We start from the raw sequence: 68,597 nt of genomic DNA on the forward strand, positions 1-68,597 counted from the left end.
TATTTTCAACTGCAGTGTCCCATCTACTGCCAGTATGTTTTACACAACCACAGTGCATCACAATGAAAGCTGTCTGTATGTAGCCTGTAACTGTGTACCTGAGTTTGCCACATATCTTAACATTTGGCAAATTCTTGTAAATTTAGCTACTGGCTGAGACAAACCAGAACCTATTCTCTCTATCAGTGGTACCTGCAGGCAGTGAATCACATCAGCAGCAGAGGACAGAGGACAGGATGAAGGACTGCCTGCGCAGAGAGCAGCTCCGCACATACACTGTACAGTGCCAGAAACAGGCTGTGATAACGAAAAGGAAAAAGTATGAAATCAGGAGATTAACAGGAGTAATTACCAGTTGGGAGCACAGAGAGTTAAAAACAGGGAGACTCCTGTGAAAATCAGGAGTGTTGGCAGGTATGCAGATGATATACATTTACAATCTTCATCAAATAAACATTACCTTAAAAACAGAAAACACTTCCGTTTTGTATTTTTTACTTACCAAGCGAAAAATCAGTTTTTCTGTTGTAACTCTGGCAAAACTGATTTATGGTTCAATTATGATTTTTCCATTGGCACTTTTGGCTGTGTCGAATCAAACCATGCCGTACTGATTTGCGTTTCCATTACCAGTTTCACTGGGTCTAGTTGTGCTGAGTTGCGCCCGAGATGGACCATATCCAGATTCGGGCCAAAGTGCACCTGAACAGCCTCCAAGCAGGTTGCAGTGACGTCCCACCGACCACGGCCAACCCATGATGACCCCCCTTCTAATGACTAACTAATGACTGTGCTGGAGACCAGAGTCAGACATTTTTAAAAGCCTCTGTGTGTTCATCTCTCAGTATTTTTGTAGCTTCAAACTTAATCTTTGTGGTTTGAGGTTTAGTTTCTCTCGTGAGTCCCTGTTTGTTCTTTTAGATATCTGCTTTATCTTACTGTTATCTGATCACTTACAGCCGAATTGGAGCCCCATTAAGTTACTGCTAATGAAAACATTTCCTGCTGCTGTGGCGTTATATTAAAAGCTGTTAAATAACAAAATAATAATAATAAGCAGGGCTGCGACTTTGACTACTAGTCACAGCCACAATGTATATAAGCAGCCCACTGCTTTTTGAGTCAAACCGAATCAAGCTAAGCCAAACCAGCACGTGTATGGAAAAGGTCTAATAGGTGGGGTGTACCTAATGTGGACTTCACAGCATGTCACTGACTTCCGCGTTACAAGAGAAAAGGTCCGTGTGTCAACTGTCACCCCGATACTTTCATCCCGGCCCTCCCCTACAAATGAATCATATCTGCTGTAAATCATTGTTGATCAAATGACTTATATACAGCTTGCAGGAGTCAAACCATAACTTTAACATACTTTTACTGTCCATAATTTAATTCAGTATCAAGTTGCTTCTCTGTGTTTTCATTTAACCCTAACCCTTTCCATTTTAACAGCAATTACTGATTAGTCTCACAGAAGAGCTAAAGACTAATCTAGTATTTCCACGGCACCTCTCAGACCTCATTTTCCATAATATTTCCAAAACTGTACAGACAAAATGATTGTTTACATGCTCATTTATGTCAAGAAAAGCAAGCTTTGACCGATAATCATTGCATCACAGTATGTCTATAGACCAATTACATGACTGGATTTTCTCATGCAGGCAAGCTAATGCTGGATTTCAGCAGGCATGAAAAACAAAAGCCTACACAGCACAGCAGGGGAGCTTTAAAGAAATACACATGTCTGTGTCTTGGCATGAAATATGCATTTAGTTAAGTTGTTTCTGCTTCAATCGGCTCAGCGTAGAAATCCACTACCTCCCACGGTCCTTCATTCACTGTACAGTTCCACACTTCTCCCGCTCTCTTTCTCTCCATGTCATTACAGCAGGGCGAAGTCAGCATCAAGTGGCGCAGTGAACTGATTAAATTATACTTGGAAATGGGTGCTCCAGTGATTTAGCGGATGGAGGGTTGTGTATTAGTTTTTGCTATGCCAATAATAGGTACTCGTGCCAAAAAAGGTGCTACATGTCAATTATCCACTTTCTATATTTATTCATGTTTCTGCCTCAGCCCTCTGCACCCTAACATACTCCTCTCCTACTTTTCCACACATTCTGGTTTGTCTCACCAGCAACAGGATACACCTTGGTTCCCTGGTGACTGCCTTTAATATACACAGACTCCAGGGAGACACAGAGTCCAGTAGGCACACCACTTAATCAAGTAGTGTGTATGTGTGTGTATTTATGTGTTTGTGGGGGTATGTATGCTTATGCATTGAAAAGGCTGGCAGTGAGTGAATACTAGATGTTTATTAATGGCACCTTCCCTCTGCTGATAGAATGTATACATTACAGCAACAGGCCAGCAGGAATAACTCATTCAGTAATACAGCTAGTTTAACATGGCAAGCTTTAGCACACAGCAGTTCCATAGGACTTCATGTTCTACAAGTCAACAGCACAAAGAGCAGAGGCAATAGTGGGGTTGAAAAAATGTATCCCTCAGCATGCTTGGGAAATCATTGTACATGTTTTAAACATTAGAATTTTTTCCCTTGACAGCAATAGGGTTTAAGGATGGTTATTATGGTCAGTCAATCTGCCCGTTTAACATAATGTAACTCAGCAACTACAAGTCCAAGGCTTTCAGCTTTACACACAAGATATCTCTCAGTCAAAGGGTCCATTTATGCTCAATCAGAGCTAGTTCAGACAAAGAAATCCAACCCAGCAAACATGCCCCTTTGGGACCCATGTGGGGCCACTTTGGGAATAAAATGAGTCCCACTGGGGCAGCCCACTGTGGGCCCAATTACCAGCGTGAAATGCAGGGCATGTGTGGGCCCCACACTATGGGGCCCAGGTGGTCCCCTAGTGGGACAGCCCACACCCAGCCCAAAGTGTGGGCTGAGTGTGGGCCCTGGCTGGGCCCACTGTGGGCATGCAACATGCCCCTGTGTGGGCATTCTGTGGGTAAGCCCACAGTGGGTTGCCTCCCCTACTATTAGTTTAAATCAAAGAAATGGTAAAAAAAAAAAAAAAAAATTGGTATGAAGCTTTAGACACATGGGATCAATGAATAATTATCTCTCTCACTCATGATGTGATTGGTCATACTGATGGAACATCATTCCTATAATATTGGATATTACATTTTAATATTTCTGAGTGAGCAGGATCGAGCAGCATCACTAAATATATGTCTAAAATTTTAAAATCCACTGTATTTTAACCTCAATGCCTTTTCAAGTACAAATCACCAGTGTTCTTTTGGTAGTCTGGGTAGTCTCAACATATATCAAACACACCTTGTTGATCATGGCAGTGTACTTAAAGAGTAACTTCTGTGGCTCTGGAGGAGCTTTGTCAAGTCCTTGAAAACAATTTCTTGAGACTTGAAATGTATTACAGAAAGCCTGCGTTACAAACTAGGGGTGTGGAGTTTGAAAGATGTGAGAGTTTACCAGGCAGGGAGGATCTACTACAAAGTGCTGTTGAGTTGCATCATGGAAAATGAAGCATAGCATTAGTGCAGGCAAAAAAACTAAAGTTGCATTTGTATTGGCTGATTCAGCTCTTTCTAAAATGCTTCACAATCATTGGCTCTTTTTCAGCTGTGTGGCTAGTAACACCCAATCATATTCATGCAAGTGTACACAATCACTGTTTACTCAGCTGATTCGCTGATGCTAGCACTGCTGCCACAGCAGCTCCTCCCACCACCCAAACCCCCTTTGTATTTTCCTTATCACTGATTTAACTATCTCTAGCTTTTTATCTCTTTTAAAAAAAATGGTAATTTGCTATGCACTTATATGTTACTGGATGCACCCACAACCTTGTTGCACTTATGGAACGCTGACCTGAGTGTTGCTAAAGGTTTCTCCTTTATCTACTGTGGCTTAGATTGAAGGTCACTTTGGACAAAAGTGTCTGCCAAGTGTCTGAATAAATGTAAAATGTAAATGTAAACTAAAATTTAATGTTCATGCATATGTATTGATGATTAGTAGAATCTGTGTTTTCTTCAGGAGGTTCCTCACCTTTTCTGATGTAGAACTGTATCCTTGATGTAAGTGTCTCTGAGTGAAATGTAAGATGCCCCGTTTTTGGAGCTTGACCCATACTACTGCAAGGACTATAACTCAAGATACCTTTTTTAATCTGTTTCTTGCAAGTCCCCCAATTTTATGGAAGTATGATACTAAATCACTGAAGTAACCCTTTAAAGCCAGTGATTCTCAACAGGGGCTGTAGCGCCCCCCCTGAAGGCCTTCAGGGAATGTCAGGGGGCAGTGACAGCGGTGAGGGGGTGTTTGGGTGCTAATGGTGGGTGCTGACAAAGCACAAGTGTGCGTGTGTGAATGCCTGACTGCCATGCCTGAGAAAATATTGGCGCAGATGAAGAAAAAGTGATGCCAGTACAATGTGGATCATCTTTGCTTTGCTAATTTGAAATGTTTTTTTAAGTATTATTTTTAATTGTCATATTTGTTCAAAATGTAAGGCAAAATTGGTACTCAATTATCCTTTTGTTGTGTTAGCTACTTTATTATTATTAATTTATGTTTGATATCTAAAAAATACATTAACTCTTAAGTGTTGTCTATGTGATTTTTACAAAGCAGGTTTTAGTTGTAGGAACATGTGCATTATTTGGCACTAATTGCCAGTCATAAAAAATGGTAATCTGATTAAATGACAGCCTAAGTGACAGAAAACGTCAAGTGTGTGTGTGTGTGTGTGTGTGTGTGTGGGAGGGAGGGGGGCAAGCAGTTTCTACCTCACTCAAGGGGTCGTTCCAAAATGGGTAGAGAACCAATGCTTTAAGCCATGAGCCTCTGCTTACTCTTTTGCTGCCTTACCTGCTGCTACACTGCACACCTGAAAACCATGCTGTCACTTGCTGCTGCTGCCATCCATACAGCATTTCATAAACCACACCTCCACTCAGCATCCACCTGTAGATTCTGAGTCCATGTTCCCCCATAGGGAGGTTATTGTCATCCCTCCTCACTCCCTGCTGTGCTGAGCTTGTTGTTTCCTTGTGGGGAGTGATGAGGTCAGAACCTAGAAACCAAACATCAATGCTGTACATATTCTACATTCACATAATAATCCATTCCATGTGGGTTGGCTGAGTGACTTTGTGGTGCTCACAGCATGTAAATCTGCTTCTGAACTAGAGTTCCACCATTTTTGAGATCCCAGTTTTGTCACTTATTTCAGATGATTAAAGGCACATTCACCTCTTGTTGTTGACCTCTGTCATGTATTTTGATTTGTGTTTCATGCATGTGGTTTGAAATCGTTTTAAGTTGGAATTTCAGATTCAAAGTCCAAAGCTGCTGTCAGTATCTGTGGCTGCTCTGTTAATGTTCCATGGGCAGAGAAGGAGTGAAGATTGATTGTGTTTTGCACTATTGAAAGGCACTTACACACCTCTGTATTCTGCTCATTTGCCGCTGCCATGTGTGGAATCATTCTGTCCATTTCAATGCTGCAGTCAGGCCACAGAGACAAACAGCTGCCCTTTCTGCACACAAGCCACAATTTATTGAATGAGACAAGCCGTAGACCACCTGCCACACCATCCACGTCTGTGTGTGTGTGTAGGTGGTGCAGAATAAATGTATCTTTGGGCTTTGTGTTTTTCCCAACTCTTTTTATATGTCTGTGTGTTGCAGGACCAGGGGTCTGCATATTGCGTGTCTGTGTTTGGTCAAATTGTAATCTGGTGGATTACTACAGGATAGGCCCTCGCCAGCAATTTTAAGATTCAGTTTCAGTTTTGTTTGTTGTTTAATCGAAAATCTAAGAGTCATTTATGTTTCATACTGTAGTTTGACTACAGTTGGCAGTAGCACTTTGCTTTGTTTGCTTGTTGACATGAGGGCGGGTGCTAACTGTGTTAGCATTTACTTAAAGATTTTGGAGAGTAGAGTTTATGAGCCAGAACAAGCATGTTTGTTCACAGCATAAAACAGAACTGAGGCCCACCTGTATTGTCTCAGTGTTCCTGAATGCATGCAGTAATATGGTGGTGAATGCTAGTTTAAATGGTAAATGGACTGTACTTGTATAGCGCCTTTCTAGTCTTCCGACCACTCAAAGCACTTTTTACACTATGAATCACATTCACCCATATTCATACGCTGAATGGGTACAGGGGCTACCATGCAAGGTCCCAACCTGCCCATCAGAGGAAGCTAACCATTCACACACATTCATACACTGATGGCACAGCCATCAGGAGCAATCTGGGGTTAAGTGTCTTGCCCAAGGACACAGCGGCATGTGGACTGGAGGAGCCGGGAATCGAACCAACGATCTTCCAATTAGTGGACGACCTACTCTACCTCCTGAGCCGCAGCCGCCATGTAAATTAGTTTACACACTATTTCCACAAGACTGAGGGATTCTCTTGTCAGTCATGGCATGGTTAGCTTAGCTTAGCATAAAGACTGGATGCAGGGGGAAACAGCTAGCCAGGGTCTGTCCAAAGTTCAAAAATATATCTAATTTCCTAGTTAACATGTTGTATCTCATTTGTTTAATCTGTCCACAAACAAATGTTAAGATGACAGTTAGTGGTTTTAGAGGGAGTTACCTACTGGAACAATATCTCGGTGACCAACAGGGAGGTGCAGTGACTGTGTGCCAAAACCAAAGCCTGTGCTCATCAACTGTATTTGGCAACCCACACTACAATGGGGGACACTGAAGTACCGGGTGGATGGAAACATTGTAAAATTTAAAAAAAAGTTCCAAATATGTATTTGCAGATTAAAAATATAGACTTGATAAATGTGCAGAATATGTCCCCTTTAATGTCAACAGATTAATACAGCATAACTTTCCATTTTCAATAGATATTAGAGTTCTGTAACAATACAAAGTAGTAAGAAGAGTGAAGCATTCCTTTAATGCCACAGCCAACTTCTTCCTCCATTGCATGTCACCTGGCTCTGATGCCCATGGGGTGTACATTATCACACATGGCAGCCTGCAGTATGACCTACTTTCCCGCTGTTAGCAGTGGAGAAACCTAAAGAGCTGGACAAGCTACAATGACAGAATCAAAATTCTCCCTCCTGTGAAGTGGCTCAAACAGCTAGTAGGGGGAGTGGAAGTGACAGCAGAATGTGAGGAACAGTACACCAGGGCTCCTTGTTACAGTTAATATACCTGACATGAGAATCAGAGCTTGGCTGGATGCATCGCAGCAGTGCTGTGTGGTCCAGGGAGGTGGACAGCAGGAGAGAGAACTGTTAGGTAGTATCACCTAGTGTGAACAGTAGAGTCTTTATGTTGGTGTTCTCTGCTAAATTATTCTTTTCCTTTTGTCTAAAGGTGGCAGTTTGTCAGTCGGTCTATCCAACATTTGGATCCAGAGTTGCCAGCTTGTTCTAGAAACATTCATAGTCTCCAGAGGATGATTCCTAATGATTTATGGTGACCTTTCTGTATTGTGTACATTAAAATTAAAATCATCCATTACATCCATCACAGTTTACAAACCCACTTTCTGCTTCAACTTTGATCCACTGTACTACAGCACAGTGTACTTGTGTGCAGATTTTTTTTGTGTTTTGTTTTTTTTTTGTTTGTTTTTTACCAACATCTCAGGTGCTCATGGACTAGATGGACTGGCAAAAACAGTGTACAGTCAGTCATGGTTCCCAACCAATGTGCCCTTATGATTTTGGTGATCCCTTGACTTATCCTCTAAGGCAGGGGTATCAGATTGATATCAATATGACTCGAGTCGACACATGGATATTTTAGGCTACTTTCTGATTTATTATTTTAAATCAATAAATTTGTAGCCTACCAATCAATGAGAAATTTCATGTTGGCATGAAAATAACACATAATGTATAATTACATAAAGTACAAGAGAGAAATGCAACAAATATAAGTACAACAGAAAGTATTCCATTCCCATGCCCATCCCTACTGATTTCCCTTCATTGACAAAAATAAATTAGGTGTGTTTGAGTATCTGTATCATTCAATAATTATACATTTGACTGCAGGTTATAGCTAGGCTAAAATGCCAAATTTATGTCCAGTATAGTTGTACCAATCAATGTGTAATTGCATGTTGGCACATGAAAATAATAATAATATAAAATTACAAACCATAGAAGAGAACACATAGCCTATCAAAGAAAGTATTTTTTTTTCTATTCATACAACACTCAACAACAATAATTATAGATGGTGTTTAAATCTCTGAGTCACTCATTAATTATAAGCTACATTTGAAATAATGGTAGTTATAGTGATGAAACAGTAATCCATTGTCCAGAATAGCTGGTTCAGATAACATGGTTAGTCCAGCTGCCCTGTGATCAGTAGAATTAGAATCCAGTGTGCTATAGTGGCCATGGGGAAAAGGACTGAGAAAGAGGGATAGAGTGAGTGTGTGGTTCTGCCAATAGGCTTAGTGACCTGCAATATATGTGAAATTCAGAGTGGAAAATGAAAAGGCTACTTACTCATTTTCACTTGCTGGACTGACACCTGGCAGACTTTGGCTTTTACAAGCCTGTCAATATTGGGGGCTAGCATCTGGGCAGCTGCAACTTTCAGTATGTCATTCAGATGTCCATATGTAAGCCAAATTTGTCAGCGTTCATCACCGAGAAAGCCGTCTTGCATGGATAGGTTGTCCCTAACATGCAAAGTATCTTTGATGCAAAAGCTGTCATCTTTGTGTAATTTTGTTACAGGCATTTATAAAAAGATTCCAAACCAACAGACGCAAATTTATCCTTCAACAGTGCACTTCACTGCAGTTCAATCAGCTCCATTTGGAGTTCCTCAGGCAAATCTGATGCATTGATGGTGAACGGAGAGCGAAAGAGAGCAAAGTCCTTCTCTAGCTGAGTGAAAACAGTGAATCGAATGTTAAACTCACATATAAGCCCTGACAACATGTTCTTGTATGTATCCATATTCTTGTGATTGACAAGTAGATATTTTAGACAGAAGTGGACTGAATTGTGGGGTATGAGTATGTTGCAGCCCTGCATGTTCACATTTAACACGTTCTGTAATGTCTGCTAAAAAGGCAAGATCTGTAAGCCAGTCTGGCTCATCCAACTCTGCCATTGGTTTTCCTTCCTGCTCCATGAATTTTCCAATCTCTGTGCGTAATTTGAAGAAGCGCTTGAGCACTGCTCCTCAGCTCAACCAGCAGACCTCGGTGTGGTAGGGCAGGCCATGTTTGATGTTGTTTTCAGCTGAAAGAGCATCAAATTAATGATGGTTAAGTCCTTTGGCTCTGATAAAGTTTACTGTTTGGATAACAACAGTCATGATCTTGTTCATTTTCACGCCTTTGCTGCAGAAGGCTTCTTGATGTGAAATGCAGTGAAAGTTTGGCCTGAACTTTCTCTTTGAGTTTTACAACCACATCTGCCTTTTTCTCAACTATGGATGGTGCGCCATCAGTTGACACACTGACTGTGCAACTCCAGCCCACCTCTAGTCTGTCCAGGGCCCTGACGAGGCTAGTGAACATGTCATTGGTCGTGTTAGTGTCTGTCATCAGCATGTTTTTCTGCATGTCTCGTAGTGTTATTTGATATTGTACTCTTTTGACAGAGCCACTTATTGTGAGCAGATGAGGCATACAGGTTTGCCATTTACCTCTCAGAAAAAGCACTGCTCTTTCCATCTTTCTTGAAAAATTCTACATTCCATGTCAACCTGTTGCTAGCATGTTTGCTAAACTAACATAACACAGCAACAATCAATGCAGAAACTAGCCTGGTGATATTTCATACTTCCAGCTGGGTAGTTTGTAGTGCTAGGTCTAATTAATTAATCATATCATAGAAACCTCTTACTTTGCTTATTACATAGTTGGTAAAATATTTGCATCTACTAATCTAATATTTTGATTTAAAAATATGCTTATTTGTTTTTTTCCCATTTCCGTCCAAAACATCCTGGAAGTTGGATGAGACGATCTGGCCCACGGGCTGTATCTAAATGAAGTTCACATTTTTGGTTCAAAGTGAAATGTCTCAACAAGTATTGGATGCATTGAAAGGAGACGTGCTTCCAGAAGATAGAACCTAAAGGCAGCATATACAAAGCAAATAAAATGGACCCTAAAATGGAACCTTGAGGTACTCCATAAGTGATTGGGGCAGTAGAGGAAGAGAGGCTCCCAATCTTAACAGAGAAAGTCCTGTCTGTTAAGTGGGAGTCAAACCACTGCAGTGCCCTGGATACCAACCTGGTCCTTGAGACAGTTTGATAGAATATAATGATCAACTGTATCAAAAGCCGTGCCAAGGTCTAAAAGAATTAAAATGACACATTTACCACAGTCTAGAGACAGTAGGTCATCTGAGACTTTGGGAAGAGCAAATTTTGTGCTGTGACAAGCCCTGAAGCTTAATTTGAATTTCTCCATTATGTTGTTATTGTCTAAAAAGAGAGAAGCTGTGTGCAGACAATTTTCTGTACTTTGAACAAGAATGAGAGCTTGGAGATGGGATGGAAAGTATTTACTTCTGATTTGTAAAGGTTAGAATTTTTAATAAGAAGTTGGATTATTGTATGTTTAAAGCAGGACGGTACAGTTCCTGCTATTTGTAATAAGAGAAATTGTGGGACCTACAGTGTCCAATAATTCCTTTAAAAAGTATGTAGAAACAATATCCAGGGGGCAGGTGGTGGACTTTGTGTGAGAGATTGTGTCATACATGTAAATGTGGGACAGAGACACAAGCTTAAAGTCATTAAGGATGGCAGAGCAGGCAGACACCAGAGAGGGATTGTAGGCAGGTCTTGTAATAATTTTCATTGAGAAAAAGTTTAAAAAGTCCTCACAAATGGCTGTGGTTGGCACTGGACAGATAGCAGCAACAGGACTGAGAAGTGAATTGATTGTGTGTAACAGGACTGTGGGAGCCTCCTTCAGCATCCTGTGACAGGAGGAAGGGGACCTACTCCATCATTTGTTCGGTTGTCCCATGATGGACTGACGAGCTGCCCAGTCACTGCCAGCAACCAGTGGTGGGGAGACAGCGGTATTGGCTGTAGCCAGAGAGGAGTCCAGTTTGGATGGTAGCAGGACCACGAACAGGGACCCTGGGTCTGGCTCCTTTTCGAACCCATGTATCTGGCTGGACTGGGACAGCCACCAGAGGTGAGGCTGCATCCTGGTCCACGGTTTCTGCAGCAGTGGTGGTATGCAATACCATTGCCTCTGATCCATGCTCAGAAGATTGTCCACTCTCCATGGCTGGTGGAGAAACCAGTCCAGCACCAGTGTCAATACCGTCAACAGCATTGATTGATGCTAGTCATGGAAGGGTGGCAGCAGATCAAAGCTTGTGGCATTTGAGAGGGGGCGATTATTGCATTGGAATAAACCATAAGTTAGATCAGAAAAATCCACTTAAGAAAATGGCTTAAAACCTGTTAGAAGTCAGTTTTTAGCAGAATTGTTTGGCAGGGCTCCTAACTGGTACACACAGACACCATTGCAGCAAAATGATGTTACTATAACATATGACACGTTATGTCATACTGATGGCTTATAATGAAATTTGCTGAGCACATTGTGTATAACACTTTGGATGACCTTTACCCCAACACCACTCTCCAGACAATCTACATTTTCTGCCCCACTACTGGTAAGATTCTAGGCATAGCTAAACTGTCAATATGTTTTTGTTCTGTCCAACAAATTTTTGTGTCCAGCACATTATGTACTATTTCTTTGAAAACAGAAATTGAAATGAGTGTATTTATGTATGAGTGCTACTGTATGCAGTGAATGTGCAGTGATATCATTTGTGAAAATGGCCAGCTGGCTGTTAATCTGCACAGTAGAGGATGTGGTGAACAGGATGTGGGATCAGGTCTGAATGTTGTTTTGTTTCAGCTTGGTGGGACTAGAGGCAGCAGAGTGCTGCTTTGTAGCTCTCCACTGATACAGTCCCCACAGGGCAAGAGAAACCCGGAGTAATGAGATATTGGTGCCACTGATACATCTCTCTCTCTCTCTCTCTCTCTCTCTCTCTCTCTCTCACACACACACACACACACACACACACACACACACACACACACACACACACACACACAGTTTGATTGCATGCACAGAACCAGGTATTCCCATGCTCTCAGCACACAACTGATGGCTTACCAAATGTCCCTCATAAAAATCCAGATTGACCAGTGTGTGGGATCCAATGTTCTCTCCCTGTGCTTCAGCAGCCATTTGTTAAGTTAACAGAGTTTATTCTGAGTCAGAGTCCACAAAGATTTTCTCTTTCTGAAAAGACATGTCAAATGAACCTGGTTATAACAAATAGTTTTCAATGTGTCTCGTCTCCAACATGTAAACACTACTTTTTACTTTGTGTGACTGTGTGTTGGTTTGTTAGGGCCAGTGTCACTTTGCTGTTGTTTCTACACACATTTCAACATGAACATTGTGTGTGTGTGTGTGTGTGTGTGTGTGTGTGTGTGTGTGTGTGTGTGTGTGTGTGTGTGTGTGTGTGTGTGTGTTTGTCAGGGCAGTAGTGCTGGAGTCTAGTCTGTCTCGAGTCTGCTCTCAAGATTTTTTTTCTGTTGCCTCAGACTTATCTCTGTCTCAAATCCTTTTCTCTGATCTCAAACTCGCCTCTATCTGATCTGTGTTTTTGCTGAATTGTCTCTTTCTTATGAGTGTTTCAACTTGGACCTGCCTCAGTTGCATTGGTATTTCAATTTGGACTTGTGTCAATCACATGGCTGTTTTGACTTGGACTTGTCTCTGCCTTGTGGGTGTTTTGACTCAGACTTGTCTTGGTCTTGAGAAGTATTTTTTGTCTTTGTTATCTTTCTTATGATGTACAAAATAAGCCAGAAGCTACAGTTTTCCACTACTGGCTACCCTTTTTTTTGTGGATTAGGACAAAATATATATTTTTTTCAGATGTTTCAGAAGGGTTCTTGGGGAGGAGCTGATCATGTATTGCAACGTCAAATGTCATTTGATTTACCTCCTACTGTCCAACCACCAAAATCCAGATGAGAAAATAGAGGAACTGATAAAAATGTATACATAAATATACCCATCTGGGTCGCCGTCAATTTTTACCATGCACCCACAAAAGTAAGCTTTGTGAGCAGCAGCAAGATCATTGTGGGATTTATTTCACTCTTCAAGGCTGAAAAATCACAGTATGTTTTCCAGAAATATAAAAAAAATGGCAACAAAAATGTTTTGAGGAATCAAAACAAGAAGACAACATAACACAACACGCCAGAAACTTTGAAAAAGAGCCACGTCAGCCCCTGCCGGGAGAGAACTTAAAACATGAGAGACATCAGAGTCAAGAGGGATATTCTCCACCTCACTTTCCAAATGTCACCTGTAAGGATTCATCCTCTTCACCACCCCAAATCCCATCCAGGTCACCCCTCCTCTCCTCTCAGTCACCCTCTCCCCCTCGTCCCCCCTCCCGGAGTTCACTGACCAGATGACAGAGCTGGTCATTGCTGGGACCAAACTTACCCCCGACCCTTTCCCCCTCCCTACTCCCATCTTTTCTTTCCTAAACTCGGTACCCCCCTCAGTATCCACCACAGTGTCCACCTCCACCATTAACTTTAAGTCCTCGACCAGTTTTGATTCATGTCAATTACAACAAAATTGAGTGGGACATTATGGCACAGTACTAAACAGGTTTGAATCACACTTGAAACGTACATACTTCTATTTTTTGATTGTTGCACCACAACACCAAGGCAAATTCCTTGTATGTGCAAACCTACTTGACTGAGTCTGATACAATATGTGTTAAAAGCCAAAAAAAGCCAAAACTGTGGTGTTGTCTGGAAATTATATTGATCCAGTTTCACACCATAACATGATAGGGTAAACATTGTGTTTGTTTGCCAGGTCTGAGTATCCGTGGAGCCCAGGAAATTGAGTCTCCAGATGCCCAGCTGATGAGGCTGGATAACATGCTGCTGGCAGAAGGGGTGGCTGGTCCAGAGAAGGGGGGTGGAGCAGCAGTGGCTGCAGCCGCAGCAGCTGCAGCAGGCGGTGTAACTGATAACTCCATCGAACACTCCGACTACAGGGCCAAGCTGACACAGATCAGACAGATATATCACACAGAGCTAGAGAAATATGAACAGGTGAGTCACTGCTTCTGTAACTGCTGCTAACACTGTGTTTTCTAGATATTCAAAATATGTTGTTTTGTCTTTCATATACATATATATATATATATATATATGTTTGTGTGTGTGTGTGTATGTATATATATGTGTGTATGTGTGTGTATATATATATATATATATATATATATATATATATATATATATATATATCAATCATAGACTGTAAAAATATGGATGTAGTCACCATGACATCACCCATTGGTTTGCAAACTGCTGTTTTGAAGCCTCGAGTGTAGTGATTTGACCATTGCTATCTTGGATTTGGCCATCGCCATGTTTGATTTTTGGAGCCAGAAGTGACCATATTTGGACGAGAGGGTGGAGCTGACCACAGCGCTAGCTGCTAGCTTGGTTAGCATGGTGCAATCTATGGTTAACAGTGATAATGCTAATGCTAATTTTCACTAGCGAAAAACAGGCCTAAAACCGTTAAAACAAAATGTACTTACCGGAAAAACTGATCATCTGACTCATTGATGGGTCTTTTATTACAACTAAACACTGAACAACACTGTTTTTAGGTGACCACAATGTTACAATTAACTTCAGTGACCTGAAAACCTACTGTGAAATAGCAGCAGCTACGCCTATATGTCATGGTTACGTTACGTAAGCAATGTTGTTGCCGTGGTAGCGACTTGTCAATCACAACGTAGCCACACCCTAAATCATACACTGCTTTATTGTCTATTTTACTCTAAATGGGACCATAATTTACAAAATGAACATCATGCTGTATTGAAGAAGACTTGAAACTGGCGATTGAGACCATAAAGTCATTAGGAAAGAGTTTACTGAGGTAATAAATAAGTACAAAGTAGGGTCATTTTCTCATAGACTTCCACACAATTGGACTTCTTTTTGCAGCCAGTGGAGTCACCCCCTGATGGCCATTAGATAGAATGCAGGTTTTTGGCACTTCTGAATTTGCTTCATTTTTCAGCCCCGCAGGTTGCTGCTTGTTGTGTATATATACAGACGGGTGACAAATTAAAGAAAAAACTGGTACAGGTCTGAATGCTTGACCCCTACAGTGAGGGGATCTGGTAGCTCTGTTATGCTATGGGGGGGCATTTTGCTGGCATGGTTTGGGTCCACTTGTCCCCTTAAAGGGAAGGGTCACTGCAAATCAATACAAAGTTGTTCTGAGTGATCACCTTTATCCCATGATGAAACATTTCTATCCTGATGAGAGTGGTCTCTTCCAGGATGAGAATGCCCCAATTCACACTCAGTCACTGAATGGTTTGATGAGTATGAAAATGATGTGAATCATATGATATGGTCTTCACAGTCACCAGATCTCAACCCAATTAAACACCTATGGGAGATTTTGGACTGACATGTTAGACAGCGCTCTCCACCACCATCATCACACCAAAACACCAAATCAGGGAATATCTTTTTGAAGAATGGTGTTCCTCAGCCTTGGCAGTGATTCTACAAGTCTCAGGGACTCTGGAGGAATATATATATATATATATATATATATATATATATATATATATATATATATATATATATATATATATATATATGTACTCACACACAAATTATAGCACAAAACTTTTGTAGTAGTTCATATGTGAAAAAGTTATTTTCATGAAGGGTTCTTGTAACACACAGGAGTCACAGAGGGGGGTTACAACAGTGGATTGTTGGTGTGTTGGTGTGTGAAGCACAGAACTGTGTACTGACTTAATTTAAAAATCTTACTGATCAATAGTGACCTCCTCCAATTTGATGATCTGATGAAGAATATGAAAGTTTTTTCATTCATTTGTTACTTGAGATGAGCCTGTTTGCTCACCATGGTTCATGGTTCAGCTGTTAGAAGGCATGTCTCTTTCACCTCCTCTTATAAACTTCATGTCCATGACATTTTCATTAGGCCTGCAATGAGTTCACCACCCATGTAATGAACCTGCTGAGAGAGCAGTCACGGACGCGACCCATCTCACCAAAAGAGATCGAGCGCATGGTGAGCATCATTCACAGCAAGTTCAGCTCCATCCAAATGCAGCTCAAGCAGAGCACTTGTGAGGCTGTCATGATCCTGCGCTCCAGGTTCCTGGATGCCAGGTGAGTATAAAGCACAAAATATACATGTATAGCTATACATGGCTTTGCACTCCATATAAAATGAATTTTGAACCATTATTGGCAAGATACAGACTGGTGAGAAACTAAAGGAAAAACTGGTACAGGCTTCAATGCTTGACCCCTACAGTGAGGGGATCTGGTGGCTCTGTTGTGCTGTGGGGAGCATTTTGATTTGGTTTGATGACAGCAAAATGCCCTCCAAAGCATAACAGAGCCAACAGATCCCCTCACTGTAGGGGTCAAGCATTGAGGCCTGTACCAGTTTTTCCTTTAATTTGTCACCCGTCTGTATGTTATGCAAAATATAAAGTCCACTGAGTCAGTGACACTATTGATTACAGATTGTCCATGTATTTAGAGAAAAGCAGTGATTTTAATGATTTTGATGAGCACTAGCACCACCATCAGGTCCTTGCCCAACAGTTTGTAAATGACAGATCACAGTGATTGGTTGATAAGTGGTCATAGATGCTTGTTTACTGACAGAGCTGACTACCCTTTTCAGATCGATCTACATGTGTGAGTTCAGAGTAAGACATGTAGAGACATAGGCATAGTGATGATGAGTTAAATTAACAGAATATTCTGCTCTGAAGAATAAGAGCTACTGTGGCCATTACTTTGTCTTTAGGTTTACGGAAACACTTCGGTACTTCTTTGAACCCAGACAGAGGGAACTTAATAAGCGTGTTGCTGTATATATGTTTTTCTAATTTTATAAAGATGGCAAGAACCAGGGTATCAGCCTAAACTATAGCGCACATTTTGTGTGCTGGAAATTTATAATGGTTCAGGAGGTAGAGTGGGTCGTCCTGTCCACTAATTAGAAGATCGGCGGTTTGAACCCCCGCTCCTCCAGTCCTCATGTCAAAGTGTCCTTGGGTAAGATACTGAACCACAAATTGCTCCCAAAGGCTGTGCCATCAGTGTGTGATTGGGTGAATGTTGGCGTGTAGTGTAAAGCGCTTTAAGAGGTCGGAAGACCATGCAACCCATTTATGTTTAACACAGTATTTTATATTAATTTCATTAATGCCTTAGTTGTATTTTGACAGAAAGCTCCAGATGATAACAGTAAATAAAAAATAATCCATATAGAAATTAAAATCAATATTTATTATAGCCACCATATGCAGAATTTGAGTTTGGTGCCCCTAGTGTAAGTATCAAAAAAGGCACTGTGGCAGACAGCAAAACACTAAAATAAATGAGCTGAAAGCAACACATAGACTGCACCAATTTTCAGACTGTTACATTACTCAACAAAAAACACTTATTCCATCAGAATAATTTGGTGATATAATCACAAGAAAATTCAACACATAAGGGCTTTAAGTATTGTTTAGAAGGCTTTATGTGTGGATTGCAGGTTTTGCAGTTACCTCAGTCAAAGAGGTTATATTTTCAGTCCAGTCTGTTCGCCGTTCCAAGAATATCTAACAAACCTGTCAAGACCTTTAATTGTACTCTGTTGGGAGGTGAGGCCACGGTCCAAATGTATTTGCGCAGCACCTTCTAAAACCAATGTACTTTACACACAACAAACAATAAAATCACGGATATAGGAATGAAATCAAAAGGTTTACGTCAGTAAAAACAAATGTTAAAGTGTTTTACATGAAGGCAAGAAAAAAAATCTAAAATGTGCACCATAAGATGTCATGCATTAAATATATACAAATTATTAATATGCTAACCTATGAAATGAGAAGTAAGAAGTTATTCATAAGAAGATAGTGATTTGGTGGGTCTGAGCACCTGAGGCATATTATAGTTTAGGTGCCCTGACAACAAAGACCTGATCACCTCTAGTCATAAATCTAGACACAGGACAGCCAGCAGGTTCTTGTCTGAGGACCTCAGGCTGTGCACAGGTTGGTAAGGGGACAGATACTCTGGAATATAGTGTGGAATAAGGCCAATAGGAGCCTTAAAAGTAGGGGAGAACTGGTTTGAAAGTAATACTTTTCAGTATTGACAATGTCTGACAATGTCCTTTTTAATGTGTAATTGCAAGCATATTATATCCTTTATCTTAATAAAAAATTATTAAATTTCATTTTTAGATATAGGATCTAACAATCAATGATGCACATTTGAATTTCTTTTTCAGACCTATGTAGATCAGCCCATTAACACATTGCATTTCCTTAAATTCCTACCTCGAATCATATTGAGTGATTTACAGTTAAATATAATTTATTTTAAGATGAGGTCAACCAATCACTTCCCGTCTCAGGGTGAAAGAAACACTTGTTAGAATCGTCCTGACAGTGACTCCTGACAGTTGAACCTGATTTGCCTCTATACTGAAAAACTCTGACATGGCAAAATTCAGGATGTGTTAAAGTACTAAATAATCTGTCAAATGATCATGACTATGACACATGAAACATTAAACACAACTTTTAAAAACAACTTTTACAAAAATTTACCACTTGAGTGAATTTACTTACCATGATCACAAACAGCTTTTCTGGTAAAACTCTGCATTGCTTTGTTGCTTTTGTCCCGTGTTACTTTTGACCCGGTTCTCCCCTAATCAATAAGATCTTAGAAGCCAGTGTAGGGATGCTAAAAGTGGACTAATGTGTTCTCTTTTGCTGGTTTTCGTTAAAATTCTCATATTCTCATGAACGGTTGCTTAAAAAGAAAAATTAAATCCTATATCTGGCACATTCAACTTATTTTGACTTTTGACAGTGCAACCTTGGTTGAAATATATATCATTTATTCTTTGTGTGCAATGTGCTTTTCAGAATCTCTGCCTCTTTCTTCTCTTAGACGGAAAAGGCGGAACTTCAGCAAGCAGGCCACAGAAATCCTGAATGAATATTTTTATTCACACCTGAGCAACCCATACCCCAGTGAGGAGGCCAAAGAGGAGCTGGCTAAAAAGTGCAGTATCACTGTTTCCCAGGTGAGTTAATCCACTGGTAATAACCACTGGTTCAAATATAGACAATAATATTATGTAAGCCAACAGCAGACATGTATGCCTGTATTTTTAAAGGGCCATCATCCTAAGATTAGGACTTGTGACAAAAAGTTTGTTATCCCAGGAAAATGATCAAGTTATTTCATCAGGTCAGAGTCAAAGTGTTATCTCCTGTCTTGTGATATTGTGATGAAGGTGTTATCTAATAAAACACATATCTTATTATGTTTATATTATTAATTGCGGAATGTATTGAATATTTCACCTACCCTGTCATCTGGAGAGCTTCTGGACAGTAGGCAGAGACTGACAGTCACTATAATATTATATTGATATGGCTAATAAGAGATCTACTGAACTTACTAGTAGCTGCAACAACAAAATGTGTATTACTGATCAATCAGAACTAAGATAAACATAGATAAAGTCACGAGTTATAAATACAACACTGATAACAGAAGTATTGGGAATATTTCAAAATATATGTTAATAGATGTTGCCACAGAGATATGATAGGAACATTACACGGGGCCTGAATTGAAGTGAGTGAGTGAACTAGTGCTTTGGAATTTTTTTTCTCTATTTACTGGTTTTATTTTTCATGCAGAATAAAAACACATCTCCTATTGCCCTCATGAAATATATTCAGCATAATCAATAACAGATTTCACATTTAGGCTCGTTTTTATGCTTTCACTTTAGTTTTGGAATTAGTTCAATAATGAGTGTGAGACACTGCAGATAGACAGATACAGCAGATAAGCTTGTGTAAGGCTTTGATGAGGTTCATTACATCAGCTCCAGCTTTTCAGTCTCGACTGGCTTTCAAAATACCATGAAACTAGAGGCCGATGAGTGTAAAGTTAAACAACAGGGGTGCTCTGAATGCTTTTTTATGGCGGATAAATTATCACTGTTTCATCTTCAGTAGACTCTGCAAAACTATCATAATCACCTGGTTCATGTTCTAAACTTAACTTTTGTAACATTTTACACAATGTCATAGACCCTGTAAAAGCTATCAGTTATCTCATGTCATGAGGTTGGGCTCACAATAAAAAAATATGAATCCCACTACACTACTCATTTTGAAGGTAATCAATTCAGATTATATTCAAGAGACAGATCTTCCTACCCTGCCTGCCTCTTAATAATAATATTACAAACAGAAGTTACTCACACTGGTCTCCTACACCTGATAAGACTGCCAAACCAGGAGGCTGATCACACCTTTACAGTTCAACAGTAATGTAGTCCCACACTCTTGTCCTAATTCTCTCTGTTGGTTTCATAGTCACAAAACTGGATGTGTCATGAATGCATCACACATCCTGCCCAATATACAGTTCACCTTCTGTACTGTGAATGTGTGTTGTGTCAGCCATATGCACACTAACTGCAGCATCCTCTGCTGTATCATAGCTACTGTTCCTCATTAGGCAAGTGCTAAGCCAGTGTAAGTCTATGTTACAGTTTGTGATACACTGCCTCAAAATGAGTTGTGACACATTTGATTGGCTATTACCACAATTTACATCCAAATATTTGTTTATGGAACAACAATCATTTATCTTATTAGGAACAGTGTAGGTTTGTCCTTCCAGCACTACTATGTTTATCTTAGTTGTCAAGTAGAGAAGCATCGAAAGTGACATGTTATATTTGTTGTGTTGGGTTGTGGGATGTGGAGTGTTAGAGTCCAGTACTGTAAAAAAGCCCATTTTTTTTTGCTCTCAGGGCGTGGGAAGCACCATCACAGTGTCACAGGTATGTCACAGTTCTATCTCCTCACCTGCTGTCATCATTATGTTTATAATTTCATGTAATAGTTGTGCTTTTTCATTTTATATGTAGTGCAATCACTGGACAGTTTTAGCAACAGACAACATTTTGAGGAAATCAACTTTCTGTCCATCTTAAAGTGCCAGTCTGAATTCATGAAAACCTACAGAGCGCTGGCAGGAAATGCCCCTTCACTTTTCCCCGCTTTAACATGGCAAGATTTGTTTCTGTGATCGATCAATGCAGTTGCATAAACCTAATGAAAAACTTATTTTATCTAATCCTTAGACTTGTAGTAAAGTAGTTAGACTAACTAGTGCCGTGCCCACGCAGAATGTGCCTGTTCAGAACGGGCTGATTGCTTGGCCTTCGACTGCTACTTCAACACATAGAAAAATTAATACAGTTGAAGTGAGGTATGAATGAATATATACACCAACAACATGAAAGAAACTGACATTCTTTCATATGTTATAAATAATAAGTACTCTCATAGTAAATAGATGTTCTTCTTTCATTTCAAGTAAAATAAAGGCTGAATTAAAAAATAAAATAATGTGCATCCTAAAATAAAGTGGATCAATCCTATTGGGCTCTTTGATCGTTCCTATTTTCAGTGCCTTCTGTTGGGATTTGAGTGGGTATGTTTGCTCCAAAGATTTGTGCTTTGTCTCTAGTGGTGCTTCACAATTTCCACAGTCTCAGAGCATATGAGACAAACTGATTTTGAACTGCCCATGGAAAGTATTTCCTCCGTTTTACCATTTTACGTGCATATCTACAGTCATTGTGTATTGGGCACTGAGAGCTTTCAAAATGTGGGTGACCTACACTCAACAATGTACCTGAACACCTCCTGTGTAGTCACTCTCTGCTGATGATGATCTGCTAAATGTGCTGTTAACGCTACGCTTTCTGTCTAGACATGGGGTCAGAGTGTCCATTCTTGATTAAAAGCTCCTACTTGCTGTCTACTTTTCTCTTTTTAGAGCACTTTTCTCTGACTTGTGTCATGCCTCGTTGCTGCTCTCTCTCCCTGACATGCTGGACTCAGTCGGCAGAGCCCTGAAGCTCCGCCCTGCCCCTGCACAGAGCTCAGCCGCTTGCTGTTTGTTGGTTTATTCTAAATTTATTAATATTAAACGTATTGCGTGTCCAAATTGCACCACATTCGATACTGCACTCCCTTTGGTCCCCAGCCGTACCCCCACCAAGTATGGAGTTGATAGGATGAACAGTTCAACAGATACGTGAAGGACATACAGACATACAAAGATACCTTGCTTTAGTAGATAGATACTTAAAACCACACAGTCAAAAGTTTGACTTTGGAATGTTGTCAGACTGAATGAAAAACTCAGGGGCAACATCAATGCTTCAGCCCCTTCATGATATTGGTACACAGTACATGGTGCAGGTATTTATCATAGAGGAGAGTGTGTGAAGGAAGACAGAATCATATTAAGGAGGAGTGTATGCAGTGTATGCACTTACAAATTAAGTGTAGCTGTGTGGTTTCTCTCATGGAGAGAAATTGAGAGGTTACAGCTGTCAGGCCCCAGTATGACACAATATACCCACTCTTTTCATATTTCTCTACCCCCTTCTTATTTGTTTCTTGTATTTTCACACTGGTCTTTGGAACACTGGTCTTCAACAAAACAATGCACTAGCTTAATTTATATTCACTTGAAATATTTACATGTTTGAAAATACACAGGGCTCTATTTTTGTGGCAAAGCAACAACTAGCTCAAGCAACAGCACAGTTTGGTATTTTCCTGACCTTGAAATTGGTACGTAGTGCACGGTGCACAAGGGGTAGGTTCATTCAAATAAGGCCACACAAAACAAGTTGTTGGTATTTTGGTGGAAACTAAGTCTTAAAAGTTGTGCTGAATATAGACATGTCAGAACCACGTCCATTTTTGCCACTGTCACTTCATTTTATCAACAAGATTTCCTGAAAAAGTGTATTTCCATTTGATGAGCTAATGTTCTTTACTGTGATTGGCTCAGCTGTTTCAGAGCTATGAGACCAGTGATGTGATTGGCTGAGAGTAAATATTCAGTGATGACTTTGAAAATATTTTAGATAACACTAAGCTACTCTGTACTCTTCAACTCTGTCATGACTGAATACAGTGGAAACCGCTTATAGTGATCACAGTTACAGTGATCAACCACTTATATGGATCAAAAAGCGGGACAGAATAATTCCTATACAAATGCTGTTTAAATAATTTGCTTATAGTAATCAAGTAGTCCTCTTACAGTGTCCATTTTGGGTCTTTTCATACATGGAAACATATGGAAAAAAAATTTAAACTAAGGTAACTATTTTCTTTTTATGTATGATGTGTATTTAACGGCTGCAACACCATTATCAGGTGTTGCGGTGCACCTCTGCAGATTTGTGTGGAGGTGCGGTTGTTGGCATATTTATTTGTAACCACCGTCCTAAACGCACAATGCACAACCCGTGTGCTGCCAGCTGGTTACCTGAGGCTGGTGGTGCATGCACAATGACATCATGACGGGAGAAAGAAAGTCATTTTATCTCAATGAAAAACATAGTCTCCTTGAAGCTTATGACAAACTGCCAAAAACGAGCCAACAAGATGCAGCAGCAAAACAACCAGCATTTGAAACAGCTGTACTGTATTTTGAAACAGTCAATAAATTCAGTAAAATGGCGAAGCTGCCCATCTCATTACTTTATATTCATGTAATAAATATACAAATGTCAATTAGATGGTCTGCATCTAATCTGCATGAGAACTCAAGAAAAAGTTGATTACAATAATCATCCACTTATGTTGATCAATTTGACCCGGATGGACGTGATCACTATCAGTGGTTTCCACTGTATTTAGTTGATTTCAACAACAACTCAACTCTCAAGATTGCAGTGCGAGACTTTTCCTTGAGTGAGACAATGGTTAGACACAATAACAAACAGACTGGATCAAGCAAAAGGGAAAGAAAAACGATTCATTTCTCTGTGTGGTTCTTTCCATAATGTTGTCAGACACTTATAATAACAATCTGAGCCTGTCAGTGGCAAAAACAAGCACTTTTAATGGATGTACAATGTTGGGGTGCTATTGCCCCAAAGGATTACAATGCAGCCTGTTTCACGGCTGCTGGCTGCAGCACTCTCGCTCAATATTGGGCCAATTTCAAAATTCGTTTTCTCCGTTAGACACTTAGACACAAAATGATCCTTTTAAGGCTCACACCAGCATTTAAAACAGCAACATTTCTCAATTATCAAGTTCAACTTTGGTGAACTTTGGCACACAAATTTATACCATTAGTGCTAACACACAGATTTGTGCCATTGACCAATGACAAGCTGTCATCAGAGTGTCAAACTCTGAAGAAGCCAGAAAGTCTGAAACAGAAGCTGTTGTAGCTTATTAGCTGTGTTGCACTAGCCAATAGTTTTTAACCCTCCGTTGCAGGAATATAAACTGCTCCACAAAAGAGGCATGGTTTACAGACAGCAGTCTATGGTACAAATATCTCTCTTGAGTACTTTTTGTCCAGTAGTGCCTGAGCTAACTAGCTTGCTGATGGGCAGTTAGCATGTTAGCGGTTAGCTTGTCTGCTACAGTAGTATACCAACTAGCCCAGTGAGTGGTAACTGTTACAAGGCATCTATCATGGGTAAATCGCTAGGATGTGCAGATGAACTTCTCTTTGCCACTTAGGGTGTGAACAGGACTTAATGATGATAGAAATAGAAACATATTATGTAGTATTTTCCCACATTGTCACAATATCTTTGCTAATTAACTACTGACCCTTCAGTTAGCCAAAACAAAAGGGATATTTTGGAAAAGGCAGTACAGGCAATTTCATTCTAGGGGTTTGGTAAATGTCACTGCCTACATACAAAGGCCACTAGCACTACACACACACACACACACACACACACACACACACACACACACACACACACACACACGCACACACACAGAAGCCAATGACCTTTAAGATGACATATGTTGTTATTGTCTATCCTTGGTTGCTCTTTACCAGCCCTGTGTCTATGACCTGGAATACTTTTTGTCCTCAACACTGCCCTTCCTTCAACCACACAGCACACACGTGACTCCAGTGCTGATTTTCAGTCGACCTTATGATACTACAGAGTGCACTGTCAATGTATCTGTACACCAACAAGCAACTTTTTCATATGGCTGACAAATGAAATGATTTAACAAAGCACATGGTTGGGTCTGCTGTTGTGAAATGACAAAAGTTAGCTGTTTTTTATTTTTTTCTTCTCTCTGTTCCCTCGGCATCAGGTTTCTAACTGGTTTGGGAACAAGAGGATCCGGTATAAGAAGAACATTGGCAAGTTCCAGGAGGAGGCCAATCTGTATGCAGCAAAGACAGCAGTGACAGCAGCCCAGGCAGCAGCAGCTGCTGTCCACAACAGTCAAGATAACTCTCCTACCACACCAAACTCAGGTGGGTTGGAGTAAAAAATATTAGAAAATAGTAACTTCTGTACTCACTTAGGCTTAGCCTGAAACTAGTTTTATTCATTGGGCTCTGAAATACACAGCCCCAATGTTGCAGTGTACTGAGATGTGAGTGCTTTAAAAGTATTCCACTGATTTAGCATTGCACTCAGTGTTGGACTCATGATGGTGATGGCAGACATATCGTCTTTTTATTCCACGCATTCTTCTTCCTTGTCAAAACCTGAAACCTACCATCCACAATGCAACTCGATACAATTCACTTGACTTTACAGATTCAGGTGTGTTATACTAGTAGCGGCTACTTTTTACACATATGCTGTAGTACTCCCCAACACCTGGAAAAACACGTTGATGTGGAAAATGGGTCGAGTTCCTAACTCCAAACTGATGGACTTCTTGGACTGCATCCACACATCCTCTTTAACCTTTTAAAAGTAGTAATTAGTTTCATGAGCTGACAGAAGAGTGCAGGATGGCTTTTCTGGAGGAATGTGTTCTTCTCCAAAAATACACAGCAGCCTAAAGATTAATTTACCTCAGTATAAGAGACTCAAATGTCTCCATATTTGTCAGTAAGTAGCATCAGTCCCAGTGAGCAGCTATTTGGCTGTATGTTAAAGAGATCCCCAAATCCCAGAGGATGATTATTGATTGTTTTGGCCTTCTCTGATTTTGATCTAGTTTCACCATCTGGTCAAATGACCAAGTATACACCAAGCCTCATAAGCTAAAAACTAGATTTTCATAGCTGGACATTAATTATCCTCAGAGGAGAGGATGCATTTTATCATCTTTTTATGACCCACTGACTTTTCATCTAGCACCAACATTGTGCCAAAATTTACAATTCTAAACATCATCATTATCCCCAACTTCCCTTTCCTGTCCAAGGTGTTGGAGAAGATGGTTGTTTCTGAGCTTCAGGACCACCTTAAACACAACAACCTATTTGAAAAATTTCAGTCAGGTTTTGATTCAGCACACAGCACTGAAACAGCTTTGCTCAGGGTTGTGAATGACCTGCAGATGGCAGCTAATGCAGGGTCCCCTTCTCTCCTGATTCTCCTTGACCTGAGCCCTGCATTTGATACTGTGGATCACACTATCCTCTTAGAGCACCTCCACACCAACATTGGGCTGTCAGACTCTGCACTTAAGTGGTTTCAGTCCTACCTTTACAGAAGTCTCACTGGGTGGATGAAGGTCTAGATTGCTCTCTGTCACCTGTGGTGTTCCGCAAGGATCAGTTCTTGGCCCCATCCTGTTTACCCTCTACATGCTCCTCCTTGGATGTGTCATCAGCGGACATGGGATGTATTTTAATTGCTATGCTGATGATACCCAGCTGTACATCAAAACTGCCCCAAAACCTTCTGCAACCATGTCACACATCAGCAGATGCCTTAAGGAGATAAAGGACTAGATGAGCACAAATTTCCTCCAGTTAAACAGCAGCAACACTGAAGCTCTCCTTGTTGGCACTCTGTACCAGTTTCAATCATCTCCCATACCTCATCTCACCTTTGACAGCCAGGACGTCCCCCTTTCCTCTTCAGTCACTAATGGGTGTTAGGAGTGACCCTAACCTGATTTTTGGTGACCATACAAGATATGCTTGTGGAAAGGCATTCCTAACCATCTGAGGGCAGCACAGCCTGGCGTAGTCTCTTTTAAAACAGACTTAAAACCCTTCTGTTCAGGAAGGCTTTTTCTTTGTTATATCTTATATATTTTTAACACTGTAGCACTTTGAGATTCACTGCAAATGAAAAGTGCAGCACAAATTAAATACATCATTATTATTCTATCATGATTATTATTATTATTATTATTATTAGTAGTAGTAGTAGTAGTAATAGTATTAGTATTATTATTATTATTATTATTATTATTATTATCAAATATTCATAATGTGGTAGATTGACATGAAGTTCTATCTATCTATCTATCTAAGGTTCTATCTAAGGTCTTTCCTGTTGTCAGGAATTGCCATGGCACATGTCGGGGGGAAAAAAACATCATTTGAATAACCCCATGACCTTTACTCTAGTGCTAACATCAGGACAAGCTTTACATTTCTCTACATTTCTGCTCTAAAAAGAGTAAACTCACTGTGTGTACCACTTAACACTTTCAGTGTTTTGGGACATACTTAACATTGTGGCCTTTATGGTTTTGTTCCAAGTAGATAAATAGGTGTTCACTAGGGAAATGATATTCACTAATGTGACATCACCGTGTTGAGTAAAGGGATTCTGAAGATGTATCGTTCCTCTTTCTCCTCCCTAGGCTTCCAAATGAAAGACGAGGATTTCCAGCTAGATGCTGCTGACAGCAAAAACTCCCTGTTAACCAGCATGTTCTCTGGTACTGTCCCTTAATAGAACAACTTACATGTCACTGCCCCATCCGTGTAACACCCAAAGTGATTCTGTTGCAATCACTTTTTCTTGCTTTTGTTTTTATCAATGAGGTGGAAGTATGGCTGTGTTGGAAATAAGAATATCATAACTGCTATCCTTCATCACTTGACTGGATTCAACCTTTACTTCATATTTCCCTCCATCGCTCCATATTTTCATATTTCTCCGGTAGCATATACAAGTGGACCATGATCCAAAATAATAGGTGCATATTTTTTTTTATACATTCCTATTTTTAATGAGCTCACACAATGCAATACAATTGTTAATGCAATCTGGACAGTGGTGGAAGTATTTAGAATCTTGATTTAAAGGATAAGGAAAGCTATATTTTTCTCATTGTCAACAAATTCCATAATAAGATCTAAACCAACAATGGATTGATCTACTAACAAGTATCATGTGTGTTGTTGTCCCAAAACTTTTAAAAACACATCAGTGAGACACACTGTTGCACTGGTTACTTTTAAAGATATCCACACTCTCTGCCCCCCTCGGTGGACTTTGGTTTGGAGATAGAGATGAAATTATCTTTTTTTGCTTTCTAATTTTCAACTTATTCACATCAGTGCTGCATGAATGCATGAAAGACACAGTTTCAGTTTTATATTCCTGTGTTTTGAGTGCATGTGTGTATGTGTTTTCCTTCTCAGCATGGCCCTCCTGTTCAGCTGCTTCCATCTCTTCCTCTCCAGGTTCTCCTGGTTCTTTTAACCTCTCAAACTCAGGGGACATGTTCATGAGCATGCAGAGTGTTAATGGGGCCTCTTACCTGGGGGCTCAGGTTGGAGCCAATGTGCAGTCCCAGGTAGGAGCTCTGTACAATATGGCCAGTAGATCAGGAGAACACAGTCCAGTGAACATTATTACACTGTATTTGGGGAATCAAATATTTTTAATCTTTTTAAACTAAAGATTTGAACTTAGCACCTCATTCATGGGGAATGTCTATGTTCGGATGTGTCTTTCATTGTTTTCTAATAGAATATGACAGACATTCTTTGTTTATTTTATTCTTTATCCTTTTTTATATTTCATTTTATTTTGTTAATGTACTTTGGCTCTGGTCTCAAGTCATTCTTGGCCTTGCCCTCATTATTTACTCTGAGCTTTTCATTTTAATGAAGCGCATTAACATATCACACAATAAATAATAACCACAATATTCCAAGTTGGACAGTGAAGCTGTATGTACCACAAAACAAGATGCTAGAATTAGAAATGAAGAGTCTTTATTGACCCTCATGTCATCTTCAAGAATTTTTAATATCCCCCGGATTAGTTTTCCCTGTCATGTGTCATTAAACATGTTAAGTTACTGTGTCTGTGTCTGTATCACATGTGTCTTCCTCACTGCGTCTCATTTCTTATTTCTGTCATTTTAATAATGTCTTTGCAGAGCCCATATGTCCTACATCACCACTGATATCCTAGACTACGATTTTGCACAGAGAGTAGTGGCATATCGTCATAGAGATTGAAAAAATGAAATTTGAGTATAAAGCAAACAAACTCTTATTTGATCTTGATGTCATGTTTTTGTAGTGTAATATTCTTTCTTCTTTCTTCATTTCTGTCTTAATTCCCCCTGTTCTTTCTCCAGGTGGATACCAGACACCATGCTATCAGTCAGACAGGATTCAGTGATGGCCTCCGACATCCCCTGTACAATTCGCATGGCCTCAATGTAAGTACAAGTAACCATAGCAACTAATTTCTGTGCTGCAAGGATGACATGTGCTAATGGCAGTGGTGGTGATGATGATGATGATGATGATGATGATGGTGTCATTCTGATGTGAGGCTTGAAGTAGTTGGAAAAACAAGGGACACATGCAATCAAATCCAACAAGACTAATAACAAGATAAAGGCTGTATAAATGTTTCATTATCAGTAAACTACTGTGAAATTATAGCAGCGAATTTCTGCTACCAGTTGGAAAAAAAACAAAACAAAACAACAGGACACCCTGCCCTCCAGTCTGACAAGCACTGCTCCTTTGAGCCTTGTTAGTTATCACGCAATAACTAAGCTGGCACGCCAGCAGACACACTAATATAACATAAAGAGATGGATAAAGTCATATGATCTGAGGCACACAGACAGCATGATGTCATTTTTGCTTAGTGCCCCATCTTGCCCTGGGCAGTAGAGACAATGTGCCAACTTCTAGCAGCTTCAAGTTCATCTTTTGGCTTTCTTTCCCTGCTGTTCACACTAGCAACTTCTTATTTAGGCCATGCTGTAGACAAAGTAAGAAAGATGTGGATGTCCAAGGAGACAAACACAGCCAACACACTTTTATAAACTACAGCAGGGGAGGGATAGTGAGCAGATAACAGCTCAGAGCTAGTCCAGCTAATAGCAGGAACACACAACTCATGGGGTTCATGTAAGAGCAAGTTAGAAATCCATACTCAATCAAAACACAAAAATACTTTGTTGACAAATCATTGAGAAAAGTCCATTTACTGCTACGCTGATGACACACTGTCTGCTTGTTTTTGCCCCCAAGACTCCACCGCTGCAGTAACTACAGAAGCTGTATTCATTCTGCCAGATCTCTTGGTGTTATTTTAGACCTTATCTGAATAAGGTTATTCACATCTTTCCTCTCACATCTTTCCTCCACCATTCCTCTATAAACTACTGTAGAACTGACAAACATTTCCTATATCACAACATGTCACACCTAAACAACTATTGGCCTATATCTGAGCTGTTCTGTCTCTCTGAAATCCTACAACCACTGATTCATTCACAACTACATGTCACTCAGGAGGATAATAATGTCCTTGAATCACAGCAGTGTTAGACCTGGTCATTGTACAATAACAATGATGCAACACAATTTTTGCTTTTGAAACTCAGCCTAACTTAGACTGGAACAGTCAGGAACAACTCAGCATCCTGAATAGATTATATGTTTCATTTCTAGTTTTAAGTAGATTAGTAGAACCCTGCCCTCCAACCAAACTGGAAAAATACAACATAGACTCACTGCTGTGTTCCACTAATCAATATTTTAATATGAGCAATGGATCAAATGACTCTGTGCAAGGTCAAAGTGTTAAGTTTGTCACCTGAAGTTTTAGTATTTTGACACTAAATTTTGTTAGTTTTGGTCAACAACAAAAACTAAAGAGTATGTTAGTTTTCATCAGTAACATTTCAGTCTTATTTTTAATTTTTATGTCTTATAAGCATTTTGAAGCTACAACTCTCGCCATCTTTGTTGTGTCCAGTTACCATGGTTACAGGTTAGCGTCGTTGTTGACTGTCCCCTGCAGTGATCCAAGAGACTGACTCTCCTCCATAAACTGTGTCAGAACAGAATGTTCCTGCTCACCTAGCATTAGCATTAGCATTAGCTTAGCTACCTGTGATCATTCACTCATCTGTTCCCTAAAATCCTGTTCACTGTCTGGGTTTATCTTGAGAGGAGAAGCTTAAACGTGGGATCACAGTATGATTTAGATTTTTGACTGCCTAAATGAATCCTGGCCCTGACTCTGCTAGCAACAGGAAAGATAGCCGACTGAAAGTAATGTTAACATTAACATCCACAGCACTTGATAATGTCACATTAGCTTACCTTTTAATAAATGTGGCCATGCAGCCTGCATGTTTCTCATGTTCATGTTTTCAATGGATTGCGTAGGTTGACTAAGCATACATGCTCTTTTACAGAAATGCCCTGTTTACAATTAAATGAAATAGCAAGCATAGCATCAATAAAACAGAAATTAGACAGTATACAATGTGCAGACTCAGTGAGAGCAGTCATAAGCAGGCAGAGAACGATTATTGGATTATTGGATTTATAAAATGATACTATGTCAAAATTGTGTTTAACAGCCTGTTTTGGAAAACTGCTGCCCCCTGGTGGCTAAACAAATCAATGAATGCAGCTTTAATTCTCTCTCTCCAGGTTAATGGGAGCTGGCATGACGCCTCCAGACCTCCTTCAGTGACCTCCCCTAACGAGGGGCCAGCCAGTGCACACTCAAATACAGATACCTCAAACTGACCTCTCCAACCTCAGCACAGTGTTACCATGGAACTGTCATCCTTTAACTCCCACAACTCAACCACACATATCCAGTGGAACCAGTCGACGCTGGGCATTTTAGTACTGGTGTTCTCTGGATGGATCAGAGGATGTTTTTGAAAGTACACTGACTCAATAGACTACAAAAACAAATTTCATTTCCATTTTGAATGAAGGACTGAGGTGAGGAGTGAGTTTCGATCCAAAGGAAGTTATGTAAAGCCTCTCACTTTTCTCACCCCATGCATTGACTTGCACTTTGTCCACAACACCACACACAGCACATAGTATGTACTGAGATGGCACAGCAATACAGAGTGCATTACTCTACACTAAATAAATATTTTAGCAGGATATTTGTTTCATGGTGAACAATTTGACATGATGACATCAGATGGCAGGTTTTTCTTCAAATTTCTTCAAATTAATTTTACACAATATTAATATAAAAATGTGCACATTCAGCACTGTGCATTGTAAAAACCATTGAGGAGATTTGTGTCTGGCAAAAGCTAGACCTAAGGGAACAGTTAGACATTTGTCTGACAGCTGTTTGCTATAAGAAGGCAGATAGATAAATAAGACAATTAAGACAGAAGTGAACTCAGTCTGCTCATTTAAATCTGGGAAGACAGCAAATAGCAGCAAAAAGTTTTTCTTCCAAAATATTGGATTGTTCTTTTAAAAAATGCTGAGCTACAATTGCAAAAAAAATCAAATAACAATTTTCGTAAATAGAAAAACTAAATCCCTGCCCACACCCACCCTATCAAACTTCTTCACTTACTCTAAACACTAGCATACTACCTCTTCTCCACTTTTACACTAGACTTAAGTCTTGTGATATTCTGTATTTTTCTTAATACTTTGAACAAATCCCATGTGTAGATCCAACTGCATTAATTAATGAATTAATGAATTTGAAAACATCTTACAGTCTTCTGCCTGTATGAGAATAACAAAATGAGGGGGTGGTGGAATGCTCCACTGCGTTGTTATTAACGTCATGTCTCTGGCAGTGGAGAGCAGCGTCTCTGCTGCACTGTTAGCTCCGGAGAAAAACATCACTGCCCAAGACGGTGCACAGGTGCAGGGTCTCTGAGGTGAAACAGACTGAGCATGAGTTATTTTCTTCACCTCAGTTGGTTTAAGTTGTTTAATGCTACAGTGTGTGTTTGGTCAGCTGGTCTCGTTTCTTACTGCTGGAGTTCGCTGCTCCACTCTGCTAACGTTAGTGTAGAAAGTTCGCAATATACTTCACGTTCATCTTGCAAAGGTAATTATTTAGTCATTAATTGCAAAAGATGCTTGCAACAGCTGCATTGTTTGAAGATGAACTACTAAAAAACTCTTTTATGTTTCATCAATATCACTCAACGGAATTTTCAACAAAGGCGGTGGCCAGTAATACAAAGGTGGCCTGCCTTTGAGTTACATAGGCAGTTAAAACCCTGTTCATTATCATGAACACACACACACACACACACACACACTCTAGTTTATTTTGACTCAATTCCATACACACTATCCTGCTGCCAAAAATACTCAGATTCATCCACCACTGGAAATAGTCCCCAACAAATGCACTATTTAAAAAATATATCTATATATTTCTTGAGCTGTTGTTAAAGATTTACATCTTTGGTAGAAACCAATGGGCTCTCCACACACAGGGTAGCAAAATCATACAGTATTGAGAGACAAACTGATGTTAGTTTGAGTCTTTTCATGGGATTTGTTGATAATAAAAAAAAATAGAATAACAACAGCATTATATTAAAACTCCACTAAGCTGATGTCTTGCAAAAGTTCAGTTTGGCAAAAATGGTTGCATTATCGCAATGTGACAAAAAGCCTAATATTGATGTTTAAATGACATGGGCTTACTGGTAAATTTAGCCACATCAGCAAACTTAAAGGATTATTCTAGTTTATTACAGTGTAGGCTTATTTTTCCAGTTTTGCCCATCATTCTTATCATTAACAATAACTTTGTACTCAACAAGTTCCTTGCTAAGATCGTTCACAGATCTCAGCAATTATTTTGGGACATTACTAATTAACTTGAATGATCCTTTAAGGCCAATACAGGATATGCCTGTGTTCATCTGCAGAGTTAAACACATCAGTCAAATGAATGCATATAAATTCCAAGGAAGGATCTCAAAAGGCAAACTAAATGTAAATATCTCTCATTTTAATCATTAAATTCAGTCTTTGACAGGTTTTTACTCCAGAGAAAGTGGCTGGCTTTTATTTAAATTCATGTTTTGTTTCTGTAGTTTAATATCAGTAGTGAAGAGTCAAACTGTTGTAAATACTGAGGAACATTTTGAATGTTGCTGAGTTTTTGTACCTCTTTAATATATGAACTAAACCCCAAAGTTTCGCTATCCACACATATATTCGGTTTCTGTTTGTCTCCTTCTGTCTGTTTGTCGTCTTTTTTTCCTTCCAGTTCATTTTTTTTAATGTAAATCATTTTGAGGTAAATAATTGTGGCTGTATTCAAGTAAATATGTTTTGTCTTAATTGTTTAACCTGTTATGTGGTTAATAACCAAACAGAGTCCTCTGTGTTAGTCAGTATGTATTTTCAAACATAAAATAAACTTTTGCTTAAAGGCTCCGATTACCTTTATTATCTCTTAACAAAAAAAATGAAATAAACAAACGAAGAATAATGATTATTGCAGCACTTGCAACTTTCTGACAGTGTGGTGAGTGAATAAACACATCATTATTGAACACTAAAATAAAACATATATAACAGAGAAATGAAATACCTTGCAGGAAATTCAATGTCTTCATAAGCCTCATACAAGAAGCACAAATACGAACAGATTTGTTCACAAGTGGCACATATGAGTGATTTAAAGGGATAGTTTCACATTTTTTGAAATGGGGTTGTATGAGGTAGTTATCCATAGTCAATGTATTACCTGCAGTAGATTTGGGTCGGCACGCTCCCAGTTTGGAGAAGCAGGCAGGAGTACAAGCACAGAAGCTAATGTACTACAATGTACTGCTATGGACGAGGCCATCAGCAAAATGTATTTTAGCCACCTAAAAAAAACAGTTTTAAGTATGAACTACATTTAGAATATTTTCACTGCTTTACCTTACTGTCAGACAGCCCTTTCCTTTGGCACTACATTTTCTCAACTGTAGAAATTCCATATTGCATATTCCACATGCCACACACTGCAGCTGTTTGGGTCAGAAAGTTGCAGACTTTCAAAGTCACCAGATCTCAACCTCAGCTGAACACCTATGGGAGATTTTGGAGCAACATGTTAGACAGCGCTCTCCACCAACATCACAAAACACCAAATGAAGGAATATCTTCTGGAAGAATGCTGTTACTTATGACGTCTATATGAGATGTGTTTTTTTTATAGGAATACCTATAAAAAAAGGACTACCACAGTGTTCACTTTCACTTGTGCCTTCACATTTACTGATGATTTAATTTAATATTTCAGCTCCAAAACCAATACTATATTGTATACAAAATACAATATTACTGATACAACTACATTGTAGAGTTTAAGTTAAAACAATCTATAATAGGTAATAGAGACCATGGACAAATGCTGCAGATATAATGTCGAGAAAAAAAGTGTTGACAACTCAAGTAAGGAAATACAGAATAAATGAGGTTGTTTGTGGGATGTAACATTTACCTCCTCATTGAAAAACAAGTCTATAGATTCTGTGGACCTTGTGATGGTCTGACAGTTGTCCACTGCCTGCTGGATTATTATGGGAATCAGGGTTCTGTTTCTATTTCTGCTTGTCTGACTCACAGGAGGGAGAATGGAGGGAGGGCAGGGTTTGCGTCCTGATAAGAACAGCAGGCAGGGTCTTCAGTGTCTGACACTGTGGGTCACACAGCTCTGATGGTGGCACAAAACCTAATCCGCTGTGAAGGCTTCCTTCAAGCTACAGCAACTCTTACAGCCAGATATACAGACGGTGGTGTGTGTTTGTGTGTAGAGATTTCTGTGATAAACAGTTATTTGCCGTGGTCACAATCATCTGAACATCAGAAAACACTGCAATGATTTTGTGACCCTTGCCTGATGGAGCAGTGCATATTCTTCAATCAATATCTTCTTGATCTCCTTCATGATGTTGTCCTGACACAAACACTGTGAAGAGGAAACCTGTTCAACATGTCTTCTCAATATCAACATTCATTCTCAGTTTGTATGTATATTCTTGTTAAAGTTGTTTATTTGTAGCTGATTAATGCAGCTTCAGTGTTGACTAAAAGTGACATAAACTCCTTCAACCACAGCAAACAGCTAAGGAGATGGTCAAAGCAGCTCTAAAATTTACTCAAATATAGACACTGTATATCTTAAAGGACGGGTTTACAATTTTTGAAGTCTGTCTTAAAACAACAGTCAGGAGTCCAAATGAACATATAAACATGTTTTTCTTGCTGTAATCATTCCTCCCGTTCATACTGACCATTAGAAGATCCCTTCATAATGACCTTACAATGGAAGTGATGGGGGACAAAATCCACAGTCCTCCTTCTGTGCAAAAATGTATTTAAAAGTTTATCATCCAAATGAGTCAAATCAAGCAGATACCTTTCAATGTTACAGTCTTCTTAGTGCCAAAGTTCCTCTTTTTGTTACTATACTTCCACCACAGCTCAACAGGGAAATACTGTCCGAGGAAACACAAAGAGGGAATTTGATGCTAAAAAGACTGTAAATGTGTCAGATATCCACTTGATATGACTAACTCAGACTGATGAAGCCTCATATAAGCTTCACATCAACTTTTAAATGCATTTTTGCACTAAATGACTGTGTGGACACACAGTGGATTTTTGCACCCATCACTTACAATGAAAGCACATTTGAAGAGGATCTTTTAATAGCCAGTATGAACATGAAGAATGATTACAGAGAGGAAAACCTCTTTCGCTGTTCATATGGACACCTGACTTTTCAGACAGACTTGAAAAATTGTGAACTCGTCCTTTAAATGATTTGCAGACAAGTAAAAATACTTGTTTGGACACATGGAGCTTAGCGAAATCAGGATCAATTTGACAAGGAAGGCTGTCTTCATGCTTTCTCTTTTTACATTTTCTCTCTTCCTGTCTCTCTTTTCTTTTTCCTTTTCTTACAATCAGCTGACTGAAGGCGCTCACACTTTCAGTTCAACCAATCAGATTCCGCCACAACCTCTGTGAACCAATAATCTTGTTGTTGTCTACTTTAAAACTGTTCCTCTCTGCTGGAGTCAGCTGTCATTTCAGTGTCAGGTTGATTCGACCCTCCTCCACCCCATTTACCTTCAGTTTCATCAGAACCAGCCATCCTCATCAGAGTCGTGCTCCACACCACATCCATCACGATCTTCAGCCATTGCTATTCGCTCCCTCTCACACAATGATGCATCACTATTAATAATGTACTTTATTAAAGATATGTATCAGTCACAGGGTGATTTTCTGCATTAATGAGTACTTTTATTTGTATTTGCCTGTGCTTCCTCTGCCACCATGACCATACTCGTCCGACCTAAGGCAAAGATCCTGTTTGGACATGAATCCTCGGACTCTAGCTGTATTTCTAAGATGAAAAAAGGCTGATGTAGCATAGATATCATGTGGCACCAGGGACAACAGTAGAAAGAGAATGCTGTAAAACAAAGAAAATCCTTGCAACTCTGAGTGTGGTCCGTGATTTTCCTCCATGTTGTTGAAGTACTTTTCTTTTCAGTGAGTGAAAGCTGGCTTGTCAAGATCCCTGAATGACTATGACGATGTTTGAGTGTCCACCACAAAGGACCATCTTCATTGGCCCATACACCTTTAAACTGTGTAGAAGGTCTCTCACAAAGGTAAAGTCGTCAAATTACCTCGACAGGCCTTCATCTGCCTGTCAAGCGGTGAAGAGGATGCATAGGCGGAGCCAGGCTCCACAGCAGCTTCATGATACGTGTCTCTTTTTCCTGACCATCCTATTCTCCCTCTCTCTACTTCTGCCTCTCTGTCTTTGTCCCTTTCTTCTCGCCTACTGCCCATTCTCTCTGGAGAAATCAGTCGGGCTTCACCCTCTCAAAGCCTCTTATCTCGGAGATGTCACTTCTCAATTTGCCCTGGCCGAGCTATTTGCCAGTGGCATGTGTATTGATTTTTCTGTCAACAGTGGGAATGGAGCAAACTCTTGAATGGAAGCCTTAAGGTCTACGCCAAATTTCAAATGTTGGGAATTTGTTTGACAGGTTCCTTAATTTATGTGCAGGCACATGCTGAAATCATTTCTGAAACAGCTTCAAATGAAAAATACAAGATTAATAATAATAATCATTTTATTTGTATTTGCCCCTTTCATGCAGAGAGACAGCCCTCAGTGCTTCACCAAGCAGGTGTTTAAAAACATAAAAACGTTAAGTAGCGAACTAGAATAACGATGAATCAAATGTTTGATAATGATAAAAAATATAACAATAAAATAATTGTTGTTAGAATCTTTTTTAAATCCTACATACTAAATATCAGAGAGTCGGCCAGAAAGCAAGATTAAAAGATTTTTTCTGTTCTAAGATTATGACGGACAGTATGGAGTTCAAATTAGGGGCATGAAAATAGAAAGCAGCAGATTTCCTGTGGGAAATATTAGGTACATGTAAAAAAATAAAAAAATCAAGGCAATGAAAGATCTGAAAGAGCGTTTGGACTGAACATGAAGCAAAATTTAGAGGAAAAGTCAAGGGAAAGACTCAAATCACCCTGGGTGGTGCAAACAGCAGCAAAGATGAAAAGATGAACATGGATGGGAATATGGAAAGACTGTAGCAAAGCCGAATGGAGAAAAAAAAAACAGAAATAATGATTTGGTAAGAAAAAGAGTTTTATAAAATAAAATATATACTCATATTTGAGTTTAGAAAAACACTATGGGCTGCGATTGAAAGTTCATGGAAACTGTTCAGCAAGTGAGCAGAGATCTAGAAGTAATGGAAATGTGTGACACACAGTACGGATGCAAACTTGACTGAACTCGATGAAAAAACTGACAAAGAGGAGACAAATCATAATCACTGACAATTCCAGGATTACTATGTTTGTGTGAAAAATTATAACAATATCCACCTCTTAAAATATACAAATAACAGTGTTAACCCTTTCATGCATAGTGGTCACTACAGTGGACAGCTATTCAAAAGCTATTCAAATATCTTGCCAATCCTTCTATGGTAGAAGACCCTTGCAGGTAACAACTAAGGAGTAATACAATTGTTAAAATTTCCAAGTATTGATTTTATGTTGGGAGAAAATGATGATTAATCATCTGTCCACTTAGTTGGATAGATGATTTGTTTGTTTGTTCATTTGTGTTTTCTTTTTTAGTGGAAATAATGACCAAAATGTGTCATGTTCAGAGATTACAATACTGCTGACAATATAGGGCATTATACAGGCTTGAAAGAAGCCCTGAAGTGCTTGGGTTAGGGTTAGGGTTAGGGTTAGGGTTAGGTCTAGGGCTGAAAAGACCAACACATTCATGCATAGGCTACAATTTACACAACCCTGGAGATTTCTTTGTATCTTTATGATTCTTGATTTTGGGATTTTATGTCAACGTGATATAGCCCATCCAGTCAGAATGTGCAGAATGTGTTTTAGCCAATGCAAGCATTCAAATAATGTGTCTTGGCGTTTGCTCCCAAAAAACACAACACAGAGAATAAAAATAGACAAAATACATTCACTCATTCTAATGCTGAAACTACCTTAAAATATTGCATTTTCAAGGAGAGGATAAAAGGTATGGCGGCTATTTTGTTTGGTTGAGCAGACAGAAACTTGACAGTCACGTGACATGGACGCAGGCCAATAGTTAAGAATAGGCCAAAAAAACATAGGCATCTCACAATTTTAGAACTGTGAAACTAGTACATTTTACACTGTGGACCAATGTTGCTATTACACATTTTGATTTGAGACTGGGTTGCTGGGTTGCATTTCAGTAACTTTGTAAGTAAGTTTTTGACAATATTACTCCAGTGAAAACAGATATGTCCATATATCTATGGCATTGCTAAAATCAGTCTCAGATCTCTATCTTGTGTCTTAATCTGTCTGGCAAGACAGTAAAACATTGAGTATAGAATTTTCTATTTATTGCTCATTTATTTAAAAAAATTTTTTACTCATCCAAATATTGATGTCAGTACACAGGCACTAAGAAAGAACTGTTGTCATCTGGCAAAACAGATTGGTATTTGACATTATGATGACTTATTACTCAAAGGCAGAGTGTATGAAGAAAACAAAATGGTGCCCAAATTGCTTCCTTGAGGAACTCCATAATTAATATCAAGTGTCTGAGATACAAAATAAACTAACCTGACTAAAACAAAACTCTCAACAGGCATGAACAAAACACTACACTCACGCACTTCACCAGAGAGACTCACCCATTTGATTTCAGTCGACAAATATAGTGAGAATGTTTTAACGAGAAGACCTGAGAAATAAGAAACTGCTACATAACTTCATGTGGAATAGATTGCAGAGTTGTTTCCCCTCGAGGTGCTATGAAAGCACTGAACTGAGAGAGTTGCAGAATGTCGACTACCTCAGGGCTTTCTGGGTTACTTTTACTCCCAGGATCCCTGGCTGGGTAGTTGCAAACTTACAAACTTAGCCTGTGGCAAAACATGGCATGGGTCTCAGCAGGAGCATATCTCTGCTGCAGAGTCAAAACGATGCAGTTCTGCAAGGAGACACTGCCGCAAACTGGCAAAGTGCCACCTCTGCTCATGTCTGTCTGAGCCCAGCAGTAAACACTTTGTCCAAGATCTTTCATGTCAAGTAAATACTCCAGTGAGTCATCCCTCCGAGCACAAGGAGCTGAAAGGAAAAGGCTGGATTGGAGTGCTGACCTGTCACAAACCCCCGGCTGCCTCAGGTCATGTTGATGTGGGGGTGTTGCAGGCCACGTTCCAGTTCCATTTTCAGAGCTGTTGGTTAGTGTGTCCCAGGGGAGGACAGATGAGACCATGGCCGTGGTCAGAGTGCTATCAGGAGGGTAAGATGCTTGTCAAGATTCAAGAATTATAAAGTGGTGTGGTAGAATTAGAGCTACAATGTCCCTGAGATTCATGTGTCTGCCTTTATCTATGTTTGCTATGGTTTATTTCATATGGACACTATTTGGGTGTGTGATTTTGTGCACATACACAATATGGAAAGTAAATTCTCATAGTTGGAAATACAAGGTTTTAAAACCTGTTGAGAAGAAAAAAACTTCAATCAGTTTTGGGGAATTTAAAAAAACAAAACAAAAAAAATTGACATTTTGGAGATACAAAAATTCTAAGGAATTATTTTGTGTCTGAATTCTGGCCACGTGCTGGGACATTCCCAGCATCTGTATCTGTGCTTTAGCAGATACTTTCAATATCAACATTTTGTAACTTGGTAAATTTGTTTATTGATAATGTTAATCTTATTTTTATTGCTGATTTTTGAAAAAAAGAAGCATAAATCAGGTGACATTACTTTTCTACCAAAATGTATTTGCTGCCACAAACTAGTAGCATATAAGTATAATTTCTAGGCGATATGGTTGAAAATGTATGAACACAACTACAATAGGTCAAAGTCCAAAATGTTACTGTTCATTTTCTCTTCCAAATAAGTCTGTCTAATGTTGGGGTTTCTTTACAACCCGTGTCTCTTGTGTTTCTTTCTTTTTTATTTTATTTTATGAGCCTTTGTCATGAGTTAAGGCTGAATCTGTAATTACCAGTAACCAGTTGTCAGATAAATGTAATTTTAAAGAACAGCACTTGTGCTTACTTTCCATCTCTGCCTTTTATTCTCCTTTATTTGGCTAAATGGAAGGAACAAGAGTAATCTTGGAGAAAGCCTCAGATCACACATGCACCTTTGCTGACTCTGAAACACAAATTGACAGTCATTAATATTTCCAGCTACAGGGCAATGAATCTGCCATAGCTCTCCATGGATTTGATATACCTCCATAAATCTGGGAGATTAGTGGGAAATATTTCAAAATCCCATGTCAGGCTAAATGACGTTTATGTCGATGCATCAAAACCCCGTTTATACTTGGTTTTAAAAATGCATCTTGGGCGATCAGATCACAAGTGGACAGTGCTAAATACAAGTGTAAATGATCAACAAGAAGCATTGTGGTCTGATCACTCAAACCGCTTGCCGAGGTCGTCTGGGACGCATTTGACCACATAGGACCACATAGTGACAGTGCACCAATGTCAAATGACTGCCAATCTCAACAGTTGGAATAGCCCATGCAGGTACATTAGTTCTTGAAACATTTTTGTTAAAATGTAAAATTAATTTCTTTACTATCTGAGTTTGAAGTCTTGTCTCTTTTGGTTAGAACTTAAATACATGGCATAGCCTTGGTCAGCTGTCACAGACTATAAATAGAGGGGTTTTTTTTACATTTCAGAGGCGCTGGTAAATTAATTAACACTGCTAATTATTTTGAAAGCTCTTCTACTGTACTGTACTATTTTCCGTGTGAACATAATTCAGGCAGAGATTACTTTCTCAACGCAACATAATTGGGAAAACAGTTCAGCTGTATAAATTGAGGTAATTCATCAGGTTTTTCACAGCTCTCTGGAGCCACAAAATGCTTCATACTACTGTTTTCACATATGCAGTAGTCCTCCTCAACCCCTGGAAACACACACTGATGTGTAAAATCAGTGGAGTAAAGTCAGTATGAATATGCATTATGTTCAACTGTTGACTTAACCACATCATCCACCATTGTGAGTCAGTAACTTTCACCCTCTACCTGCTGCTGTTGCTTCACTGATCAACTGCTATTTTCTCTTTCATGTCTTTGCCCTCCTCACAGCATCATTTACACTGGATCAGCATTCCTGGCCCAGGTCCCTGGGGTGCTGGTGGGGATAATGTAGCTGAGGGGAGGGGGTCTAAGAGGAGTGACCAGTAAGGCCTCAAGTGAAGGGCCTATCAGTCACAGTGCAGTGGAGCTGCCCTATGAATTTCATTACTGCCTGCCTGTTGGGCTTGGCTGGTTATTGGGTGAGCAGGCTGAAGCCTTGCACATTTTTGCCCTCACTTTTACCTTTAAGGCAACTCCTCTGCTTAAACTGTTAGAAATCTTAAACTGTCTTGGCAACATGGTCCTGGGACAACAACCTTTCTCTCAACATCTGCAAGACTTAGAGGATAAGGGGGTTTGTTCATTCACATCGATGGAGCTGAAGCGGAAAGAGTCTCCTGCTTCAAGGGGTGCTTTTCATTATACTAACGTGTCTCCTTGCTTCCCTCACTAGCATCTCTACCTTGTGTCTTAGTTCCTCCCAGCAAGGATGAGCAAGAGGAATATAATTTATCAAACGGGACATCCTCACTCACTCCAGTGTCATTTTGAGGAGATGACATGTAGTCTTGACGCACATCACCCTAAATGTCAAATATGGATAAGTCAGCTATAGAAATGACTAAGTAAGTTTACTAAGTTCAAACTCTAGTTTGCATTTAAAATTCATGTACAATTAATTAACACTTTGCACTGTTACTTAATAATTTTAGCTATCATATTAATAGCTGGTAGGAAAACACCTGATGAATGCTCCAATGTTTTATCATTTGATTATAGATCTATAGCAGTGAGCGTCTGTCACAGAATAAGACACAAATAGACAATTTAAACCTGTAAATTACTGAATGAACAGAGCCGACAAAGAAGCAATAAAAACAGCTGTAGCCTGCAGTCTAAATAAAATGTTGCTTATTCAGTTTATGAAAGTCTGATGTGCTTTTCACGCTCAGGATGATTTTATAGGAGACACGCAGCTGTGCACCGTCATATTTTCCTGACGGAGCTGAGATGCACTGAAATGGAGAAGAAGAAAGGAGAAGCCTTTTGGTTTATAAAGAAAAATAGTACGGTATTTTTATTATCGTCTCTCTGTGGCTGTTGTGTGAATTTATCTCCTTAACAAGAATGCAGCAGAGATCATATAATGTGTTGTGGGTAGTTTTCTTGTTGAAGTTACAGTGAGCTGTCTGGACTCACTCATTCATTTGGAATTGATCCAGTTTTAATTGTCTGGCTGCTTGGTTGTGACAATTTCTTGTCACAGTTGGTTTTTAAACTGAGCTGTATATTGAGTAATAGAATAGAACTAGAACTAGAATAACAAGTGTTAACATGTCAGCTTTGTAGACTATATTTTGTATGTGGTGCACATAGATAAGAGTGCGTAAGTCATGTATTTGGTACATGCATTAATACTTTCTGATGTGAACCTACACTTTTAGATCTGTGAATGTTTTTAGTGTTCAATCTTTCTAGTGTTCAGCATTGATCTGTACCTCACATTATAAGCTTTGTGGTACTTTATATATTTCTGTATACTAAGAAAGAAAATCTGTTGTCACAATAGAACAATACTATATAATAGAACAATACCCTTATTTGTGATTTTATTAATAATTTGATTTCTTTTTTAAATTTTTTATGCCTACTATGTAGTTGTTGCTTGACATAATGCTTACTGTTCAGAATGACCCTGTGTTACACTGTGCATTTGATAAATACAACCCTTTCACTTTATATAACTAGCAGACCCTGAGCCCAACCATGACTGTCATCCTAACCTTAACATTTTTAAAAATAAACCTAAACATAACATCTGATTGGTGGGGCTTGTTGTAAGTGGTGGTCAGTCTAGTAGGCAGAACTACCTGAGAGCGTAAAGTCAGGGAGAGAAATTCCCCGAGCTCGGCGAAGATACCTATCTGACTCTAAATCAGCTCTGTGTCCTCCATTACTCTGACTCCTGATGGGAAGTTCTGGTCCATTTAAGAGCCAGGTTTACTATCTTCACTCACCTCTCAAATGACCTTCAATAGAGCAAGAAGAGAGCAAAGCACATTTTAAAAGGAGGATTGCAGCCATAGAGCTCCATGGTTGTCCAAAAATTATGAACCCTGCCTTACTCATTTATGTTGTTCATTAAAGCCCTCAAGACCCTGCATACAACATTTACCCACAAAATAAAAGATATAAACAAAATGTATTCATATTGTAAGGCAGTTCGCTCTAAAAATAAAAAAAAAACTTCTTGCTTCTGTTTCCATGGAAATACATGGGGTATGACTAATACCTGTAAAACAAACACTCACGTCAATAGACTCCTATGTAATGAAATCTAGTTTACTACTCCAGCAAGTAGGCCAACCCTTAGTAACAACCTAGCAACCGAGACGATTTCTAGTCCCTGTTGAGTCAGCCAGCCAACTTGAGCTAATGCTTTCTGGGGATCGCGGCATTTCCCAAACTGAATAAATACACATACAAATACAAAACTGCTTTCTCAATCTCATTGTAACAAAGATAACCGCTGAAATGGACAGATTTAGCTACTATGTCCGCAAACTTCACAGACATTTTTTAGCTAGTAGCGCCGTGTCACCGACTCACCGGCACAGCTGATGGAGGATGCTGGAGTGGAAGCTGAGATATACTCTCAACTTAAGGGAAAATTGCTAAGTTTTGCTGTGTATGGGGGTGCCGGGTAACGATAAAGAGGGGAGAAGGGTTCGGGTTTTTCAGTGTGTGTGAGGGTGTGCATGTGCAACTCGCCCCACAGTCTTAGAGTTCAATCCACTCGGTAAAGGGTCTGTTTTGTTTCCCCACAACCCCTAATCAGTTGAGTTCAATCCAGTTTCACAAACATAAAAGAAAGACAACTCAAAACTCTGGGTTTTCACCGCAGACCCCCCCCACAAAACAAAACAAACCAAAGATGCTAGCAAAGCAACACGGTACACAGAATAAAGCCAGCAGAAACGTCAGATAGGTCGGACCACCGTATCTTCAAACATTACATTCATGGCTGAAAATGAAAAAAAAAACAAGTTTGCCAAGTTCACATATCCCCGCAACTCAAATCAACCACCAGTCGTCTGCCCAGAAGTGACTGTTGTTGTTAGTGCAATGTCACGGTCTGTAGTTCTAAGGAATGGTGGAGTAATATTTTTAGTGACGACAGCTAGGTGTGCTGTCATGCTGATTTGAGCACGTTCTAAATGTCTAGTTGACCAGTAAGATTGCTTGGTCAGAACTACGTGTTGTATAATATTCCTTAAACTTTTGCTTTAACAGTTTTCTGGTGTCAAATTGTTGAAAATCTGTAGGATACTATTGCTGGTGGAGTTGAGACTTACTGCTGCAATGCGTGTGTGTAAGTGGTGAACACTTCTCTTATTGGGCCTGATTAGAGCTGCTCTTTGGATTGTGTAGTCTTGTACACTTGTTTTAAGGTAAAACAGCTCACTCTATAACTGTGTGTTTTAGGCACACATGATAAGTGACAATGTTTGTCAGACTCTGATCAATACCGTGGTGATCACTTTGACATGTAGTTTCAGTGTGTTTCTGTGTAAACTGATAGCTTTGGGTGGAAAATGCATTGTGTTGTTTTGTTTATAATTAACAGGTGTGCATGGTCTCTTGTTGTGATCCTGTGTGGCTGATCAATAATTAAATCCTGTATTGCTTGTATCGCCACAGTCCAATGTCTAGTACGTTATGAGGAAACATATTCATAACACATTCGAGTGCTAACACTACCAATATTATGAACGTCTATGATGTGCAGCAGTCTAACAGCAGGAATATTATGATAAAGTTACTTTGTTTTCATGTTAACATTACTTTATAGTTTTCACGCTAATGTTACTATTTCATGCTAATGTTACTTTATTGTTATCATGCTAATGTTACTTGTGTGAGGGGAGCTTCTGTGCTTTTAACCCGTGATGCTGGTTGATGGTTTGGGACACATTCAGCTTCACAGGTAGTGAAAAATGAACTAACTTTGTGTAGTCTGTGTTAACGTTATCACTGCCATTGATCTAGCTGCCATTTCTCACTGGAGTATATCATCTTAGCTAGCCAGAGCCAGATTTCTGAATCTGAAAATGTCCATATACTATATATCTATCATGATATCGTGGCTACGTATTTTCTGCCCCCCTGCCACGAACATCCTTGAATGTTTGTAAACCGGAAATCTATCTATTTGTCATTGGATTGGTTTATTAATTTCTTTAGTAACATAATTCAGTTATTTAATGTTGGTTGTTATTATTTTCTAATGTTTCATATGTAGTTGGTTTTAAATTGGTCACTAAACAATCCATGAGAGCAAGCAATTTGACAGCAACAGTATAATTATTCCATATTTCCAATACATTGTACATACCTCAGCAATAATATTGAGGTAATGCAATGCAATTTTGTCAGCCGTGCGTCTTTTTAGTGCCTCTGGCGCACTCATCAGCTTCCTGAATGTTTCAGGATCATCTTCTACCAGTAAATGACCTGATCAGGGTGTCGTTACTGGAATGAGGAAAAATAGAAAAGAAATTTTTTTAGTCATTGGTACAATAGTTAGGTATCTGCTCTCCAGCACTGTATTGCTGTTTGATAATCACATTATGGGTTCCTGCACATCCGACGGTTAGTGTAAATTTGTCACTAGGCACTCTTTTGGGTATTATAGTGAATGTGTTAGCAAACAGCTGCCTATTTACACAACCAGAGAAGGAGCAACCATAGCATTCATTTGAAGTCACGTTTCTGACCACCACCTAGAGGCCTATATAGCCTCTCCTTTAAGCTCTGTTTTGGTCTCCACCAACTTCTGAGAGAAAATTAGCTGCTAAGTGCTCCACTCTGTTCACCAGCTAGTCTCTAAGTGTGTCGGTCTGCTGTTTGGTGCTGGGCAGGTAGAGTACAGTGGCTTTATCAGACCTTTGTCACTGCAAGCAGTGGCCTGCTGTTGGTGAAAACCAGCTTGATGAGAGTAGAGTTACAGGCTAGAAACCCAAACCAGCGATATGTGTCAGTCAGTAAGAGACTTGCACTCTCCTAGGCTGCATCACCTCATCATTTCGGGAATTTGAATATTCTTTGCCCGGGAGAACACGTCCAGGTACTTTTGTTACCTATTGATGCACAATGATTGTGTTTATAATTTATGATTTTTCAACAGTCTAGACTCCATATAATTATTTTAAACTTACTTTTCCTCCCAAAAGATCTCTGCATGTGTTTTTTTCATTGTCTTCTTGCTCCTGTCAGAGGAAGAGGAGGAGGAGGAGAGGATTGAAGATGAGGAAGAGTAAGATGTCTTGGTCCTCTTTCCTGGTTTCTCTAAAAGAAAAGAAATGTACACTAATAAGTTTGTCTCCAATCAAATTTTCTACTTCTCATTTACTTTAAGATACTTTTTGTTTTACTGTGCTGTATAACGGCTTATCAGGGAACATTTTACAGTAAGGCTGAGATGCAATAAGACATAATTAAATTACTAACCAATCAAAAGGATAAAAGCGGAAACAGCTAAAAGCAAGACAGTGCTCAGGTGAAACAAAACATCATAAAAGGAAATTTAAAATTATTACAACTGCTACTCCTTAAACTACATTATAAACATCATTTGCTACTATTACTTCTACTGTACAGCTTCTGCTGTTACAAGCTTTACTGCTGCTGCTGCTGCTCCAAAAGGAAACCATAGAAGCTCTGAAATGCAACAGCAAAGATGAAACAAATTTAAGGTTTCATTTTGAGATTCTCTTCATTTTTAGATCATATTACCCTCATCATATTATTATTTTTAGATCATATAGACACATTTTTATGTATGTTCATGGCATATTGTCACTGCACTAGTCAGTCTTTTCTGGCTTTCCAGTCAACAGCTGAGAACTAAACCAACAGAGGAGGCATCGAAGGAAAGACAGGAGGCTTGAAAAAGGGTTTAAATACTCCCACCTTTTTCATGTTGAATCAGTCAAAGAGTTGAACTGAGGTCAGTGTTTGGTCCATCGGGGCTCTGGAGATGGTTTCTGAAGTCAATTCTTTCTGTGATGTTTCTCTCTCTCTGACTCTCAGAATGAAATGATGTCATCCAATATATAAATATGTAACCCATAGCAACCATATAAACATTTGCAGCCAGTATTTATACTATTTATTGATTTGATTTATTGATTGGGACAGTGTGCAGTTTTAAACATTAAAGATGCACTGCACCGGAGTTAGCTCGAAGCTAATTTGAATCCATAGTCCCCCACAATCAAAACATATAACAGCACAACAACAAACAGTACAAAGCAGAAAAAAAACAAACAACATTTTTTTTAAAAAACACACAAAACACACTATACAAAATACAAAGCTAAACACAACAGCACATCACGTACACCCACAATGTCAACTAAAAGTTAATGTAAACTAGACTCAGTGGTCACACAGCTGATTCGTCTTTAGTTGATTTTTTAATTTGGCCTGGAATGTATTGATAGAACTACAGTTCTTCAGGTAGGGCATTGCCCTGAGTTGTGGCTTTCACAGAGAAAGCTGACTGCCCATATGCAGTGCGACGAAATGTTATGGTACAATCTTGTATAGAGGATATTCTGGAGGATCTAACAGAACTTACTGAGCGAGTGTACACAAAGCACATAGTGGAGGAGGGGCCGAACCATTTAAAATTTTATAAACTAGGCACAAATTAAAGAATAATCTAAAATTTTCAAAGCTCAGTAAATTGTATTTCTCCAGTACCCTACAGTGATGGAAATGCATTGGCTTTTTGTCAGTTTTTATAGTTTGTTTGTATAAGGACTCAAGAGGTTTTATGGCTGTTTCTCCAGCCTGCCCCCAATATGTGATGCAATAAGACATATGGGGAAGAATCATAGCATGCATAAATATCTTGGCCGCATCCAAAGACTTGAACTTCATGGTTTTAACCGCTTTTTTAACATGTTTCTTAAAGTTCAAATTTGGATCCAGTGTCACACCAAGATATTTAAAATCAGTAACTATGTCAATTTTTTCACCTTTGATGAAAATATCAGCGTTAGGAGGTTGTACCATAGTTTTAAAGAAAAACATACCCTTTGTCTTGTTTACATTTAGACTCAGACATGATTGATCAAGCCAATGTGTGATCCTTTCCAATGCAATTGTTAGCTTAGCAGCAGCTAACTCAGCTGTTTTTGCATGTGTGTACACAACGGTGTCATCTGCACACATCTGCAGTTCTACATCATGACACTGTTGAGGGAGATCATTAATATATAGGCTAAATAATAGGGGACCTAACATTGACCCTTGAGGAACACCCATTGTGCACTTCATGTTACTGGACAGTATGTCACCAACTTTAACACATTGTATCCTATTGGATAAATATGAAGACATCCATGCCAGTGCTCTAGATGAGAAGTTAAATTTAGTTTCGTTATTAAAAGATCATGATTGACTGTGTCGAATGCTTTATGCAGATCTAAAAATACAGCACCAACTACTCCTCCTTTGACAAGTCTTGATTTAATTTGCTCTATTAAGTGCAAGGTAGCAGTTTAGGTGGAATGATTTGCTCTAAAGCCAAATTGCATACAATGTAGACCAAAATAAAGAGTTGTCAGTTGTTTAATGACAACTTTCTCAGCAACCTCTGAGAGTACTGGCAGTATACTTATTGGTCTGTAGTTACTGGCTTCAAGGCGGTCTCCAGATTTAAAAAATAGGCATGACAATGGCACATTTCCAGTCATCAGGAAAGGAGCTGTGTTTAAAAGACAAATTAATTAAATGAGCAATAGGGGGAGTTAAAATATATTCATGTGATTTGACAAACATGGTGTCAAATTGGAAAGGATCTCTACTTAGTAAGTCATTAGTCTCTACCAGCTCAAAACAAACTCGGGCACAAATCAGCATCGAAGTTCTGCAGCACTCCTGGGGTCACTCGTCCAGGATTTAGCTGAACATCTCCAGAGAGCAGGATCAGCATGAAGAGGAGACCTGCTATTCTCCAAAATGGGGTGGCAGATGACCGGTCTACTGGATCGGTGATTCGCTCTGGTACCTGGGCTTGTCCGTGCCGCAGGACAGAGGAAACATCGATAATCTAACAAGGAGGGACCCAAAATTTTTAGGAGATTTTAAACTCAAAGTACAGGGAAAGTTAATTGAAGATCATCTTACTGTTGCGTCTGTCTTTAATAATTTTTTTCTTGAGTCTGTAAATGAGTTAGGAAAAAAATTACAAAAAGGAAACTGGATATTGTTCCTATGGATGCTAAAGGCCAGGTTTTCGAGCTGGTAGAGACTAATGACTTACAAGTAAACAAAATCATCAGCTCCTTAAAAAGCTCCAAAAGTAGAGATGCTTTCCAATTTGACACCATGTTTTTCAAATCACACAAAGATATTTTAACTCCCTCTATTGCTCATTTAATTAACTTGTCTTTTAAACACAGCTTCTTTCCTGATGACAGGAAATGTGCCATTGTCATGCCTATTTTTTAAATCTGGAGACCACCTTGAAGTCAGTAACTGGGTTAATGACAAATAAGCCTTTTCAAAATGTTTTTTTTTATAAAGCTTTAAAAATGTACAGAATACATTTATTTGATGTTGGAAGAGTGTGTTTAAACAAGTCTTAATGGTTGCACAACATTTACAGGGATTTAGTTCAGTTTTAGACTATATTTGCAGTTTCACCAGTCAAAAAATGTCAGGTGGCGCAACCTGACACACTTCTTCTTTTTTTTTTTTAAAGTAATTTTTTTAGCAAGTATACCTGAGAGTGTCTACTCTGCCTAAAACATTACTATTTTGTAGTTGAGCTGGGTATTAAAAGTAACTTATGGATTCTTTATTGTAAGGGGTGGGTTTTCTGGTTTTCCAACATCCAACTTTAGATTTAAAATGTGAATAAATACTTTACAAATTTAAAAAATATAATGTTGTATAGAATGATTGTTTACATCACAATTTCCAAACATTTGTTCACATCAATCTCCCATGTCTTGGTATAAATTAGTATTTTACCTGGCTGCACCACCTGACAATGCGGTTGTGCCGCCTGACAAGATTCATAATAATAATGTAACAACAACAAATAATGAATAAATGCATTTTTATTTCACAGAATAAAAAATCCCAGTTATCTTCGGTCTGTTCAAGTATAAATTGGTAAATATATAAACTTGTTATAATTTACATGACAAAAATTACATTTCATATTCAGTAGAAACTGCTACAGATAAAAACTGGTTTTCAATAATTTAAGTAAACTGTACTAAACTGATGAGAAAGAACATTGTTTGGGAAACATTACATGACAAAAATGACACGGATAAAACTGAACAGGCTCCACTGAATAGCATTGATTAATTTTTGGTGGGCCTAGTAAAGTTGTCCCGGTCTGCATTATTAAGGCGTGTGTGCCTTGAATTAAGTGGCTCTGGTTCGGATATTATCTTAATAACATCAGTGTGGTAATAAAAGGTAACATCTGCAGGATGGGGCCAAGTGAAAGCATTCTTTGAGCCCAACTGCTGCATGCAACTGACCTCTAGCTCCTCATCAACCACCTGAAGCACCTGCCCCACAAATGGCTGTTCCTCACACCTTACTAACACAAATTTTCCAGTAAGATCCTGTTGGACATTTACATTTGCCTTGGCACTGCTCGTTTGAAAGCTTATCCTGGTAGTTGTGTAGCACTGGCAGATGTCAGGCCTGCTGCAGAAACAGGACAGCTCTCGATGCAGAGTGATCCCTGGTTCAGTTGACAGGATCTGGTGTACACCCAAAGCTCCCTTTACCATGGGCACTCTACATGTATTACCTTTCTTTCCTTTTTGCAAGATATCTTTCTCTTGCAGCCGGATCATTTTAATGCACTACCTGTGGTGTGCCGCTTTTTCTTTGCTTGATAGTGGCATCTAAAATCATTGAAAGGGATATTTTAAAAATGTAATAATAATGTAATAATAAAAAATCATATATATATATAGTGTAATATTAATGTACATTTAATAAGTATATTTAATATCTTTAATAAAAAATATTATATAGTGTGTATATATAGTGTGTGGTAACTATTAATGTACATTTAATTAATATCTTTAATGATATACATTTGTATATCTCAGTTTAATATGTTTATTTAATCAAGAAAGGACGTTCCTTCTGGTTGTGCCACCTGACATTTTCTACTATTTCCCAATTATTCAGGCATCTACTTGGACACCTATTTATCATTCATTCATTCATTTTTACAATATAATAAAGAGTTTTAGATTAAAATAACTTTTTCTTAGTTTTATATTGGTTGTACCACCTGACATGTAAACAGTACAAGTCTAACTATGAAGAGAAAATAGCTATTTTTTTATCAATATATGAGAGAGATTTACATACCTTTCACTCATCAGTCAAGGTCAGTTGGGGTCCTTTAGATGTTGCAATATCCTGTTTACTCATCTCTCTCTTCAATTAAAAATAAAAGTTGTATGAATGCTCCTGGTCGACTAGTCGATTATTTGGTCGATATGCGCTCGTCCGACTAAATTCTCATTGGTCGACTAATAGCCAGTGCTACATCAGTAGCTTTCCAGGATTAATCCATTATTTCCTGCGGCGGGAGGGACAGACTAACAAGTTACCTGTGAAAATGAGTGTGTTTTCAAAAGTCCCCCTTTGTTTACACAACGTTGAACTCGCCCACCTGATGGAGACTGCTAACTGAGCATTTACGTTTACTTAACGTACTGAACGTTGACTGAGTTTTACTGAACGTCTAATTGGAGTCAGCTAAACCATGTCAAAGAAGTCGTCGGTGTGGATGCATTTTGTTAAAACAGATGACCAAAAAAAAGTCGAGTGTAAACTTTGCAAACAGAAGTTTACATATCACAGCTCAACATCCAACATGGCGTATCATCTAAAAACCATAGGCTAACTTGTCCGCGTTAGTATGCTCCGTGAGCTTTGAGTATGAACATATCAGCGCTGGCATATTTCAAAATATTTGGTCTAATAATTGTTTTATAACTGCAGGCGCATCCTGCAGCAGCTTCAACGGCTCAAGCGTCTACCAGTGGCAGCAGTTACACCCAGACCAAGCTGGATGTGAGGCCTCCTCTCTCAAACAAACGGAAAAATGATATCACGAGGGAAATTGTCAAGTTTATTGCTCAGGATATGAGACCCGTTAGCGTTGTGGAGGGTAAAGGCTTTAAGAACTTGATAAAAATTTTGGAACCTGGATATACAGTGCCAGCACGTGAGACAATCATGCACACACTGATCACAAAATACGATGAACTGAAAAGTAAAGTTCTGGAGTTGGTGCAACACAGCGAGGCACTGAGCTTGACCACATATATGTGGACATCTGTTCGAATGGAGTCGTACATGACTAACTGCCCATTTCATTAATGAAGAGTGGAAACTCAAGAGTCTTGTTCTCGAGACAAAACAGACGGAAGAGGCACACGGGCATAAACATTGCCACGCGGCTAAGTGAAATTGCTGATTCCTTTGGAATTCCAGGAGCAAAGAGAGCCTGTGTTGTGAGTGACAATAATATATATGACTAATATGGCTCTTTGCATGGAGACACTAAAGGAGTCAGATGAATGGCCAGATGTGCAGAGCATCAGGTGTGCTGGATACACCTTGCAGCTCTGTATTAACGCTGCACTCAAACAGGAGCTGATTTGTCGCACCGTGGCTGCTGCGCGACATCTGGTGGGACATTTCAAAAAGGGACACAAAGCAAAAACTGGGCTAAAACAGAAGCAGGAGCAGCAAAATGTCCCTCAACACAAACTGATACAAGATGTCTCTACACGTTGGAATTCAACATATTCAATGTTGGAGCAACTGCTTGAGCAATGCTGGCCCGTTACCGCGGTGCTTTCGGACCCAAACTTCACTAAGAGGAGCAAGAGCAGTACACTGGATCTTGGTACAGCACAGTGGAATGTGGCAGAGGACATTAAAATTGTGCTGAAACCCATGATAACTCTGACTGAGCTGCTGTCTGAAGAGGACAACACTTCCCTCTCTGCAACAATACCAATGCTGGCAAACTTGAAAAAACGCCACCTGGCCATTGTGGAGGATGACAGCCCCGTTGCTAAAAAAATTTAAACCAAGCTGGTCGAAGAAATTGACAGTAGGTGGGACTTTAAAGACCGACTGATGATGACCAGCAGTGTATATATTACAGCTGCAGTAATAGACCCCCGTTTCAAGCAGCTATCTTTTCTTAACGATGGAAAACGAGATGCGGCCTATACAGTAGTTGCACAGCTGGCAGAAAGACTGCACGCAGCGCAACCAGAGGCACCGATGAAACCTCAGCTGAGGAGGAGGAACATGCGAAAAAAACCCAGAAAACTGACAAGGAGAAGGACATAGCTATGTTGCTGTGCGGAGATGAGGACGACCTGCTTTCCACAGAATCACGTCGGAGAAGCAGAAGAAGAGATGAAAGACTATCTTCAGGACAAAACCAAAATTGACTCTGGACCATTGGGGTGGTGGAAAAAAAAACCTGTGTCTGGCCCGAGTGGCAAAACGAACACTTTGTACCCCTGCGACCTCTACGCCTTCTAAGCGCATTTTTTCCAAGGCAGGATTTATTGTCAATAAATCGAGAAGCTGCCTCCTTCCAAAGAATGTGAACTTGCTGGTGTTTCTAGCACACAACTCAAGAAACTGTGAATGAATCTAGTCTGTGGACACTGACTCTCTGTGAGCGAGTAGCCTACGCGCAAAAAGCTATTGATATGTTAAGTAGCCTCTCGGCATTTGTTTCTATATATTCTATTTTATGTTTTGTATCAGGTCTACAACACCATGTTGGCTTAAGTTTTCTTCGTAATTTATGTATGTATTTATTTATTTTTACTGGGGATTTAGACTGCCATGCAGCCCCTTGCCACTGGTGCACCTTAATTTAGTTTTGTAATTCCTTGTTTTTCATATTATTTAATTTTGGAAGCTAATGCCCTTTTGTAATTGTGCACATTTATTACGTTTTGATGATTGGTTTTGGATTTGGGCACTTTATTTCGTTGTGGAACCTAACACGCTATTGTGCTCTTTCTTTTCTCAAACCTGCTATGCCTTGTTTGAATTAGGCATTTTATTTAGTTTTGGAGATTTTTAAAAAATGTTTAATAACCTGTGGTACTGTTATTATGGTATTCCGCTAAACAATGCCTTTACACAAGTTTTGAGCTTATTGATAATTAAAAATCCAAACAGCTGAGCCCGTTCTGTTACAGAATTTTTATGTTGCCTAAATTGTTCTCACCTTCAGTTGGTTTGTTTAATAAATGTTCTTTTAAAAAATGGACTTGTCTTCTTGTACTTAAGAGTAAAAGCTTCGAGTTAATAGGCTATTTTGTCTTTTTGAGATCAGATCACACCCGTGCAGCTCTATGTTCGGAAATCACACAATGCGGGCTGTAACAATAGTGGAGGGTCCAGTTTATGAAAATAAAATAAGACAAAAACGATTATCTTAAAATGATTTTGTATAATCCTCAATAATTCCTGTGCTGGGATCACCAGTTGATATAGTTCTATTTTCGGAAATCATATGAATATGTGCAGGTGCACGTGACGCCATGCTGGTCGGCTCTGAGTCTGTTGTTATCATTTCAGTACAAAATGATTAGGTTAAAATGATTTAATATACCACAAATACTAGCTTTTTATATGTATTTATAATTCATTTAGGCTAATAAGGCTACCAGATAGAGTGTACACAGTGCACTGTGGCTGATTTAGTTAATCTAGATATAATAACGTGCTTTTTTTTTTCCCCCGCGACTAATCGATTAGTCAAAGATTATGTGCAACTTCAGTCGACTAAGATTTTCTTTGGTTGACTACAGCCCTAGACATTTCAGATATGCAGATTTACAAGTTGTTTTTCATATTCCAAACAATTTAAGAACAATTCAACTATTAAACTTTGTTTATTTGACAGGTTTTCGATATAAAATTATGCCTCCATATTAATGTTATATTAATTCATATTTTATTTAATTTAATACATTTCATATTGTGTTAACTTGTGGACAGTTTCGCTACCTGACATTTTGAGGGTTTGAGATGGAAAAACATAAAATATATATAATTTATATGATAAACTGGAAATATGTTCAAATTAAATAGGTTTTATAGAATAAAATGATGCTTATTATGAATCATTTAAAATTATTTAAAACCAAAGAAGTGTGCTCAGACACAAAATGCATGTCACATCATTGACCCAACTAGAGACCAATAAGTGTACTGCCAGTACTCTCAAAGGTTGCTGAGAAAGTTGTCAATAAACAACTGACAACATTTCTTAATACAAGCAATTTTGGTCTACATTGTATGGAGTTTGGCTTTAGAGCAAATCATTCCACCAAAACTGTTACCTTGACTTAATAGAGCAAATTAAATCGAGACTTGACAAAGGAGGAGTAGTTGGTGCTGTATTTTTAGATCTGCGTAAAGCATTCGACACAGTCAATCATGATGTTTTAATATCGAAAACTCTCTAAATTTAACTTCTCATCTAGAGCACTGGCATGGATGTCTTCATATTTATCTAATAGGAGACAATGTGTTGAAGTTGGTGACACACTGTCCAGTAACATGAAGTGCGCAATGGGTGATCCACAAGGGTCAGTGTTAGGTCCCCTATTATTTAGCCTATATATTAATGATCTCCCTCAACAGATGCAGAGTTACAAATGTATGCAGATGACACCGTTATGTACACACGTACAAAAACAGCTAGTTTTTGTACGTGTTAGCTGCTGCTAAGCTAACAATTGCGTTGGAAAGGATCACACATTGGCTTGATCAATCATGTCTGAGTCTAAATGTAAACAAGACAAAGGGTATGTTTTTCTCTAAAACTATGGCACAACCTCCTAATGCTGATATTTTCATCAAAGGTGAAAAAATTGAGTTACTGATTTTAAATATCTTGGTGTGACACTGGATCCAAATTTGAACTTTAAGAAACATGTTTAAAAAATGGTTAAAACCATAAAGTACAACTTAGTCAGTTGTGGTGAATTAAAACATTACATTTTGAAAAACAGACACAGTACTAAAATCAGGGAAGAAAGAACTTAAAAAACATTTTTTTTAAAAATACAGGATAACAATACTATTCCCCAACTAGGAAGTTTACCATCAGTAATCGCAACATCTTTAAGAACAAACAATTGATCATGACAAGACATGTTCAGACACGTCGTACTAATGCTGGCCAAAATAATCAGTGTATCTGAGCTCAGTGACTGCAGGTCTGAGTATCTTTCTGCCATGTTTTCAAACTAGATTTAAAATGTTTAAAAGTACTGCACCCTCGGATACTCAGTGGTAAAGAATTCCACATACCGACTGCCTTAACTAGAAAAAAGTTATGACCAAACTTTGACATTCAACAGTCCCCTCTAGTGGAGCTCTTGTTAACTTTGATCCAGGACTACAAGTTGTTACAAGCTATTTAAAAGATTGTGGTGCAAGATTGTAAATAACAAGAGCAAGATTTTGTGTCATTGTATTTGAGATTTTAATCACTTGCTTTTTGAAGGTTAGATTGCTATAAACAGTCACACTAAATATTTAACATGTTGAACATCCTGCACCCTCTGTCCTTTCACTGTCATTTCAGGAGGAGGGGTATTGCTTCTTCAAACAACATATTCTAACCATCCTGGATAAATTCAATGTCATGCTTAAAGAGGTCAACCAATCAGCTATCTTCTCCATAGCTACTGTAAGTATGGACACAGCCTGCTGTTTTGAATTAGCATGTCCATAAATGACTGTGTCATCTGCGTACATTTAGATATTAACTTCTGAACATATAGACGGAAGATCATGAATGTAAATACTAAATTAAAGAGGTCTTAAAACAGAACCGTGAGGGACACCAACAGAAAACTCAAAATGGTGATGCTATTCCTTTAACTCATGTACAGTGTTGTCTATTGTTCAAATATGATGCCACCCAGTCAATAGTTTTTTTTTGGATACATTATGAGTTGATGATTTAGATAATAGCACCTAATGACTAACTGTGTCAAATGCTTTATCTATAACTATGACTACAATCACACCCCCTTTATCTAACATGCATTTCATTTGCAAAATAGCAATTTGCTGATTCTGTTGAGTGATGTGCTCTAAAACCAAACTGCATTGGATTCAGAGAATGATGACCATAATTCAAGCTGTCTATGAAACTAAGCTTTGCCACCAATTTTTTATCACCTTGGATATTATTGGATGGATGCTAACTGGTCTTTAGTCGGTCTGATCTCTTATTTTTAATTTTTTAATAATTGGTGTGATAACTTCAGTTTTTAAAGTGTGTGAGAGAGAGAGCTGCTTCCCTGTCACAGGCAGAGGATGGGGGCAAACTCAATTTACTGTCTGCAATTTTTTCTCTCAGAAAACTGAGAAGAAATTGCTAAGAAAGTTACTTTCATTCACTTTAAAAAGGACCATAAGTGTATTAATTCCTCAACTACAGCTTGTGTATATTTTCTATGTTTTCTACCATCCATTGGCTTCCATCCTTTGAAGAACATGTAAAATCCCTGTTTTTGGCCTTTACATAGGCTATGTATCTAACTCATGTTACACACCTCAGTGTTCACCTGTCTGTCTGAGCTCTTATCAACACTGAGTACATTCCCACCAGGTGTTGGGACTTAATGTTCAGTATCAAGTTGTTCAATGTAAGCTGCACTTTGGTTCACTTCACATGAATATATAGATTCTCTTTCTGAGCTTTGACTGCTGTCAAATGTAGAGGAAACAGTAGGCAGCTCCTTTAAATGACTAAACAGATCTTAATATTGTACATTTCTCACATCTATTCACTTCTGGTTGTAAATTAAAGGATAACTGGAGCTCAGAAATGTTGCTACATCAAAGAGAAAGAAAAAAGTGACTTACCTGTATCACAGTGGTGATTTACAGTCCAGTTCTTTAGATCACTTGCTTGTTGATTAGAGTGTGGTTGTCTACTCAACTGCTCAAAATAAAATGAACAGAATCCAAACGGCTCTAATTTATGCGGGACATCAGTTCTAGAACTCCTTTATGATGCTGACTGCTCAGTTAACCTGAGTTCTAAAGGCCTCACATCAACATCACATTCAATTCAAATACAAATAAAGCAGTAAACCAGGTACTCTGAGATACATCCTGCAATAAGAGTTTTCACTGTAATACTGCTATGAAAAAATCAGATTATGTGTGTTGAGGTAGTGTGTCAATGAAATATGTAGAAACACTAGTATCGTTAAGCAACACATAGCCAGTAGTGTGTTTAATATTCTCAGGTGCTCAAGTCTTATATTCATAGTTTATTTGGACAGAGTGCTGATGCATTAAACTGTGTCTTTAGATTCAGACATCCACTGGCAGCCCTGAGGGGAATGATCTTGTCATTGTTCTATTTTATATATACATATAACACACTTTCACATACTCACCAGAGGGGTGTACTGCAAAGCAAGATTAACGGGTTAGCGAGGTGTGTTGAGCCTAAAGCCTGGGTTTTCAATGTCACGAAGGTGGCTCTCTTTTAACCTGGCTACATCACCATGGTAACTCATACTACAAACTTAACCTGCTCCGGGCCAGGTTATGTTCAGAGTTTCGTCTTAAATCAGCAATACAAAGCGCTGTCCTTTCACTAACTACCTGATTTGGTCTTATAGGAAAATCTTGGCTTCCACCAAAGGCCAGGTTTTCAAATTTACAAAAGAAACATTTAGCCAAAAACAAATAAATAAAAAAAACTCAGTACCATTCCAGTACAGAAAACACGTCACAGAAACGGTGACAAATACGTCACACCTACAGCACAAATACAGCAGTGGCACCTCTATAAACAGAACACAAAAACATTCACATACACTGCCATGTAAATTCTCTAATGTATCAGCACTAATATATCAAATTTAGCAGACTTTTTATTTCACAGTGAAAGTAACATTCATTTTGCTTTATACATTTGACAAACAACAATACAAAACAGCAAAACAGAAATGATCAACTGTTTCATACCAAATTCATGGATAGCAAACTGTGCTCCGCACGTGTGGTTTCAATCCACCATCTGCAATCCTACCAAAACAATCGCACAAAATGTGGCTTTTATATAAGTGCATCAAATGACATTAAACCAATATTTTACATCATCGTGCAAAATAATCTCAAAACAATATAAGATACTTGATAAATGCTCTCACCGTTGGAACCAGTAGCCAATCCCAGCAAAAAGTAGCGCGTTATGTTGTACTTCCTGTATTTTCCCAGTGTGCCCTCTCCAATCAGCAGGCATACCGCTCCAATAAATGGTAAACCCACACCCCCTGCTGTCCAAAGTGAACATCCCCAGCCGGATAGCAATAACTGAGAACTTCTGCAACATGGATGTTATTTCCCATGAATATTATTATTTTACCATCTGGTTACACATAATTATGTAGCCCAGTGTGAGTACAGTCAGATTCTCTTAGCACCGCAGTTGTGTTTTCCTAAGTCCTTATGAATTCTCCTTTACATCTTTCCTTGACCTTGTGACGTTTTCCATTGAGTTCAAGGAAAAGTGCTTAGGAAAAGACGCTAGGATGTACTTCTCAAACACAGCCAATAAGTGGGTTCAAGAGAGCCCTAAATTCCAGCAGGCCAAATGTAAAAAAAACCAAAAACACTATGCTACAGTTAAGTGGGCTGCAAGATAATCTGAGAGACATGTTAACTCAGTCCAAAACACAGATCTGTTCTATTATCCAAAAAGTGACACAAAACCACTTGGATTGTGCATTGCTTGCTAGCACTACACCTGGCAGCTCAGTAAAAACAGCCTGAAACACATTCACAAAATAATCTGGTCATTTAATAAACATTCTCATACTTAACCAGATGGAAATATTTCAGCTTTCACTTCTGTTTGCTCATCCAATAGCATATGTGTTACGAACTAGGCTTTTAAATGTGTGGACAAAGTTCAATGCGGAGAGCAACAGTATCTCACTGGGTCCTTAAATATAATCTGGAATTTATATGTCTTTGTCCCACTCAGTCCAGTTCAATAAACAGAAAAAGTCTGAGGGCATCTGGTGGACTGGGACAGAGCCATGACAATTAATACAACAATTAGCACCCGATTTTGCATCTATTAAGTATATACAATATCCTTAAATGAACAGATACAAAATCGGGTTTGGAAATTTGCCGGTAAGTGTTTTGCTGGTTAGTTCTATCACTGTTTCATTGAAATATTTAAATGATGAATAAAGGTATCCATGCTGTGCCAGCAGTGCGTAAAGTAAGCAGGGCTGTGTTTAAACCTGTTTTAAGACGTTTTCACTAACATGTTTTATTTGTTCATGGCATATATGATGTTGATGTAAGCCTACTCTGTTAAGGAAGGAGCACACAGCACAGGACCTCCAGTTGTCAGAGGCTATTTTACAGACTGATTACATGGATACATTTCCATGAAGAAGAACTGACTACTGCAAATATTTTGAGACCTGACCGTAATGGCAAAACTGAAAACTCACTGTATTAATGACAGAAAATGTGACATGACAGAAAAAATAATTTGATTCTCTAAACTCAGTTTGAACTTTTATTCAATAAAACTGTCCGGACAGATTTGATGGAGCTCAGGACGTATCCTGAGGACAGTCGCGTTACCACAAATTATTTTATTGTTAAACTTGGAATCTGTGAGTGACAGCTTTCCAGTCTGATGTTTAGGAAATGCAGAACATTAATTACGTTAGATCCTGAACAATCCTTTCGCTGTGTCTGAAGATTTAAATAAGTAATGACATTTCCTCCACTGTGCCATCCATAAACTGATGCACAGCCCCTCTCTCAAATCAGAGACTGTGGATCAAACACAAGCATCATTCCTGCTGCTGTGTGATGAATACAGCTGTTCAATAAACAAGGAAAAGATTCAACATTCTACAAGTTGTTGTGGGAAACTCACTCATCCAACAGAATGTATTTCTGAACTCTTGGTCATGGGATTGTTGGATTGTTATTGGTAAGAATCCTCCTTAAAAATTGTGCTTTGATCCTCATGTCAATCTGCAATAAATGGAAAAAACATGTGACAAACTGAAAGACATATATTAAAGGTGTTTTGTTATTTTGGAGACGTCTGCATGTACTTCTGCCAACTGCGTCTGTGTGTGCATAGGAGGTGGTCTGAACAGGTTTTTATCATAGACGCAATTTTGTGCCAAAATAAGCACCAAAGTTGCACTGCGCTGTCTGCATGAACACAGCCTCAGCTGTGCTTCTCTTCCCACATCAGCGCGAGCGAGCTGCTTTGGTGCCAGGAAATTACCAAACAGGCACAGATGCACAAAAATAGACATGCACCTAATGAAAATTGCATAAAGACTGTGTTTGGCCCACGCTGGCCTTGCGCCTGCAGGAAAATGGCAGCTCATACCTTTATGTACATGTATGTGAATTGCATGACGAGTAGTTGTATGTACCACAATTGGACTGACAAGTAATAAACTAATGAATATCAGGTGTGACTGATCGCACAGCCTGTGGGACTCTGGGACTAAAATTGAGAGGTGAACCAGGCATTGTGTGTATGTCTGGGGAGTGTACTGTTGTGCTGTGTGGCTGCATTCACTCCAGGAGAGGGAGGGTGTCATTTGCAGCTGTTTAGGGGCTGCCAGCGATGAAGCTAGATAGGATAGGGGGTTAGCGAGTTTCTGTGTTAGGGGGGGGGGACTTCTGCTGCCTCCTTTAGCTAGTTAGGGCCAGGGCTTTAGGAGCACAAGCCGCTGCAGTAAACTCCAGGACACCGCTGTTGGCGTTCACTGCCTGTCCACCTGCTATGCTGTCTGACAAAACTGTGGTCCCCCAAGGAGTTGGACGATGCCACAAGCCCTGGGGAGAGGAGGGGGTGGGTCTCGCCAACCACGCAAGTTTAGTATATATTTTAACTTTTATGTACAGTGTATTTGTTTCATTTGGCAACCTCACATAATTCCCACCTAACTTCAACCTGAACAGTCTAATCAGCCTTAATAAGTGAAAACACCTGTGTGGGTGAACAGAGCCTTTAACAGTAAGTTTAAAGAACCCCTCTACCAAAAAGTGTTTTCTTCTTGTTCTTTCAGTTGTTCTCTTCTATTTGCAGAATGATCTGTCCTCGCTCCTAGATCTTCACCCGGAAGTCGTTCCGGTCCGCCATCATGAAGGACATCCCAAAGCACTTATTTCTGTTCTGAGGAGTCAGGATCGAGGAGCGAAGAGGGATTTCTGAGGAGCCAGGAGTGAGGATACAGGAGAGCAGCCTTCACGAAAGTCTCTAACCAGCTGACACGTCCCCTTTTAGGATATCAGTTATTGATTAGACGCTGCAGCTGATCAAACTGATCTGATTCATCACATCATCTCTGAGTGGAGACAGATTACAGATTAAACTCAAGTGTATCACTCCCTATATTTTATTTATTTTCCAATTCACCATCTAGTAAAAAATCTGTTTGTTTTTTTTAAATGTTTCTCTTCATGATCTGTTATTTCCCCCATTAACTTTTATTGTGGGTAAAATTAAAGTAAGGAGGAGTCTGTCTGTCAGCAAGAAGCACCTTTTAAACACATTTATATTTTACATCATTTCTCATCATTTCCATTTAGTCACATCAGGCTGAAAACTCCTGAGCATCGGATTCGATATGTTACATAATTTCCATTTTCCCTGAAACACGTAGCTTAATAAATAATTTCTAGTGTTCAAAAGACACCATCATCATATTCTGGGTTATTAAATAATGAATTCACCATCAGAATATCAATAAATACAGATGCATATAGGCTGCAGAGAGAAAACACTGCTGCTCTGGCAGTGATAACTGTGCAACTTCATCTACAGCTGTTAAAGCTGACTGACAGCTGATCCAGCTGTGATCAGCTGCTGCCGTCATCAGAAACGGACGTCGCTTCACATGACGCTTCAGAGGAGAGGACGTCTCATTTCTCCAAAAACATATTTCCTCGTTTCCTCTTTCCCCACAGTTTCCTTGTGTCTTTAGTGGGAGGGACTAAGACACAAGGAAAAGATGCAAGTGAGGGAAACATGAATGCAGTTTAATGGAATTGAGATGCACCGCTTGTATCCAGCAGTTAAACTTTTGATTTTAATATTTAGAGATTCTAACTAAATGTCTTTGTGGAAAAAACACATTTGACACAACTTTCTATTATTATTATTTTTAATCTCCAAAATCATGTCTGTAGGGATTTTGCACTATGTTTTGTCTAATCTTAATTTGGCAATTAACTGTGCACTTGACACTTGACAAGCACAATAAGCTGAAGTGTTGTTTCTTAGATGTAAGATGTGGTCACATGTCTCTTTGTGCATGGCTGCTTCTTATCTTTCTCTGTGCCTCTCTACATTTCACCAGAGACCTTTAACCTCAGCTGTCAGTATGATTGCTAACCTCACCCAGAACCACTTACTTCACACACACACACACACACACACACACAAACACAAACCCCCACTTTAATAGTGCTGTGATTGTACTTTGAAAGCACAGTGGAGTGTGATTGAGGCTGGACAATACCCCGTATATAAAGATGAGTGTAGCGAGGTGTGATGTCACCCATTGGTTTTATTGGAGCCAGTTTGAAACCCAGAGTGGCAGCTTATGGTCGGTGCCATCATTTCTATTTGGAGCCAGGACAAGGAAGACCAAACTGTCAATAACAGCTGTCAATCAGTCCTACATGCCAGACATCAAAGCTACTATAAGTCTTCAAATTTATTTGAATTTATACTTATTAATGGAGCAATAATTTCCAAATTATTGGAATTGGATTTGGCGACTAAGACCATAATGACTTGTTGAAAAAAATTATTGACCTAGTATTTCTAGAGAGAAGTTGATGCTTTTTGGATGGGAGTCAGTTGGAGTCATTCTCCGATTATGTCATCTAATGTCATGCATAAAGTACATGCTGGTGGAAATGTCCAACATCTGATTTTTGAGTGTTCATTGGGTTAGGGTATTCTGTCTCATTCATCTGATAGCTCGTCAACACACTGCACTCTCTGGGGGCAAATTAAAACTAAAGTAAACACTGAGTCATTAGCTGCTGCCAGTCTTACAGCCAGAGTATGACTCCCCCATATCCTGTGGCACCAGCTGATAGAAGTTTTTCACAGCAGATATTTGGTCATGTGGAAAAACATAGGTATCTTTCATACAGGTCAGTGCAATTCAAAGTGCTTTACAGATAACTGGCAAACCAATAATGTAGACAATACAAACAAAGACTAATGCACACATGAAAAAAGGTGATTAATATTGAACACCAGTAAAATACATCTAAAATAAATAAAACATAAGAATTGGATAAAAAACAGAGTACCGTAAAATAGGTAAGATGGAATAAAACATTTTAAAACATGAATACAATAAAATAAATGATTAAATAAAATAAATAATGACAATAAAATATTCTAATCAAAAGTCAGGCTAAAGAGGGAGGTTTTAAGTTTATGTTTAAAGATAGCACTTTATGCTCTCAGTTCATCAGGCAGACTGTTCCAACAGCTCTGAGCATAGAAGCTAAAGGCTGCCTAACCAAAGGTTTTTATCCTGCACTTTGGAACAACTAAAAGACTCGTACCAGAAGACTTGAGGGGCTGTACTGGTTGATACATTGCGAGCATGTCAGACATGTAGGCTGGTGAAAGACCAAGAAGTGCTTTAAAAACAAGTAAAATAATTTGAAGATCAATACAGAAACTGATAGGCAACTAATATGAGGACTTTAAAATGGATGTAATATGTTCTCTCCTTCTGGTCCCAGTCAGCACTTGGGCAGCAGATTTCTGAATAAGCTGAAGCTGATTTATAACTTTTTTTGGGTAGAGCATCACAACAGTCCAGTGTGCTGGACACAAAAGCGTGCATTAGTCTCTCTGTGCCACTCAGAGAGAGAAATTTGCATTTTAGCTATATTTTTGAGATGAATAAAAGCAGATTTGGTGACATAACCCACATGAGCCTCAAAGTTAACTTCTGAGTCAAAGATGACAGTGAGGTTTTTTAATTTAATTTTGTGACCAGTTTCTCTCTCTGAGCCTTACAACCAATAGCTAGAATTTCAGTTTAATCTTGGTTGAGCTGTAAAATGTTTTGTGACATCCAAGCACTAATATTTAAAATAAAGAGATGATGGCAAAACAAAATGGGTTCAGCCATCTTTAATGTAGTTAATTGCACCTGTACTGTTCCTGCTTTGTCAAAATGTCTGCTATGAAAAAGGTCTGGGCTGTGTGCAAAATCACTCATCGTTTACTCACTCACTACTCCCTATATAATAGACACTCAGTAATTTACTCAATAGTGAGCAGCAAAACAATTTCAGACACTCACTAATCATCTTCATTTTGCATCATCACTGTCAGCTGTAGAGTCACACAATGAAAATGCATTGTATTGTGGGATTGTCAGCAGAAAGTAGTGTTCATGCCAAGGATGCTTTTTTTTTGACCCATTGTTGAATTTTTAAGGTCACTATATAGTGGGTAAATTTACACACTCAGAATTCAGACACTCCAATAAAATGGCGGAGGGTAAATATAGTGCACTATATAGGAGGGAGTGATTTGGGAAATTTTGGAACACTTAAATGAAACAGCCATCACTAATCATTAGCTAATCATTTGTTGCACCAGTGCCTTTCTTGCTATGACAGTCAATTAAATTCTCTAGAAAAAAGTTCATGCATGACTAAAAATGACCAACACTGAGCAAAACAATTTGGTTTCAGGGAGAGGTACATGATGTAACTACTTAGTGAACAGCAGTTTATCCACAGTGTCCCAGGCTACAGTATCAGTTGTCAGATACAGTTGGTCAGCACCTGTTTTTGGTCTCTGTGCAGACATGATGGTACTAGACCTGGCAACTGCATTGTACCAAGTTGCATGCAGACACTGCACCCGCTTTTGCTCACCAAGAAATATTTCCAGCATACCTAAAACCACAAAATTAAATTTTTACTTTATCGTTGGTGTACAAAGGTTATCAAACAATCCAGAAGCGTTAACTGGTGAGCTTTAGAGGCATTTGTATGTGGATTTTTGAAGTGTGGTTAGAGTCACCAACCTGTTTCACCAACCTTGAAACATGCAAACTGCAATTTGTAACATATCATTTCCTCTCCTGCCAATTTTGACAAGTTTAACTGACCAAAACAAATGCTATTCTTGCGACCAAGGTATGAACATGCAAGAGCAATAATCATTTGTGAAACTTCGTGCTGCCACCGCTTAGGCCTACAGTTTACATGTAAGCAGTGCTTACATATTGCTTTTTTCAAGCAGGAGACAGCTAGCTGTTCCTGCCTGTGTTCCTACTTTCATGCCAAGTTAAACTAACCATGTCTTGACTCTTGGAAAGAAAGCAAATGAGCGTATATCTCAAACTATTGAACCATTCCTTTAAACATATATCTAGCTACATTTTGTTGAAAGCAGAAGGCTCAAAATCAGAAGCAATAAATCACATATGCGCTGACTGATATCACTGCATGAAATGGCGCCACAATAAATTACTTTGCAATAAACCACG

General features: G+C 39.0%; 1 protein-coding gene and 2 long non-coding RNA genes across 4 annotated transcripts; 2 read left to right on the forward strand and 1 right to left on the reverse strand.

The window, feature by feature from the left end:
• The first annotated feature begins 11,120 nt into the window (after nt 1-11,120).
• LOC121886202 (pre-B-cell leukemia transcription factor 3-like) lies at nt 11,121-34,639 on the forward strand. Its single transcript, XM_042396146.1, has 10 exons — nt 11,121-11,184; nt 13,933-14,174; nt 16,111-16,301; nt 19,107-19,242; nt 20,998-21,027; nt 25,358-25,523; nt 27,830-27,907; nt 28,659-28,771; nt 29,567-29,650; nt 31,896-34,639. Exons 2-10 carry the CDS (start codon nt 13,983-13,985, stop codon nt 31,992-31,994), a joined length of 1,089 nt encoding a protein of 362 aa, XP_042252080.1. The 5' UTR covers nt 11,121-11,184; nt 13,933-13,982; the 3' UTR covers nt 31,995-34,639.
• Nucleotides 34,640-39,378: 4,739 nt separating this feature from the next.
• LOC121886229 lies at nt 39,379-48,205 on the reverse strand. Of its 2 annotated transcripts, none has more exons than XR_006092700.1 (4): nt 48,123-48,205; nt 47,300-47,436; nt 41,856-41,954; nt 39,379-41,071 (listed from the first exon to the last, which is right to left on the reverse strand). It is a non-coding gene; the product is annotated as an uncharacterized LOC121886229 (long non-coding RNA). The 2 variants fall into 2 exon arrangements; XR_006092699.1 differs by having other exon boundaries at nt 39,379-41,282.
• On the forward strand, nt 47,467-59,965 carry LOC121886228. Its single transcript, XR_006092698.1, has 3 exons — nt 47,467-48,031; nt 48,181-48,913; nt 58,610-59,965. It is a non-coding gene; the product is annotated as an uncharacterized LOC121886228 (long non-coding RNA).
• The last annotated feature ends 8,632 nt before the right edge of the window (nt 59,966-68,597 follow it).

Source organism: Thunnus maccoyii, chromosome 19, assembly GCF_910596095.1.
Source record: "Thunnus maccoyii chromosome 19, fThuMac1.1, whole genome shotgun sequence".
NCBI lineage: Eukaryota > Metazoa > Chordata > Actinopteri > Scombriformes > Scombridae > Thunnus > Thunnus maccoyii.

Excerpts from the sequence above, each read along its gene's own strand:
- LOC121886202 (XM_042396146.1), top strand. The coding sequence starts at position 13,983 with ATGAGGCTGGATAACATGCTGCTGGCAGAAGGGGTGGCTGGTCCAGAG. Across the intron at positions 19,243-20,997 it reads GCAGTATCACTGTTTCCCAG|GGCGTGGGAAGCACCATCAC; the intron begins GTGAGTTAATCC and ends TTTTGCTCTCAG. Across the intron at positions 29,651-31,895 it reads ACAATTCGCATGGCCTCAAT|GTTAATGGGAGCTGGCATGA; the intron begins GTAAGTACAAGT and ends CTCTCTCTCCAG.